Raw genomic sequence first — 72,089 nt, forward strand, 5'->3', positions numbered from 1 at the left:
TAAATATTATTAAGTATTTTAAGCATACTCTACAGTAATTTACAACAAATTTTGTTACTGATTCGTTTAAAAAATTGAATTGCATTGTTAAACAACTGTTTTGTTCCTTTCGGAGATTTGCAGATAGAAAGTGATTATGTTTATTGTATCTAAGTAGATTTCTCAAGAGACTCCTATTTACAAGTGTTACTAATTCATTTTTCTGCATAGAGACCTTCATTTTGATACTAGCAGTCCTTTAAACGAATTTGCATGTCAGAGTGGAAAAACAGAAGTTAAGAATATTCCGAAAGTAATATTTCATCAACTAAAATTGAACTCCAAGAAGGTGTATCTTGACTTTTATTCTAGCAGCTTCACATATACAGCTGGTGTTTGTTCCGCCATTACATCAGTTCCAACATGGCTGTGTGCAAAACAGACAAAATATGTTAAATTAAATTCGCATAGAAAATTGTAATAATGGTCAATTATACAGTGTGATTCGAAAAGACTGACCAATAAAGGTCACTTACAGTTTTTAACCACACCATAACGGCTGTTAGTTTTTGTTTGTTTGTTTCAATTACAAACCCTTAGGCCACACCCAGTGACACATTGATATGTCTGCGGGCTTATACTATTAGCAACTAGGTTTTGACATTCGTGGTGGAAAGAGCACAGGTAGCCCTCTGTGCATAATAACGAAACAAACAAACCTTCAGTTTATAGCTCCATCATCTAATTACACTTTTGGTTTGTTTGTTTGTTTGTTTTGGAATTTCGCACAATGCTACTCGAGGGCTATCTGTGCTAGCCGTCCCTAATTTAGCAGTGTAAGACTAGAGGGAAGGCAGCTAGTCATCACCACCCACCGCCAACTCTTGGGATACTCTTTTACCAACGAATAGTGGGATTGACCGTCACATTATAACGCCCCCACGGCTGGGAGGGCGAGCATGTTTGGCGCGACGCGGGCGCGAACCCGCGACCCTCGGATTACGAGTCGCACGCTTTACGCACTAGGCCATGCCAGGCCTACACTTTTGGACTCAGGAGGTTGTATCTTTTCGAATGATGTATTTAACCACGTTCAATGTCTCGTAGATTAATTTGCTTTAATCATGCCTAAAATAAATTCAAATGCCGTGACTAATGTGAATTCTCACTTGTTTAAAATGCAAAATGAAGAGCTCGTCTAAAAACAGAGTGATGGCAAATCTGAAAACTGGTACTTCGCTGAAAACACATAGTATTTTTAAAATCAGACGGACAAGATGGGCTTAATAATATTTAAGAAATATACTTACAGGTTATGAGATAATAAAAATAGTAATAATTCCGTTAACGATAAAAACAAAAACCTTATATTCTGCATGTTTGGAACCCACACGATCCTTGGTGGCTCAGAATTACATTACAGAGCTTGAAACATCAGGATTCAATCTCTATGGTGGGCACAGCACAGTTAGCCCATTATGCAGATTCGTGAACAAACCTTTATTATGTCTATTTCTGGTTCGAAACTTACAATAATAAAATATTTAGTGCTTAATATATTTCGTATATTTAGTTATGTTTTTAATCGTAAGATTTTTTAAACCAGAAAAGAGTTTAACGAAGAGTACATGTCAACATATATTGTACCTTTGAAGAGAGTCCAAACACTTAGAAACATATATACACACATTTAGATTATTCGCTGTTGTTGAAAATTTAGTGAAAGATAAATATTTATTAAGAACATAAATGTACAATACTCAAAACAAACACATTCTGTATCTTAAAATGTAACCAATTCCAGTATAACGGCTTGGTTTATATATTATACAAACTTCATTTGTCTACACAAAAAGATCAAGAGCGGCTAGATGGTCAGAGTTCCGGACGACAGCCACATACATCCATCATTAGTAGCCAGGCATGGCCAGGTGGCTAAGGTTCTCGACTCGTAATCTGAGGGTCGCTGGTTTGAATTCCCGTCTCACCACACAAGCTAGCCCTTTCAGCCGTTGGGGCTTTATAATGTGCGGTCAATCCCACTATTCGTTGGTAAAAGAGTAGCCCAAGAGTTGACTGTGGGTGGTGACGACCAGCTGCCTTCCATCTAGTCTTACACTGCTAAATTAGGGACGGCTAGCGCAGATAGCCCTCGTGTAGTTTTGCGCAAAAGTCAGAAACAAACGAACAAACAATTGCACCATTCGCGTACTCTTACTGGCAAAACACCAACACTAACAAAAAATATGTTCAGCATTTTGGGACCGTGGGGCGTTGTAAATCCTAATATTTGGTCAGAAAAGAGTGGCCCAGGAAAGGACGTTGCGTGCCGTTAATTAGGTGCTTTCAATCTAGTTTAGCAGTTCAAAAGTTTGAACGAGTAGGCTCTGAGAAGATATATAGTTCGGAACTCTAACGACTGAGACACGATCAGCCCCAATTAAATAATATTAAGGATGAGAGTAGATTCATAACCACCTTTTTTCATCCGTTTTACCGCAGATACAGTGAGTGTGATTGATATGTTGGTATCGTTTTCTAGAATTTTTCTTATATCAGGTCACCTCATAAGAAATGTCCGAAAATTTAATACAAAAAGTGCATCATCATTTCTGTCTTTGTAGAAGACTATAATGACTAAAATATGTAGTAGGGCGTGTATAAAAATGTTCAGACAAATAAAAGAAACTAATCCAAATCCATTTTTTAGATCATTAATTAAATAAACCCTTATAAAGATAGATGTGTCTGAGGAACATATTAAGCATATAACGTTTTATGAGTTTTAAAAAGGCAATAGTGTCGCAGAAACTACGCGAAACATTCAAGGTGTTTATGGTGCTGAGTCTCTCTATAAAAGAAAATGTCGAATGTGGTTTTGAGAAGTTCAGATCAGGTGATTACAGCTTAAGTGATGCACCACGCTCAGGTCATGCTGTTGAGTTTAATGGTGACTTAATGCTGGCTGCACTTGATGAAGATTGTGCTGTAACAGTTGAAGAAATAGCACTGAAGCTTAATTCAACCTATTCAACAGTTCACCGTCATCTGCAAGAAATTGGAAAGGTGTCAAAACTTGGAAAATGGGTCCCCCGTGATTTGACAGAAACCAACCTTAGAGCAAGAATAGACATTTGCACTCCTCTGCACTCTCGTGAACTCATTCACCTTTTCCGGACAGATTAGCGACTGGAGATGAAAAATGGATATTTAATAAAATGTTAAGCGCCGCAGACAATGGCTCAGTGCAGGTAAACTGGCCAAATCACAGCCCAAAATGGACCTCCACCCTAGGAAAGTCTTGTTAAGCGTTTGGTAGGATATTGTGGGTGTGATCCACTCAATGCAACGATTACATCAAACTTCCCTTATCAACAGTTAGGGCGCTTGAATGCTGCACTGACAAAAAGAGGTCGTACATTATCCTGGTGTAACATAACACCTTTACGATTGATCAAGATAGTTCTGAAAAATTCGGAAAAGATGATAATCAGATGGAGGGAAGATCTGGAACACATGAAGATGTTAAAACTACCCTCTCTATAGTCTTTTCCTTCAAATCCCAATAATTTTACAGTAGTGGCATTCAGAAGCTTGTGAATCGTTGACAGGAAGTAATTAATAATGATGAAACATACATTATTGATTAAATAACATTAAAATCGTTTGAAATCCTTTCTCTTTTTCTGAATTTAAAATCGGACATTATTTAAGGGATGACCTAATATCATAAACTCATTCTGTGAGACATTCTCCAGTGGTTCAATCGTAAACCTAAAAGCCTATAACGCAAAAAACTGGGTTTCGATACCTGTGCTGGGCACGGCACAAATAGCCTATTGTGTAGTTTAGTGCGTATAATAAAGAAACAAAATGTTTTGAATGCTTTTTAAGTCTTAACGTAGAACCTCATATGTCTTAAATCCCTAAGGTTTGTTTGCTTTTTAGAACTAATCCACATTTAGCTAGTTGCTGTGTCCACCGAAGAAAATGCAATCCTGGGTTGTACATCCATAGATATAAAGCTGCCCCACAAAGGGAAACAAGTCCCATACAGAAACGAATGAAGAATGAAATGAAAAACAATATTAATAGGAGCCTAAGACTTAAACCTCATGTCGTTCATTGCTGAGCTCAAAAAACCTCAGTGAATTTCCTTACAAATTTTAATGACTTATTAACAGTAGCAAGAATATATCTGTCTCGTACTGAACTACGATTCTTACTATCAAAATGTGAAAATTTGTATTAACGGGAAACAAACTAATGTTTAATTAGGTTTGGATCCCGAGTCATCATGCGAGCTGTTTGTGCTCTATTTTTAATCTGTTTATATGTGTGTTTTTTCTTATAGCAAAATCGTATCTGCTGAGCCAACTGAAGGGATTCAAACCCCTGCTTTTAGTGTTGTAAATCCGTAGACTTACTGCTGTACCAGCAGGGGATTAATCTCTTTATTAAAGAGATCTATTAAATTATATTGAAAGCCTCAGTCTGAAAACAATAACGACATCACAAAAATATCAAGTTAAATGCACATGGAAACATACATACATTACACAAACTGTTTGAAGAAAAGGTCATTTATTTATTTTACTTTCATGAAACATACAACTGTCCGCTAAGTGTCTTTGTTTTATAAAATATTTGCCCCTATGTAAAGTGATCACATTACCATAATAACTTTACCTTTCATTTCTTTCCATATTGTTTTACTACCACAAATAAAAGACTCAATGTTGATATCGAAAATATCATACTTGAATGAAAATGTATATTTTAACCCTCGTAATATATATTTTGTGTGTGTGTGTGTGTGAATAATAACAGATGTCCTAATGTTATAACAGGTTCTCAACAGGAGATACACAAAATCACACTGTTAACACATTGCCTTTTTCACTCTCCGGAGTGATCGTTTGATAAACCCTAGCTTTTTTATCGAAATGTATCACTAGGTGACGCTTTTCTTCTAGCTCGTAACATTCTTCCTCGTCATCAGACAGACTGCTGCTCTGGGTGTCGTCATTAGTCCGAAAGCGGTGAAGATTGGTGCCGACCAGAATGAAGATTATAGCGGCGTAGAATACGATGACTACCTAAAAACATGTTTATCAAATGATTAACAACTATATACTGACTTTATAAAATATTACTTTAAGCGCTTGGTAATAAACTATTTGCTTGGTGTCATTACGTTAACATGATTTTTAAGTGTCTTGTGTACATTCTCATGCTGTGTTTATTATTACATTGCAAGTGATTTTTACAATAAAACTCTATTCTCAGTCAAATATTTCAACAAATTATCTGTATTATCAGTCTATGAATAAAATGAACACCGAAGTTGTCCATTTATTGTTCCGTTATTAATGACTGATTAAGGTTTTGTTTCTGTGATCAATGTTGCACCCTCTCCTGGTGAGATTTTATTTATGTGGTGACGCAACACAATTAAATTGTATCGGCCTAATTTAAATATATGTATATATTAAACAAATAAACAATTTGAGAAACGTTTCAAATATATAGTTTTATGACTGATCTATTTGGTCATTCACAGATTGTGAATAAGCCACGTCTGGTGAAGCGATGCCAGCAACAGAATCCTACAATAATTTATTTTTTCTCTAAATCCTGATACTAAACAGCAGTGTGTATAACCAGTGTAGAAGAACTAGATATATGTTTCACTGAAGCAATAAAGTTCCTTCAAGAGCAGTGCGTCCATATGCCTTTTTTTATGTTAGGAGTCACGACAGTTTCAACTTTTTCAATTAAACTGAAGGAGAGAGAGAGAAAAAGAAGGCACCTTTACAACAGGTTCCAAAAGCAGATATTATTTATATATATAAGATAAAGTTATTTCACGTTATGTATCAGACTAAATACTCTTTAAAAATAGGGAGACTTATTCCCCTATCGCTGTTAAAACTTCTTACCTTCAGATGCAGGGAAATAATTATGGTAAAATAAATTCCATATATATTTAACTGAAAATTCTTACTAAGGTCAGTAGTTACAAACTTACCGTGACATAAATTATGGCGTCTGTGGATTGATCAGGAAAAATCACCCGGACAGTGTGATGAGGATCTACCTTGTGGGGTCCTGCTGCTTGTAAAGCACTTGGTGTTATCGTATCGTTGCACATACCGTTTGAAAGTAGCCTAAAGTAGAAAAAACAAAACTGTTTAAAAAATACTACAAAGGACTAGCAAAGCTAAAATTAAGGCCTAACCAGGAATAGGTTTTTTCTAAACTATTTCTATAGTATGATATCTCCATAAAACTCTTGATTGTGCTTACTTTAAATCTACTTTACCTTTGCTATGGTAGTAATCATGTATAAGATTTGTGTAATACCATTACAATTCGTAGATATTTCAATAAAAATTAGTTTTATTAGGATATAATGATTATTTTTTCCTTGTTATATGCCAGTGTATCAATTAAGTTTAGAATTGTGAGTTTTGATTTCCTTTGTTTGTTTATTTTGCTCACGCATGTTTAATGTTAATCGTTACTCGTATACAGAGAGATGATCTGAAACTTAATTAATAGCTTACACGTGAAACATTAAAAGATATGTTTTAGAGATATTAACACAAATCTACGGATGGGATTTGTGCACTATACTCGCAACAGTTATCGAAATCTGATTGTTAGTGTCATAAGCCCTCAGACTTACTACTAATATCAAGAAGTGTTAAGCAAAATGAAACATTCTCACTATATTAGGCACTTCGAAAATAAAAGACGCACGTTTGTTTGTTTTGAATTTCGCACAAAGCTACTCGAGGGCTATCTGCGCTAGCCGTCCCTAATTTAGCAGCGCAAGACTAGAGGGAAGGCAGCTAGTCATCACCACCCACCGCCAACTCTTGGGCTACTCTTTTACCAACGAATAGTGGGATTGACCATCACATTATAACGCCCCTACGGCTGAAAGGGTGAGCATGTTTGGTGCACCGGGATTTGAAACTGCGACCCTCGGATTACGAGTCGAACGCCTTAACCCACTTTGCAATACCGGGCCAAAGACGCACGTACTGACCTAATCTGAAAGAAATTTGACACAATTAAACTTTCAAACTCTCAATGAACATAATTCGGAAACAAAAATGCAAAGAGCGGAGTGTTTTATTTGATCATTTAAGCAACCATACTATGCTGCACATTAATGTTATGTAGCACATCTGATGCTTCTGCACATCATGAGGTCGTTTATATTGTTTTATTAAAACTTGGTACTTAGCACTTTGGAGAAAAAGAACTAAGTGAAAAAAGAAAAATAATTTATTCCCTGCTCAACAAGGGAAGTGAGTTTCCTGTGAATAGTCAATCACTCCTTATCCACTTTCTTGTGATGACCAGGCGTGTCCTAAGTGCTTAACACCTGCTCTGAATACAAATCCGACGATTTGTAGTTTTTTGTTGCAAACAAAAGAAAAAAAAAAGATGATGGTACAACTGGAGTTGACGATTTCTATTACTGATTATGTACCTTGCCTTTAATTCTTCACCTTAAAAATTAAGAACGGCTAACGGTGATAGCCCTTGAGTAGTCTTGTGTGAACCTTAATAAACAGTTAAAATGTTTATCTTCTATCGAAATGTTCTCCCAGTGAGATAGCTATAAGTTTTTAGAGTTGAAACATTAAAATCTGTGGTTTGTTTCTAAAATCAAACAAAAATATTGACTGGTCGCTTTGGTTTTCTGTAACGATGAAACAGACTTGCAGTATATATACTTGAAGACTGCTATCAGTGTAATTTTATTTAATAAAACTGTTTATGGAGACAAGAAGGTATTCTAAACACAGGTATAGATATCAAACAGGTTTTGGTATGATACTGTTTGTTAAAATCCCTCAGTTAAGCCTTATTCACTACAGAATATTAAATTGTAGATGTTTACCTAGGCGACACCAATTTCAGATTTCTAGCTTGAAACTCTGATAGCTCAATAGCTAAAATAGGTACAGCGGCGTTTCTAGGGATTTGTGTGCAGTAGGCATTACAAGGCACAGAGTTAAATTTGTGGGGAAAAAAAACTTTTATGCCAGTGACAATGCAAATAAAGAGGATTTTGAAACCTTAAAATAATGTATCTCAGATGAAGGCTGTTGGGGAGGAAAGCAGAACTATTCAATGGAAGATACCCCGCAACAAGACCATGGAGATGTGCCTCAACTATTCTCGAAACATTATAACTTCTTTTGGCTCTAGTGATCATCTTGACCATTGGCCTAATTCCATTAAAACGTGATTTCAATAAATGTTAAACCAGTTTTATGGTAGAGTTCCTAATTTTCTATATGCCCTAATGTTCACTTAATCCTTGACCTCACTTCATTAAAATACGTGTATTATGCCCTAGTAAGGCAGATATGCAAGGTAATTTCTAATTTTCTCTATTAGCCCTACTATTTTCTTTAGAGAGAGTTACTTGCATAAGAAAATTTTATTTCATCGACTATAAAGTCACGTTTCCATAAACGTGTAGTTAATAATTTTATTTACGGTAGAAAACACTTAATAAAACATTCTTAAGGTATAAAGTACTTGACAAAACATTCTTAAATTACAAAACACAGAATAAAACATTCTTACAGTAGAAAAAACTCAATAGAATATTCTTGAGGTAGAATACATTTAATAAAACATTCGTAAAGTATAAAACCGGAATAAAACATTCTTATGGTAGAAAATATTGAATACAAACGTCTTAAAATAACCTGGAGTCAATATTATTACGGTAGTGAATAAATGAATTTTATCATATTTTATTCAAAAATCGATATATAACAATTTGTCCTGTCAAAAACCTCTTTAAAATATCTCAGTTGATTACGCTGCGACATTTCTATGAACCACGGTTTAGATCTATTCATTTCTCAAGTAATACCTGCACGATCAATAAGTCCATAATACGGCCAGTAACGTCCGTTTTCCTTCCGATATGGCGATTCACGTGTTCTTAGTAGTTGATGGTGGCCCAAGGTTTAGTACTACACCATTCTGTCTTCATGTATGTTCTGTGCATTCTAATAAAGAAATAGGTTTCCACAAACTAAGAAAAATGAATCGGCCAATGGACATACGTAAGCACGTGCGTGTCATATATCTCACTTAACTTCTTCAGTATTGCGCATAAACTTCCCTCAGTCGTTCCCATGTGAAGGACTACTCACCACCAGATGGCGAAAGAGTTAAAAATAGCAAAATATATTGTCCGATTACCACGCTATAATGACATAGAACAGCTTTACTAGGCGTATTTCGCGGTCATTGCAGAGCACGTGATCTTTTGGAGGGAAGGTTGGACAAGAACATCACATAAGTATATAGATATATATGTCTACGTTCTTTTCTTGTAACAAGGTTGCATATAAATATATATGTATATATATTCCTACTCTATTCTATCAATAATTAACTAGAAACGTGATTTTCGTGACCAGCCTATATTCCTAGAATGTTATTTAAAAGTAAACCTCTATTGCCATAAAAACGGAAATTTAGCCTTTCAACGCAAAGTTTAACGTGCTTCGACAAGTAATATGAATAGTTTGTCCTACGTTGATCATATTTATGGAACAAAATTGAAAAAGCTAATAGTTGTTTTTTTTTATTTTACTATTATCACATGCGATTCACAAAATTAATAATAACCTCTTGCCCTATTTCCGAAACTTAGCAAGATTAACTGAAAGTCACACTCTTAAAAAACTATAACGAAGATCTTCCATGGACGTCACATTTTGTTTTGTTTCGGCTACCCGCGTCATCCGTAATTCTAAAACGATAGGCTAAAGGGAAGCAAGCTAATCAATACTACCAACCTTTGAGCTACTCCTCAAAGACAAAATAGTGGGATCTGACTGTCATGCTTATAGGTGATTCAGTACTTTATGTTAAAACGATTTGGAAGCCTCACACAGCATTGTAGTTCTTGTCACCACGTCTGCTCTCTCCAACAATTGTGCATCGTGACAATCTTCTTGCGGTGTAGTCTTTATTTTACTATGCTCTGTCATAAGGTTGTCATGTCTAAAGCATATCCCTCCTCTCTGATAACTTTCCATATGATATTTAGTGTACGAGGACGATAGTTTCTCAACGTCTATTTCAACAGTCCGTCACAATAAAAAACCCATACGCGTTGTGTCCGGCAACTTGAAGTGTCTTTGTATGAAATAGCATAAATATCTTTCTCTGTATACAATATTCAAACAGGACTTTGACACAACGACTTTCCGTTGTTGATATATTCATTCATTTACATAGACCATTGACATAAGTTAATTTCTCTCCTTACTTCAGTCCTACCAGTTGCGACTATATTTTTAATTTCTCCTTTCCTCCTAACGTGTCCAAAAAACTCCAACTGTCTTTTTCTGATGTTAATTAGCAACTTCCTCTTGCAGCATGTTCTTAAGAAAATATCTTCATTTGAGATGTGACTTATCCAACATACCTTTAAGATGAGCCTTAAGAATCACAAATTATTTGCTTAACTTTCCTTTTCCGTACTTGGTGATATTGTCCAACATTCTGATGCATACATGAGAATTGGTATAATATAGCAATTCAAAACTCATAACTTGGTTTTCATTAAAATTTTACTACTTGTTAGTATCCTTTCGAGTTTCAGAAATGCATCTTTTGCCATCTCTATTCTCCATTTTATTTCATTTTCACATTTACCATCAAATTTTAACCAACTTCCCAGGTAGTTGACTTCTTATCTGTTCTCTATCTACTTTGAGATTCCACACCAGAATAATCTTCTGTGTAATTACCGTACATTGTTTTTTCATACGGTTAATAGTTAAACCATTCTTCTCACTTTCACAAACAAATTTATCTAAATTTTCTACAGCTTCTCTTCTGAATCAGCTATTAAAACTGTATCATCAGTATAATACAAGTTATTCTTAGTTTTGGATGATGTCATTTAATTCATTTTCTATTTTCACTGATGCAAAAGTTTTGATATAATCAATAAAACACAGGAAACGGTTTTTGTTCATTTCCATTGCTCTCTCTAAAAACATTGTTACCATAAACATGCCACTTTTTGCACAGCGACCATCAATAAAACCATATTGAACTTTTGCGACCTCTTCTCTTATTCTACTCCTAGCTCTCATCATCAACACCTTTATTGGATCTTTTTCCAAGGATCATTAAACTGATGGTTCGATGTTGTTTACATTCAGTGGCTCCAGTCTTTTGGAAAGCGCAATAACGATCTAGTTACTAAGATACAAACATATTATTTATTCTGCTGCAATTTCATATCGTCCTGTAGCTTTATTGGTTTTCATTTTACTGATAACCGTTCTTACTTCTGACTTTATAATTTTCCATTCATCTGTTTTCTTCATAAAGATTGAGTTTTCTCTATGACTATCGTGGAATAAATCTTCAATATGCTCTGTCCATATTCCCAATATGTGTACTCCTTCATAAACATATCACTAGTCTTAGCTATTATACATCTACTAGCAGTGCATCCTCCTTTGCCTGTGATGTCTTTAATATTTCTATACATTTATACAACATATTTATTTATTTATATTTATATTTATATATATCTATATATTTCTATCAGGGACTCCCTGAATACTGTTGCAGGTTTTCTCTGATTTGTGAAACACCATAGATTATGGTTGGCAAAACACTACAGTAAATTTCCGTTTTTGCTTCAGGTTGCAGTGCTCAAGTAACTTATTGTTGTACAAGTTACACAAGGCATCCGCCAAGTGATATGACCCGCTGTACAGCGCCAAATAGCCAAATATGTTTCATTTTCCAACTGCTTGAGGTATACTAATTAAACAGATATTCCATTGAATCAGTTTTTATATACGTGTTTCTTTTTTCAGACAAAGATCTTTCCTGATTATTTTTATTGGTACACTTGAGCAGCTTTAGCTACTAACACTTGTGTTCTACAAATCCCATCTGTTACAAGATTCCGCACGTTACTTTCAACAGTTTAGGTATTAGTTGTTATAAATCTCTTTTTAGATAGTCCTGGTGCTCCAAGTTGATCAATATTTCTTTGTTTTCCAATACTATTAATTAGAAAAGTTATCCTGCTTCTTGTAAAGTATCATGCTTAATCCCGAACTTAATTCATCTTTAGGATTTCAATACGTGAACATTTTATCTAGGGTAGGGTTGTTACACACCTCTTCCCAAAAGCAAAACATGTTTTGGTGGAACTTTACTACCGACATAACTGCAAACAATGTAAAAATGTAGTTCTGATACATTCCGTTCTATTGAGATATTACATCGGCTGTGGTTGTTACGCGACATGCTGATTTGCATATTCTAAATAATGTTAATATAACATACTCAATGCCAGGCCCTAAATTGTGGAACCCGATTTTCTGGGAGCAATGTCAGGACACTATGCATCTTCAGCTCCATAGGGCTGGCCACTAGCACACTTATCCCCATATTTTCTTTTAATATTTTTCGTAAATATTTATAACATATATCATCAATAACGTAGCAGAGAATAAGGCTCAAAGTATCAAACAAGATATTAGTGCAGTCAAAACACAGGTGTTGTCTTGACTGCCCTCAGACGCACGTCTGCCAATTCACAACGCTAGAAATCTGGTTTCGTTACCCGTAATTGACAGAACAGAGATAGCCTATCGTGTAACTTTGTGCTTAATTACAGACTAAAAAACTGTCTACATTAATTTCATGAGAGAGAGATAAAAAAATCACCCCTTATCGACACATCAGATTTTATCAAGAGTTCATAAGGGTTCTAAGGTAAAATATATCCTCTGAATTTGGTCACAAAAACTTTGTGTTAATCAACAATTTAACTAACTGAATGGTAAAAGGTGTTTAACTTTATTTCCTTGTGTTTTTGACACGTATTACACATCCATGTAAAACAGCTTAGTATTATTAATGTTGGATGAAACTACGTTAGTCGTGTTACAGAAATGCATATAGATACCGGAGGAGAAACAAAATGACAGCTATTCTGAAGGTGCATAAGTGCAAACCTTTTATTTGTTTCAGTGTACGCAGTTACATCTCGTACAAAGGAAGTGGGTAATAGTTCTTATCTGTTTGTTCCACTGGAACCGGATTATCCGGTGCTGCCTTTCAAGCACGAAAAGGATTAATTTATGTCTTTCTATGCATAAATGTGTGTGTGTGTGTGTAGAATTACTTTTGCAATTAATTAAGGAAAACGTTGGCAAAGTATTGTAACCATATAAACAAATACAAATTACAATCAATGTTTGATATAAGGCCTTATGTGGTTTAGTAGTGAGCGTAATGAGCAAAAAATTGGAGAGTCCAGAGCTAGAACCTGCGATACGATGCACAATCAGCTTTGAATGTGCTATAAAAGTATCATTTATTTCCACTATTCTGAAAATAGTAGCCATATAATACCTCAACTTAAAGTTAGTTATACTGAATTTATAAGGTATATTTTGGCCGTTTAGCCAGCGTAACACATAGGGTTCCGGTAGAGTTAAAAAATACCAAATACTAAATCTATATATGGTGCGACTAGTGTTGAAAAATATAAAATATTAAATTTGTATATGGTGGTGTCATCAGACTTGAAAAATACCAAATATTAAACCTATATATGGTATCATTAGGTTTGAAAAATATCAAATACTATATGTATATATGGTATCATTATGGTTGGAAAATACCAAATACTATCTCTTTCTCTTTTTATATATATAAATGGTAAAGATAAAATTGATTGCAACTACTGGCAATTTGTATTAAAGCAGTCAACTTAAAATATTTAATCTTGATAATTAAAACCAGATAATTATTTGCATTATCTCTATTCAATATTTTTGTCTCTTCAAATGTCACCTTCAAATAAACGTCTAATTCCTGGGAGAATTAGAAACGCTTTACTTTTACGCTTACTTTCACAGCTTTTGAAATACAGAATAAGAAAAAAAAACATAAATCAAGTAATTTCAAGATCGAAATTAATCCCACTAAATATTCATGGGTTCCCTAAATGTTTAACATGAAAAAACGAGAGACTTCACCCAATTTAATTTCGAGTCACTTTTACTGAGTGTTAAAACAAACAAGAATTCAACAAAATTACTTAACATGTAGACCCCACAGTTATTCATGTCAATAAAGCTCTTTAATCGACAATAACTCATTTTAAAAGCACTTTAAATATTGCTGTTTTTAATATCCGGCACAGGAATGAATCTGGCATTATAACAGGAAATAGAAAGCTAAACATACTACGTTCATTTGTAGTCAGTTATGGAGCTTTAAAACATTGAACATCGCGCAAAGCTACATGAGGGCTATTTACGCTAGCCGTCCCTAATTTAACAGATTTAACTCAGCCCATAAATTTTCAAACGGATTGATATAAATGATTGACCTGGCCATTCTATAACTTCAATTGTCTTATTTTTAAGATATATTTTAGCGACTCCACAACTGCAAACAAAAACAGAAAACAAAAGGAAAACGTCAGTTGAGAGAACAAAATAGCTCTCTGATAAAAGTTTGAAAAATTATCAAAGTAATCCTTGTGTCAAGAGACATTATTTACCCAATTTTCATTTTCCAAACTTTGGCCATCTTGGATTAATAAAGTCATTAAAATGGTCCATGTTCTATATTTAGAATCATATCATAAAAACAAGATTTATTACATTTGAGAAAGTATGAAAATTGTCATTAAAATTACATGGTTTTAGGCTCGTTCATAAAAAACCACGTAACATGATGTATATGATTTTTGTATACTTTTAGTTAATACTTATTCGTGAATAATACAGTTGATGATGAAAATCAAGTAAAAATTGTTGAAAAGCTCAGACCTGGTACATGATTATAAGCTGCTCAAATCTTAGTGTTTACAAAACAACCTTTCCTAAAATAATTGTTAAAGTTTACGCGATCAAATAAAAGTAATTAGAAGAAAATTAAAAGAAAAAACGTTTTTGGTATACGGTATGATAATTTTTAATTTCGATTGTTATCTCCTACTACTGATGGAAGGCATTTTGCCTTCTATGCCTGTTTGACATACAAGACAGGTCTATTTAGGTTATAGTAAAGCTTTATTGTCTGTTTAACCTATAAGACAGGTCTGTGTGTGTTATAGTAAAACTTGATTGTCTGTTTAACCTATAAGACAGATCTGTTTATGTTATAGCAAAACTTGATTGTCTGTTTAACCTATAAGACAGGGCTGTTCATATCATACTAAAACTTGATTGCCTATATAACTTACAAGAAAGGTCTTTTCATGTTATAGTAAAATTAAATTTTCTGTTTAACCTACAAAATAGGTCTGTTCAAGTTATAGTATATTTCGCTAAGATGGATTTCATCTTACTAAGGATGTATAAGTAACTCCAACCTTATTATTGGGTTTTATACATCAGTCAAATATCCTTCTAAGCATAAAGTAGAAGTAGCAGACACATTATGAATTACTAAACATTTTTAATCTTCGTCGGTTACTTTCCTAGTAATCTCGGTGACTTACAGCATTGACCTCTTAACAACCGAACCGTTTTAATAAACCACATCTATTGAAACTGTTCGATCTCTCCACTTCTTTCGTTCTTCGACAAGACATAATGTGTTTCATTTTCCCCATCTTCTCTACATGGGATATGTCAAGGGTTCAAGTTTTCTCATTTTCCCTTTTTATTAGAACATTTCTAAACTGTTTCACTGTCTATAGTTCCATTACCTTTCCTAAATGAAATATGTCCTAATTGTTCAATTAACTTTACCTTATTCATCTTCTCTATGTAAGATAATCTTTATAGCTCTACATGAGGTACCTGATATTCTTATGCTTCGATTGTCTATGTTTCATTTTTTGCCCTATATCAAATATTTATAAATGGTCTTTACTGGGTAATGCTGATTAGCTGCCTTTCCTCTAGTCTGTAATCTCTAATTTAGTGCTAGCTAGCAAAGATAGCTTAAGTGTAGCTTCGGGAGAAATTCAACAACCAAAAACATCTTCTCCATGTGGAATATCCTCTGCTGATTAAATTATCTTCATTTTCCTGTTATTAAATAAATACGATGTGTCGATATACCTGTTCACTTCATACAGTAATGAGTTATTTGTAGACACTAAAATAAAATCACAGAAGAGACGCTTAACGTTACAATTTATACTGTTATGACGTCAGTAAAACATGCGCATGTCATGAATCAGGAGAAAAATTGTGTGCTCTCTAGGCTACAATACATCATAACATATAAACTTATAAAGTAAGAAATAATAATATTTATTACTCCTAATTTATATTTATTTATTCTTGAAAAAGAACACCTTTGAAGATCCTGCACGTGTACACATAGTAATTACAATATATAAACTGTTTCTTGAGAAACCAACTCTTCTAAATATTAAATATAATAGATCTCTAAATAACACTGCAAACTACTGGCACTGACCATAAAATTTAGATCGTCAAAAATTCCAATTATCAAAATTCCATAATCCATATGAAAGGGAAAACCTTATTGGTTTCTTTCCTTGTATTAAGCAAGATGATTGGCGTTTTATGCTCGTGAAATAAACACGTCACTTTCAGACCTACAAGAATGTGGACAGGAGCAATAATACACAGCTCATCATCACCCAAATCACGTGCTTAAAAGGACGTTCGTACATGCTTCAGCTTTGCTATTTCCGCTAAAATTTTTATTGACCTGTCTAACATTCCATCCCAAATTTGACTGATGGAAGTTTGTGGCGTTTCATGGACTGTGTCATCACTCTTCATTAGGTGATTGATTGCATTGCAGAAATTCCCAGCAAATTAGATAGATGGGAAAGCTTAGAAACAGCTAGATAGATACCACGTCAGCAGATGAAGAGAGATACGTAATTTATGTTCGAAATGTTCACTAAGAAACCGATTTTTTATAGCAAAAATTTCTGTTTTAAACATACAGAACCCTGTAAAATCACGAACTATTTCCATGCATTATTTGCTTCAATTAAACTAGTTTTAAACGACGGTAGGATTAAACTAATGATAAATATTAGAAGTGATAAAAATAATCCAATCAGACAGAGCAACTGTAACTCAAAGTGATTTATCTTTAAGTTGAATATATATCGGAAAACTTGAATTTCGTCTCTCTTTTTTAACCAAACGATTCTTCATTTACAAAATTTTTAAAACTTTTCTTTAAACTGATTTCTTAGCATAAGAGGCTACTTTAGGCGTACTGTGGATAGCTTCAAAAAACTTTAAATACACTCAGAATGAAGTAAATAAAAGAATTTTCAAAAATATCTCTAGTGTGTGGAACCTGAGGAATTTTATAATTAGCATTATAAATATTTTAAAACTAACGTTAATTTAAAACCTTTTCAGTAAGATACTGATTTTAAAAGTTACTGATAAGTTAAGTTAGTTTGCAACCTGAGTTTTTTTTAGGGATCTCAGTTTTTCCTATAAGAATACCTGATTTTGTACCTCTAGAACATATTAAATATCAATAAATATTTTAAAAATACCATTAGGTTTGAAGTATCGTATCTTTTGTTTCTGGTTCTTGGATAATAACATTTGATGTACGTAATGCATGCAAAGTCTTGCTCTCTAAAATATTAACATGTAAAACCTGAGGATTTGACAGACATTTGTATAACGCACTTGTGGCCCTAAAATGTTTAGGTGGTAACGAGACAAGAATTACGGAACCTCAGGTACTCTAAACTTAGAAAGGTCACTGCTACATACATTCATTCAAATCATTTTTAATAAATTTAATTTAATTAATTAATTAAAGATTGAACCAAAGACCGATCGCTTTCTCAAACTCTCTCAGATCTGACTGATGTTGACCTCATTTCAGATCATACCATTCAGTCACAATGTAATTGGTCTGATACAGCTACAAAGAACTTTTGTTATTTAAGCCGATGTCTGCGAACAGTGTTTGCTTTTGTTAAATTGTGTGATCTAACATTGGTTTTGATATCTTTTCTTTTATAAAAACTGGTTAATTGAAGCTACGGAGACCATCAATAGAACATAAATGCAGCTAATAAGCTGGACAAGAATTTGTAACGTCATGCTTATAATGTATAACTAATCAATGCTCAGTATCTCGAGCGAAGTGGCGACAATATACAACGTGGTATGACTTACCAAAGTTCGATATTTGGGGCAGTGTCTACGATGTAGTATGACTAACCAATGTCCAGTACCTGGAGAGAAAGGCGACAACCTACGATGTAGTGTGAATAGCCTATATTCACTGTCTGGAGCATAATCTACAATTTCGTGTGATGAATCAATATCCAGTATCTGTAGAAGATTGGCGACATCCTAGGATGTAGTGTGACTCACCAAAGTTCAGTGTCTCGAGTGGAATAGCGACATACTACGATGGAGTGTAACTAAGAAACTTCCAGTATCTGGAGTGTAATGGCGACAATCTGTGATGTAATATGGCTAACCAATGTCCAGTATGTGGAATGTAGTGGCGACATTCTGCGGTGTACTACTGTGACCCAAAAGAGTGAATTGTATTGAAAGCTGGTGAATTTCACAGTAAATAACGTACAAATGGCTGAGAGAAGTTCAGATCTCACTACCGATCATGTATCAGCTGAGACTACCAGTTACATGTCGTCTGTTTTTGAGTGACACACATTTCATGTCAGGTGTGTCAGTTGGTCCTTTTGGTTGCAGCAAGAGAGATGCAAATTTACTGACGCAGCTAATTATAATTTGTTATTAAGATTTGCCTGGCATAGCCAGGTGATTATTTTGCCTGACTGGTAAGCTGAGAGTCGCGGGTTCGAATTCCCGTCGTACCACACATGCTCGTCCTTTCAGCCGTGACGACGTTATAATGTTCGGTCAATCCCACTATTAGTTGATAAAAGAGTAGCCCAAGAGTTGGCGGTGGGTGGTGATGACTAGCTGCCTTCCCTCTAGTCTTACACTGCTAAATTAGGGAAGATAGCCCTCGTGTAGCTTTGCGCAAAATACAGAAACAAACAAACAAACAATTATTGATATTAAACTTTCCGAATGATACCACAAACCTGGCATGAACTAAGTAACATGAACAACTGAGAAGTTGTATACATAGCAAATTATCATACGTTATGAGCGAAAGTGAAGAAGAATAAAATAATATTTCAAGTGCACTATATTTCCTGTAGTTAATGCGACGAAGCCTTTCGTTCAATACCAGAGCTCATCAAACTGTTTAGGACACGACAAACATAGTTATGGTGAAGATGTTGTTTCTATCTTTAGTTGCTTGAACAAAACTATTTCAGTGTAAATTATATTGGTCTAGTGTTCTGTACGTATTAGTAAGAATATTTAAATCAAAACTACATATTTACGTAAAACACGTCATATGGATGCAAGCTTCTGATTCATATACATTTATTTCAAGCCTTCCAATGTTTAAATTATCGTTTGTTTTTACTCTGGTTTTTGATTGGTTGATAGTGCTTTTGCAACTTTAAGGCTGCACTTCAACCAACCTAATTTTTAAAAAAGTATTTGAAATAATGCTTAAAAGATAAATAATTTGTAACTAAGTCGAAACGTGTAAAAACACACAGAATCGCGTATTCTAATTATTTGTTGTTAAGCGTAAAGCTACAAAAGGATGTCTGATGTCTGTTCATTATGGTTATCGAAATCTGGTTCTTACCGATATAGGTTAAAGGTTGAAAATAATAAAAAAATATATTTAAAAATAATTATCAAACCCAAACTTTATTCAAATTATATACAAAATAGTTCTACTATTTTTTTCGTTTGATTCATTATCACGAAACCAAATGTTCCTCCTCCCCAGGTAAGTTTGAGGACTTATAATGTTAAAAATTGAATTTCGATACTCACAGTTGGAGAAAACACAGTACATTGTACAGCTTTGTTGTTTTAAAATCTTGCATGATTTTAAACATAATAATTCCATCTCTATCTGCATTTATATATCAACGCACAAAGAATTGAGGATCTTATATTAATATGACTTTGAACATGCAAATCAGCAAGTCATACGACAACTACAGCCGATAAATCGGTAAGGGCCGACATCCATAAGAACTACTTTTTAACAAGATGTTGGCAATGTAGTGCTGCCAAACTTTAAAAACCTTTTTCGACATAAAATGCTTATACATTCAAAAAATAAATATTTGACAATTTAAAATTTCCAAGACTTTAGTATGCTTTGTATTTAACAGCATTAGAAAACAAATAAATATGGATCAACTTAGGGTACTCGGAGCTTTCTGTCGTACCTCAGTCACGGTGTTAGATATTTTATACTTTTTCTGCCGGACTTCCTGCTATAAAACCTACCCGACTAATCTATGGGGTATCAGTGCATCTGCGAGAATCACACCCACATGTCCAAGAATGTTTGAAAGTAGAGTGTAGAGTAACTGTTTCTTAGTTCTGTATCGATAAGAGCAATATCCTTTAGTCCGATATCAATTTTCGTCAGAGTTGAACGTTAAAACCCTGACATACAATATGGAAAGTTTGTAGTGAGTAATATAGTACGAGCTTGAACTCATTTCTTTAATCCAGTTTGTGTACCTACGACTTTATGTCCACTAGAAAAGTAATTTCGAAGTAGTCTGTTTAACTCATGACACTCTGAGCATTTAATAAGTAAACATATCGTGTTGGACAAATTGCAATCTCTTTTTTTCGAAATTTAGGCCTAGCGTCATAAACAAAAAGACTATGGGCAGACCAAAGTTTGTGCTACTTTTCGTCTCTCTTTTATGAAAGTTCACAACTACATAAGAAACATACATATTTGCATTATATGTAAGTAACAACAGAGATGTGGTTTTCTAAGTAGCATTGGCATTATTTATTAATATACCATACACCACATGAAGCATTCCGAAAACACATTATTTTCATGGAAAAGCTGTGGAAAATAGAAAATAACTTCCTCGTGGAATTGTGTTTAACAAACAAAACTAGAAATATTTGCAAAAACAAAACATATTTCCATGTGAAAGATTTGTGAAATAAAATATTGTTTTCACGGTAAAAATTTGTACATACAACACTATTTCCAAGGGAAAGAAAGATCTGTAAGAAAGTATATTGTTTCCACGGAAACTGTTTGCAACCACAACACTATTTCCAAGCGTCTCACACTAGTGAAATTTCCAAGAATCAAACACATCAAGCAGCTAAATTAATTTTATACGAACTTTCAGGCATATATGTTGAATATTTTACAGTTTTAATCTAAATATCACGTTAGGTCATGTATTTTGAAAAATTGAGAACTATATCACGGTGGCCTGTGGATTTCAGGTTCCATGGTTCGCGTACTTTAACCGAACAAAATAAATCCCAATCCACAATTTGTCGCAATGGGGGCGTTATGAGAATGACGATCACAAATCCCATTACTTGGTGGGAAGAATAACACAAGAACTGGCAGTGGGTAGTTCTGGGTAGCTATCTGGACTGCAGTCTATCATTTCAAACCAGGAGCGACGAGCATAGATGTAGATTAAGAACGACTAGCACAGCTAACCCTTATATAGGTTTGCGAGAAATTCAACAAACAAACGGATAAACAATCACCGTGTCTTGAAGAAAGTTAGTTACACTCATGGCACAGAATAATATTGTCAAAGTATCATTGTGTCACGTGGTACTGACAAAGTATTATCAGATCGCTAAGTATTATCACTAAATCACGTTCTATTGACAAAGTATTATTAGAAATACTAAAATGTTGATAGGTCACACATTATTACCGAATTAGTAGTCATACATACAATATCAACGTTTTAGAAGTTCGTGAATTGAAGAGGTCAAGTTTTATTTAAATCTGTTTTCAGTGAGTTTTTAAGTTGTTGTTATTATTTTTAGTAAAAAGCTTCATGGACTATTTACTCTCTTTCCACCGAGGAAAATCAAATCAGGGATTTTAATGGTGATCCACCGGGGGGGTGGATTAAGAAACAAAGAATAAAGTACTGCTTAGTTAGTTAGTTAGTTATCACCATTAGATTCCACCAAGGAACATAGGGCCGCAATCGCTTGCGCATTCTTCAACAGGTATTTAAGTGAGTAGGTTGTTAGTCCGCTGCACCGATCCGTCCCTAATTTAGTAGTGTAAGACTAGAGGGAAGGCAGCTAGTCATCACCACCCACCGCCAACACTTGGGCTACTCTTTTACCAACGAATAGTGGGATTGACCGTCACATTATAACGCCCCCACGGCTGGGATGGCAAGCATGTTTAGAGCGACGCGGGCGCGAACCCGCAACCCTCGGATTACGAGTCGCACGCCTACGCGCTTGGCCATGCCAGGCTCAAAGTACTGCTAGTCACGTATTAAATAAAAATAACAGTGAGTAAAATATTATTTCTGAAAACAATTCTTAAAATATCGAACAAATTACCTAACATAATTTAACGGTGCCCCGCTGGGACAGCAGTAAGTCTAGGGATTTACAATGCTAAAATCTAGGGCTCGATTTCCTTCGGTGGACACAGCAGATAATACGATGTGGCTTCGCTATAAGAAAACACACACAAGTATTTTAGTGATACAAATATATCGGTAGGCTATATAATTATGAATAATAAGAATATAAAGCATAAATCATGTAATCATAATAACAAAATATTAACAAACCACATAATAATAAATACATAATTAACACGTAATAATAAATAAGGTACTGTTGTACTACGTAACAATGAAATGAGTATTAACAGGTCATGCAGTAATAACTACAGTACTGCCAGAACACGTAGTAATAAAATATCAATAGGTCGCTTAATAACGAATAACAGCAGGAGGTCTAACAACAGTACTTCACGTGTAGAATCGATATGAGCTCATAGTTGTGAAAGAAAATTGGTAGCCAGGCAGCAGCAGAGATATCCGCGTTTTTCGTATGGCTCCCACAAGTCTGTGAATCTTGTAATACAACAGACAAGTCAGTTATTGTTGTACTTCCTTGTTCTTTAACATATCACGTTTGTAAGCTAAGCGGCAAATGTGACAAAGCACATGCGATTGTTATCCTAACGGTGTACTAGGATACAAGGCAGTAGTTTAGCTTATATCCGCCTCTAGCTAAAAGTCCCACATGCTCATTTTGAATTCTAAACGTTGGCTTGAATATAAGCGCAACTAAATGTGTGTGTAATATGTCTTGATTAGGTTTTGAATTTGAGGTTTGAGTTTAAAACCAGTGAATATTTCTAGAGAGCGTATGGCTTCTTGGTAGACACTGTTTTATTTGTTAAATATCTTCTTGTATTAGAGTACAGGATCTTAAGGGAATAAACGTTACTTTATTATGTTATGCATTCTTGAAGCTTCTGAGTGAAGACAGAAGTAGTCAGAGCAGTTATTATGCGCTCTGTGTGGAAGATTAAAAATAAGGTTATGTTTGAAGGATTTTAGTAAGAAACTGTCGAATCAAGTGTATAAGTCAGTAGACTATTTCTTATAATAAAGAGATGGTTTATTTTGTTTATTTGGGCCTTTAAAAAAGATGCTCTTGTCTTCCATTTCACATGCAATCTTTATACACAGATGTTGTGAGTTTAGATATTCTATAAACTTCTTGGCGTGAACAGTGTTGTGGTAGAGTAGACAAGCACCAATATCGTATTTTATGTGTAATACCGGCGTGTAATAGAGGGACGCATTTATCCAGCCACTGACATTCATAATAGAAGAGAAAAACAGTCGCAAGAGTCGGGCCTAGAATTTATTCCATTGCCATCTAATCTATGTTAGAGCAAATTATTTACGTAGTTGTGGTTTATGACACGGACATGTTTCTCACTGAGTAAAACGAGCGAAAAATTTATATTTAGTCGTATCAACATCATTGTTAGTCTGTTTCATTTTCTAAGAAGAGGGGCGTAAAGGAGAGAATAACCTAAAACTTCTATAACTGAGGACTTACAACTAAAATCCAGATTTTGATACCCGTGTTGAGCAGAGCATGAATAACCCATCGTGTAGCTTTGCGCTTAATTTCAAATAAGTACAATCTGTAACTGAAAAAAGTTCCTTGTTTAAGTGACGTGGCTTAGCGACATAAAAAAGTCATTATCGTTACACGTGTAAACCATTAGTTTTTATTGTTGTTGTTTAATAAATAGGTACCCATGACCACAATGATGGAGAAATCTCATGTTCCAAACAAGATGTCCACGTTAAGTGATTGTAAATATATAGAAACTCAAGTAGTAGTATTTTCTACATTTTCAATCATAAGGAGTCTATTTCTAACATTATTTTTATGAAAAAACGCAGAGTAAATCTATTTTGACCATGATTTATTTTTTTTTAAATGCCATTACATGATAGAATTTATTGGCTGAATTGTTCAAACTGCAATATATTTTCTCTTTTGTTGTGAGTGTGGATAGAATTCATATCACAGAACATAAAATTTCCATCTGATATAAAAACGTAATATTGTTTTACTTTGTAAGCATAATGGTTTATTGAAAATCATTTATGCATCGATACCTATCTCATACAGTTGGTCAAAAATGTTGTCCCTAGATAGACTGAACTTTCCTATGTACTAATATTTGTTCTCGATCATTTTGTTTTTACCTCAGATTGACTGTTGCCATGCTGAATCAGTTCCATTATCAAATAGACTTAAGATTTTCATTTTGGTTTTAGTTTATTAAGAGATAATATATAATTAAAAGTAATAATAACCTTCGAAAAGTACATGATTTTCATGAATGAAAAATGTCCTACATTTCAGTTATGTGATATAATGTTGAGAATATTATACTTATCTTTGTCAGATCACATCGGAAACAAAGCTTCCAACTCTACGTGGAGGTATTAGAACCACTACAGGTTCTGTTTTACGCTATGGACCACTACAACAACTACTACAGCAGATGGGTTAGTGATCACCTTCGAGATGTGAAAACTCTGTCACCAGCAATCTGCAGTTTGTCTGCAGGCTGGCAGTTAGTCACAGGTTTTCAGCTATCCCAGTTGACTAAACGAATGAGCAATAAATTGAGAAAATGAAAGGCAGGGAAAGGGCGATCGACCTTACAGAAAATCTATATGTTTTCAGTAGGTGTGTCATTTCTGGTCCAAAACAGGCACAACTGTTAAATGAATCTGAGAACGAATAACTCTTCCATGAAAACCAAGATATATATACTACCACCGTCACCAACAGGGACCCTCTGAACAGACCTTCTTCCAACATCAAGCACCCAGACTAAATTGACGCAATAAATTCATATCGTGAACCGCTTTTCAAGAATTATAATGAACCATTAATTCTCATTACCGAAAATTTTGCTGATCAAGAAGTAGTTTCCACTGTTCGCAGAGTTGAGAGTCTCTGATAATCCGTATTATAAAAAATTAACAAAGATGGTCTTATACGTAGAAATAAATCAATTCATGACCCAATCAAGAAAAAACAACTTAGCTTTGTTCAATACATCTAAACCAAGATCCACATCCAGAGTGAAACAGTTTGTAGCCATTTGGAATAAGGGAAGCCGAGTTGGTCACTTGTACCTTGCCAACCAATGCCGAAAAGGTGATTTGATGTGTTCTTCTCTCGTAAAAACAAACTGTATCCCTCTAATATATCTGTCTACGGTAAAGAGTGAATATTCTGAAATGTATGATTACAAAGTATTTGATGGCGGAGCATTAGCACACATTCTCACAACGACAATGGCATAAAATTTCAGAAAACATACAGAAAACGTAATTCTGGAATTCTACGAACGTGAAATACATCGTGAAACTAAAAGGATTTATGTTTTCTGGGACATGTACCTGCCAAAAAATATCAAGCAATCGACAACAGAGAAGACATGCAGTGGTATTCGCCTTAAAATCAGTCCTAGAATAAAAGTGCATCAAGAGGACACATCAACCTTGAGGTTCAGAGGGCTGGGGTTCGATGATGCACGACTAGTCCTGTCCTGAACTGACCTACACGAGGGCTATCTGCCTTAGCCGTTCCTAATTTAGAAGTGTAACACTAGAGGAGAGGCAGCTAGTCTTTATCACTCACCACCAACAATTGGGATACTACTCTTTTACCAACGAATAGTGGGATTTACCGTCCCATATAACGCCCCCACCGCTGAAAATACGAGCATGTCAGATGTGAAGAGGATTCGCCCCTGCGACCTTCAGGTTACAAGTCGACGAGCTTGGTTTATCATGTGCAGGCATTTAGAGTTATACATGTAAAAAATAAAATAATTAGAAACTGACTCTATTTTTAAGCTACTTAATTTTCTAGTCAGTTTTTCTTTGTATGAACAACAAAAACATGTAGTTCAACCACTCACTCTGTGCACTGTGTACTGGTACTTTTTGTACATTATGTCCATAATACATTTTCTTTCCATTTCTTTATAAAAATAATGACAGCAATATATTTCTAATCCCTGAAAATGTACGAAACGAGATACTACATCAGCTTTATCTTAATTATTAAGAGAAATATGGCAAAAAATAGATTTTCAAAAGTCATGATGGCCATCTTGGATTTTAGAGGATTTCATGCGCCTAATATTGCTCAGTTTTTATCAGTATACAAGTAAGTACCTATGAAAAAATACATGACATTTATGTCGCTTATATAACGTTTTTTTTAATGAGCTATCGCACCATTTTTCTCGATAAATACTGTATTATAATTGTGTAATACAGAACGATTCCTAATATTTTACAGAAATTGACGTGCAACAAAATGGATTCGTTTTCTACGAAGGTAATAGAGCGAGACAAAATTCTGAAAAGCAAATAAATGCTTTACGTAACCAATGTCATTCGAAACTTGCTGGTTAATTAGCTTTTAAGCCGTATTTTGTTTGTTTAGTGTCACTCAAATAATGTCTTATTTACACTTTTTCAGTATTTATTCCATGGTTTTGTTTTACACCACATTTTATGATGCTTATTTTACAGTAAGTAAGTCAGCACCACCTCCCGCCAACTCTTGGGCTACTCTTATACCAACGAATAGTGGGATTGACCGTAACATTAAAACACCCGCATGGCTGAAAGGGAGAGCACGTTTGGTGTGACGGGCATTCGAACTCGCGACCCTTGGATTACAAGTCAAGTGCCTTATCCATCTGGCCACGCCGGACCTCTACTAGTAGGCCTGAACATTCTAATTTTATTGTCGTATTACTGCAACGCACGATGTTTCGTGTTGTAATAATAAGCAAGTCACATATATTTTTCAGCCGATCTTTGAAAGAATTATAGAAGGGTGGATGTTTGTTTACAATGGCGAATTGCTGGATTGATTGTTACTAAACCTGGAAGTTACCTTAAGACTCGGGTAGTGACAAATATGTGTCGTTGTTTGAATCTACCTCCACATTGTTCCCTGGCACCCCTATATTTTCCTCTTGCATTGAACAGACACGTCAGCTAGTTATGTTAAACAGCTGCAAACCTCAGTTATCCCCACAGTTGCTTATAAACGTAAAATTATCATATTTTAAATAATTTTAAGTTAAAGAACTAATGTCCCTGATCTATATTTTTTTAAAAGAGGGATGTATCCCTAATATTGCTCTAGAACATACGTCTATCCTAATTAACATTGAGAATATGGTCAGAGGTTTGTATCGATCTATTATTTGTTCCAAAACTTACCCTTTGCCTGTATTTAGTATCTGTTTCAGGGCTTACCCTTACACTATATTTAGTACTTGTTTCAGGGCCTACCCCTGGTATACATTCAGTATTAGATCTAAGGCTTACTCCTGGTTTATATTTAGTATTTGTTCCCTGGATTAATCTTCACTCACATTTATTACTTGTTTCAAGGCTTAACACTGCTCTATATATAATATTTGATCCAAGATTTGTTCCTAGTATATATTTATTTTTTATTCCATTGTTTACTCCTGACCTATATTTAGTATATGTTTCAAGACTTACCTTTACTCTTAATGTAGTATTTTTTCCAAGGTTTATCCCAGGCCAATATTTAGTAGTTCTAATAGGGTTTACTCGCGGCCTATATTTAATATTTGTTCCACAGCTTACCTCAAGACTGTATATAGTATTTGTTCCAGGCCCTACTCCTGGTATGCATTCAGTATTTATTCCAAGGCTTGCCCCTTATATATATTTAATATTTGTTTGAAGGCCTATCCCAAGTCTATATTCAATATTTGTTCAAGAGTTTCCTCCTGACCTATATTTAGTACTTGTTCCAAGGCGTACTCTTGGTATACAGTTAGCATTCATTCCATGGCTTATCCTTTTTCTACACATAATATTTGCTTAAGGGCTTATTCCAAGTCTTATGCAGTATTTGTTCAAGGTCTTACGCCTAATCTATATAATATTTGTTTTAAAACTTACCCCTTCTCTTTCTTTAGTATTTGTTCCAGAACTTTCCCCAAGTCGAGTTTTAACATTTGTTCCAGGATTTACCCCTTATATATATTTAAAATTTGCTTCAGAGCTTACACCTGGCCTATATTTGGTATTAATTACATTGCCTATTACTTACTTATAATTAGTACTTGTTCCATGGTTTACATTTGGTTAATATTTAATATTTCTTCCAAGGCTTACCTCTGGTGTATATTTAGTATTTGTCATATGGCCAACCTTGGGTCTATATTAGTAATTGTTCCAGGACTTTCCCATAGACCGCATAGAGTATTTGTTTCCGGCTTACACTTGTTCTATATAATTATTATTATTCTAAGGCTTACCCCTTTTTTATAGATAGTATTTATTCTAGGACATACACTTAGCAAATATATAATTGTTCCAGGACTTATTATGGGTCTATATTTTGTATTTGTTACAGGACTTACTTTTGACCTATATTTAGTATTCGTTACAGGGCATACTTTTGGTCTGCACATAGAATTTGTTCCAGGGCTTACTCCTGATCTATGATTACTATTTGTTTCAGGGATTACCATTGACCTATGATTACTATTTGTTTCAGGGATTACCACTGACTTATGATTACTATTTGTTTCAGGAATGACCATTGACCTATGATTACTATTTGTTTCAGGGATTACCACTGACCTATGATTACTATTTGTTTTAGGGATTACCACTGGCCTATGATTTCTATTTGTTTCAAGGATTACCACTGGCCTATATTTAGTTTTTATTTCATGGCTTTCCCTTATAAATTTAATATTTGTTATTTGTTCCGGACTTATCCCCGGTCTATATTTAGAACTTGTTCTAAGACTTTCCTCTGGTCTATATTTAATAATTATTGGGGATCTTTGCCCTGAATATTCACAAAAAAGTTTCTTAACCAAGACTTTTGACAGCGTGTTTTGTTTCTAAAACCAGTTGTGTTTTACAACCATCTTGGGTGTGTTTAGTACATCAAGCATAAACTGTAAATATCTTCATATCTGTACAGAATATATAACGAACCACATAAACCCGGTATACTAGTCTATTTTAACTCTGACAAATGTATATTGTTGGTGACAAACACAAACAACCCTGTTTAGGGAATGAGCATGAATAGAGAGAAAAGGTAATCCCACAGTAATATATATAAAATTAGGCTTAGGTATAAGCTTGGACAGTGAAACTTATGGATTCGATCCCCGCAGTAGGCTTAACGCAAACAGCCCTCGTGCAAATTTGAAATACTTTTGTTTTCTCTTTAATATCGTAATAAAATCATTCATTTTGTTCCTTTTAATGCCTCCACTTTTTGTCTTTCTTTGTTCATGATCGTTTATTTGAGTTTTTCTATTTAAAATGCCCCCCAATGGCACAGCAAAATGTATTAGAACTTAAAACACTAGAAACCGGGTTTTGATACCCGTGGTGGAGAGGGCGCAGTTAGGTCATTGTATAGCTTTGTACTTAACTTCAAACAAACAAGTAAACTGATTGATTTATATGTAGCATTTTTGGTGCTATGTAAAGTAAACGCAAGCATGAATAAGCATGGGAGTTAGAAATCGTACATTATCAGTCAGCAAACGTTTGTCAAACATTTAATGGTGAACAATTAGAGCCTTTACTTATAATAAATACTTGCCTTTTCTATAAAATATTTTAGTGCCTTTGTTAAGCGCTTGATGGGAAGAAGGAACGAATAAAACAGTTGTTGCACTTATTAAAACCTCCGCCCGGCATGGCCAGGTGGATAAGGCCCTCAACTTGTAATCTGAGGGTCGCGGGTTCGAATCCCCATCATATCAAACATGCTAACCCTTTCAGACGTGGAGATATTATAATGTGACAATGAATCCCATTTTTCGTTAATAAAAGAGTAGTCCAAAAGTTGGCGGTGGGTGGTGATGACTAGCTGCCTTCCCTCTAGTCTTACACTGCTAAATTAGGGACGGCTAACGCAGATAACTCTCGAGTAGCTTTGCGCGAAATTCAAAGCAACAAATATTAAAGCCTCCAATACTTTAAGGCTTTTACTGGATTTGCGAACTGCCCAGTTTATGACGGCGGTAGGATTACGGGTTTAATACTCTAAAACCCTGGGTTCGATTCCCGTGGCAAGTATAGCAGACAGACCAATACAGCTTTACTCTAAAAACAAAGAAAAATCGTAATTTTTCGTCTTTTACTTTTACAAAAGCTTAAATTTTGACTTTTACTGATTCTAGATTTCTTTCGACACAAGAAAATATATTTTTTACCTCTGTACCTTGACTAAGACACCATCATCCTTCATTGTTCGTGCTCTGTGGTAACTCTAGTTATGATGCATGCTCATAATCTATGAATATAAAATGTAAAAGAATAGAACACCATCATCTACCATCACTAGTGTTCTGATAATCCTAGTTATGATGTGTGTTCATGACTTATGGATACAAGATGTATAAGACTACACACCTTCTTCTATCATTATTAGTGTTTTGTGGTAACTCTGTTTATAAGGTGTTTCATGATCTTTGAATAAACAAACGAGTGACTACGTCTTGCAGCAGCTCCTTCTGCCGGTATTTTTGTTGTGTGGTAACTTTAGTTATTGACTTTTGCTCTGAAATTCCTATTGAAGGAGTTGTTTACGCAACACACTGTTTTACAAAGTTTATCAACAATGCGCTGATAATTCAAAGTCACGAAATCCCATGGGAAATGGAAGCAAATAAGTCCATGGTAGATAGTTGCCCAGAACTAGTTTGGTTAAGGTTGCAAAGAAGACCATAAAGGATGGATGCACACGTACCCATGAGTAATTGTTGTATAGAATCTCATGGGAAGCTGTTGTGCACAAGCTCATGAGAAATTGTTGTAACCAAAACCATGAGAAATAGTTATACGAAAGTCCATGGGAAATGACTGGACACAAGTTCATGAGAACTCTCTGCACATATTTTCGTGGGAGATGTTTGCCCATAAATCTTTAGGAAACGTCTGCATAGAAGTCCTTGGGACATCTCTCCAAGTGACATAGCATGAATAATCGTTTGTTGCGGAGGTAATGACATGTTGATTTAATTCTGTGTTGCCAAATGTTCTATCATTATGTTGCTATAACTTACATACATCCAGTCTATAAAAACATAATGTACCCTCGTAAGGTAATAGTGCATTTACGTTAGCTCAATAATATGCAGAATTCAATGCGGCATTCTTCTTGAATCTCTGGTTGACTAGTTTACCATTATAATTGTGATATACAACCATCATAAATCCCTTGTTTTTGCATTGTGTTTTGAATTGTGTTTAAAATGTTTTATTACTTGCAGAGTGATAACACATTGCCAAGATCTTAAGTACACATGTACTTCGTCCATTGTGAAGATACACATCATTTTGTCCCTTATAAGATATATCCCCTATAACAGTGGTTCTTAACCTGGGTTCAATCGAACCCCAGAGGTTCGTTTAGTCAGTCTCAGGGGATCGGCGGAAGTCAAGACACACATACTGTGTGTGTGTCCGTTCTGTTCACCCCACTCGTATGATTCGTGACGTCATGCTCCACTTGGCCATCATTAGCTGCGGCTGATCACGTCACATCACTTGGCCTTAATATGTGTGCTGCGGGGAACTTCGTGCTCTTAGCAGTCGACTTGTGAGTGTAGTAATCGTGCTTCATTTGTGATTTTTTTCCTAATCTTTCAATCCCTTCATACTAACTATGTCAAGCAAAAACAGAGAGTGGTCGGACGAATACATACAATATGGATTCACGTGTATAGCGGAACACGATGGGAGTCAGCGTCCTCAATGCATGATTTACAATGCCGAATTGAGCAATTCTAGTCTAGCACCGGCAAAACTAAGAGAACTCTCCCTAAAGCTGCATGGAGATGGGAAATACAAGAACACAACGCTTGCTGAATTCAAGGTAAAGACAGCCAGGTTCGATGAAGAGGCTACTTTACCTGTTCTCGGCTTTGTACCCATCGACAAACCGATCCTCACAGCATCGTACGAAGTTGCGTACTTGATCGCAAAGCAGGGCAAACAACACACCATTGGTGAAGCACTCATAAAACGAGTTACGTTGAAGATGACAAATATCATGCTGGAAAAAGCTGCTGAAAATAAGTTATCCCAAATTCCTCTTTCAAATGATACCATCAACAGCAGCATAGATGACATGAGCGATGACATCTTGGCTCAAGTAGTTGCAAAGCTAATTTCAAGCCCAGCAAAATTCAGCTTTCAGCTTTTTGTGTGAAATTCATGTTTTGTTGGTTTTGTTTTTTGAACACAGTGATATTGTGTGCAACTGATACATTGTTTATTTTGTGCACTAATAAAATATCTACTTATGTTTTGAATTTGAAAAAAATCATATTTTATTTTTCCAATTAAAAAGGGTTCAGTGAATGCAAGTACAAAACTTCCGGGGTTCAGTACCTCCAACAATATTAAGAATCACTGCCCTATAAGTTTTGACGCTTGTTCAAAGTGTTTACGGAAGAACCTTGGGAGCTCAGCTTTTGTGTGAATTATTTTGTTTACATTTCCAAATGAAATTTCCACTTTAGTTTTAATGGAATTATTGTATCCTTGTGTTAATTTTGATAATAAGCAACTTCCTTCACTTGCCACCTCAGAATAGCCTATTCTTTCCATGCTGTCATCATGTCTTCTCATTCTTGTAAAAATATAGTTAAACACTACAAAAACCCACTTTTTCGAAACTCTTAGATTTCATGCTTTGCATGCCTTTATAACCGCTGTATGTGAAAAATTCAATTCAAGAAATGTTATAAAGTAGCCCTCCTGGAATGTTTTTAGCGCCATCTGCGTTTGGAAGAAATGCATAAAAAAGAGGCAAACTTTCTTAACTTTACAGTCACAAACAACGCAGGCGGTCAGATGCAAGGTAATTGGATATGCATTTTGTTTCCAGAGTTCATTAATAGTTGTCTGTAAATTATACTGAAAAACAAGTGTTTAGTGTTGCGTTTTAGTTTCTTTTACCTGATTATAAAAGCTGAGAATGAGATGGAAGTACATTTCATATTAGCTTATGTTTCGTATGAATATATATGTAAACGAATTCTTTTCACAAAGTAGTCTCAATACCTAATTATCAAAATTCATTGTCATCCGATTAAAAAATTAAATTGAAGTAAAACAAAACATTTTTTTTTCATTTTCAAATGGAAAAATGTTTAGCGAAATGGGGAGAGTTAGAATGTAATTTAGAATTCTAACTAAGAAATTAAAGAGACCAACGTCGCGGACGAAATCCTATAGAAGTTGGTTGACATAAAGCAAACATCGAATTGTGCTTTCCTCGCTGAAAAATTGAGCAAAAAACAAATATTCCAGAATAGTCTATTCTCTGTTTTGGACCTGTAAAAAGCGTCTTTGTATCAAATAGCATGTAAGTTGACTGCAATACAACAAAACAATTGTTAAAAAACTCTAGGATTATGCTTTTTGTCGCATTTGATCCCTATAATTAAAAAAAGGGAAACTCCAATATTTTTGTTTATCTGAACTCCTAAAACGACTCAAACTGAGCAAATCTTTATTGTATGCCAATATATTTGGGTGCAAAAAAAATTATGTTTGTACCAATTTAATCTTGGTTGCTTTAAATATGATCACACAGGAATCCAAAATATACATGTTCAGACTGTTTGACCTTTGACTTCATAAAATACTTAAAAAACCTAAATCAACAAAAGGAAAAAGGCTTTTGGGTATATTGGACCAAGATATAATCCTATCAAGTTTCAAATTAATCAACCGAGAAATGAAGGAATGGATGTAGATGGAAAAACGTTTGGAAGAAGGAAGAGAGAAAGAAGAAGAAACAATAAAATATAGTATATCTTAATAACTGTTTCTTAGTATAACAAAAACATTTTATTGAAAAAACAAGCATGACACTACACTGAAGGCGATCGTACATGGGGCTGAATGTGGCCTAATGACGAACTGATTTGATGAACAGTCCGAGGTTCGAGACGTGACGCTGCTAATCACCCTCCATATTTTCTGCTCTGGGCTCGTTTCAAAGTTCATAATCAACCTTCTTACTCGGGTCAAGACCTTCCCCGTAATTCAAAGCTAAGTCTGAGAATGAGCAATGCAAAAACAAATTGGGTTTTAATATCTAAGGTTAGAACAGCACAGATAGTTCATTGTTTAGCTTGTACTTAAATAATGAACAGTCAAAATACTGAATTCGGAAATAGGGCGGGCAAAATCCTTTTCGGGCTGCCTTTCTTCTAATTAATAATTCAAAACTCTCTGAAGTTATACTTGAATCCTAGAAGTCTCTGGACTGACTGCTTAGACCATACACGAGTAAATTGTCCTAAGGTTGAAAATTCCAATCAGAATGTATATAAAGGCATCTTAATTATGAGAGTAGAAATTTATTCGATTTTGAAACCTTGTCATTATAACTTGCAAACTACAGTAATATTCCTGTACAGACAGTGTAAACACTATTAATCTTTCCGCTGAACTTAACTTAAACGATCTTAATGGGACAGACTCGTTCGTAACGATACAACTTCTGCGATAAACTTAGTTGAAACAAATTAAAATAATTTAACAAAGGATAAAAGTGTGGAAGAATTGAAGTCGTTGCTTTTGTTTAATTTTCCCTGTAGCTGAAAACTCGAAGGCATCAGTTCTAGTGATAATTATGTTTCTGGTGAAAGTCAACCCGAGCGAAATGATTACGTAGTAGTAACAGGTTGTCCTTGTTTTTTATCATTAAATTTTTGTTCGTTTCAATTTACTCCAAAATAGAAAGCAGTGAAAACGTATTCAACAAAATATCAGAAGCTATATTACGATAACTGAAAGCTTAAACAAATAATTTTTCAAATAATTATAATATTGAAAACAAACCTTGAGGGAAAAGATGGTGATGCTTTCTGGTTGATATAACAACATATAAAGTAATGGCTAAACTATGCTTCGAACATACCTCCTAGACCCTTATTATCCCTATTTCCCTATGAAATTTTATTACCTAAACTTAGCATGCGTCATATGCTCTCTCAAATACCAGACGAAATTTTCTACACCATATCGTCACGTGCTAAGTAAATTATATATTGAATTCATATGTTCAATTGATAGCTTTATGAGTGACATCACAACAACTAATAGCTGAATTAGAAACAACAGTATTCGAATGAAAATTACAATAGCTAGCATAAAGTTAATGATAAGAGGTTTTGTATTATCATGAAGTTTTAACAGTTATAAAACAACTTATGTGAAGCATACTATATTGAGGTTATTAACAATAAATCAGTACCCCGCTTGTACAGCGGTAAGTCTACGGATTTACAACGCTAAAATCAGACGTTTGATTTCCCTCAGTGAACCCAGCAAATAGCCTAACGTGGCCTTGCTGTAAGAAAATGCACATACACACACAATAATAGAACAAACTGAGCTAAGTATACAATACTGAACTGTATACAACGATAGACCACATTACGTGAAACAGATTATACTGAGACTGTTAACAGTTTTTCTTGATTACAGTTATATGTATTTTTTAAAGTGCGCTATGTAACACATTTGACCGACTAAACTATACTTAGATCCTATTTAAAAAGGTGTTGTTTATTATTATTCAGTATTTGGTTTTCATACTTAACGGTAGACCACCGAAAGATCATACAGTTTCTGATTTGTGTGTTTGGTTCGTATGTTGTTGTCAAGTTTCTCACATCCAACATTCACGTTTTCCTATTACTGAATCCGTGAAGCTGTATTTACACCTGATAACATCTTTTATAACAACCATACTGTGTTCATAACAATGCCATTATACGGCTGAACCAAACAACTCACTGACTTAATTCAAGTGTAATTAAACGAAATTTTAACTTTAGAAAATCAGGCGAAATTCAAAAACAAAATAAAACAATTGATCAAGATGTGATAAAAAATTAGAAGAAAAAACTCATAACCTTTCGTGATATCAAACAATCTGATGAATCGATTCGTCTTTTTTTATGTTGAGTTTAAAAGTGCATATTTGGTACAGTGCAAGAATCGAGTCCGGAATTTTAGCGTTATAAACCCACTATCTTACCGTTAAGGCACCAAGGGGCGACTCGTTTCTCTTTCAACAAAGTTTTAAGTTTGTATTTCGTCCAAAGATACACAAGAGCTGTCCGAGAGAAACGTCCTTAATTTATCAGTGTGAGACAAGAGGAAGGGTAGCTGATCATCACCACTCACCGCCAACTCTTGGGAAACTCTTTTACCAATGAGTAGTGGTATTGACCGTTACTTAATAATGCTCCAACACCTGAAAGAGCGAGAATGTTTGGTTAGGTGGGGATTCGAATCTGCACCCCTTGCTTTGAGAGTCAAGCGCCTTAACGACTTCGTCCTGCCCTTTAAGGTTCGAAATAATAACTTTAAGGGTTTTGATTCATCTTATATTCAACGATCAAAGTTAATAATTTGTTAGTTTGTTTACATTTTCTCAACCAACGACATAGCAGTGGCAATGTGTTCATATTCTGGTTAGGAACTGGTTTTCTTGAGTAGAATCTAGTCCATTAAGTTAAGAAACTATCTCTTAACCAGAAGATGAGCACGTTGTCGCAACATTTTCAATTTTGGAAAATGTAAAAAAAATGACCGAACATGAATGTCGGTCAATAATAATAATAATAAAACTTTGGATTGTTATCAAAAGTACAAATATTCCCCGAACCGGCGCTCGAGAAATGTGCATGAGCAGTCTATAAATGGAAAAGGTGTTCTCATTTCATGAGATTTGGATTGGTTGTTGAAAGCTACGCACTGTGGGCTGCCTATAATCGACCCACCAGGGTTTGTTTCTTTTTTTAATTTCGCGCAAAGCTACACGAGGGATATCTGCGCTATCCGTCCCTAATTTAGCAGGGTAAGACTATTAGAGAGAAGGCAGCTAGTCATCATCACTCACCGCCAACTCTTTGGCTACTTTTTTTACTAACGAATAGTGAAATTTAACGTCACATAATAACGCCCCAATGGCTAAAAGAGCGAGCATGTTTGGTGCGACGGGGATTACGAATCGAACGCTTAAATCCACTTGGCCATGCCGGGCCCCCACTAGAGATATTGAAACACGATTTTTAGTGTCTTAAGGCTGAAAACCTATCACTGAGACACTGAAGTATTTTCTTAAGAGTAAGTTAACAATAACGTATTAAGAGTAGAATCGTTGTTTTTTTTTTTTTTTTATATGCTTGAGCGCTAGTTGACAAAAACCTTAGTTCTGTAAAGTTCCAAAATATGTTTTGTTGTAAGGACGTTAGTCGTTTCGTTTACATTTATAAATACGATTTTGTACGAAGGCTGATATCTGACACACTCAGTCCTTCTTTAGATCTTTTGTATCAAAAATAAGTTTCTATTTGTTTGGCATAGAGTTACGCAATAGGTTATGTGTTCTACGTTCACTGCAGTATCGAAACCCGAATGAGTGTTTGGTTTTATAATAACCACTACAAGCTTCAATACGACTGATTGTTTGTTTGTTCGTTTTGAATTTCGCGCAAAGCTACACGAGCGCTATCTGCGCTTGCCGTCCCTAATTCAGCAGTGTAAGACTAGAGGGAAAACAGCTAGTCATCGCCACTCACAACCAGTTACTCTTTTACCAACAAATAGTGTGATGGGCCGTCACATTCTAACATTTCCACAACTGAAGGTGTGAAGATGTTTGGTGTGGCTGGGATTCGAACCCCAGACCCTCATATTACGAGTCGAACACTCTAACCACCTGGTCATACCGGGACCAATATGATTGAAGGTAGTGTGTGATATAGCTAGTTTACATTGGCCACGTAATAAATGAAAATTGTTATATTATCATGCTTTTTTATATCTTGTCTTTCCAAACCAGACATACTAGAGAAATGGTTAACTGCTATAGAAAAGAAAAACCTTATACCTTCGGTATTCGTGTGTATTTTACTCCAGGATGTTCCAGTGAATTAAATGTTTTTTTTATATATATTTGCTATAACCCGGCCAGTCAGAGGGGTACATTTACGCGCTTATGATGCTAAAATGCAAGGTCCGAGGCCCGACGGCGACCAGAATACAAGGAAAACGGCCTAGCATGATCTGATAGTTAGGGATCAGCCTTTCCGCCTTGAGTACACTCAATCACACTATTCGTTAATAGAAAAGTAGCCCAAAAGCTGGCGGTGGGTGCTGCTGATTAGCTCCCTTCCAGGCTAGACTAGAGACGACATATTCCTCAAGTAGCTTTCCCCGAAATTCAAACCAAACCTATCGAAAAAAATGACCAATAACCTCAACCGTAGCAACAGAACTTAAATGTACATAACAATTATTTAATAATCAAATTTATATTAATTTGATTTATTAAATTAAATTATTAGACTTGTTTGCTCTTCTGATATAGCTCAAATAATGAGCACTTATTAGAAAATCTTGTCTTTCAACAATTTACTTCTTTCTTTACTGTTCTAGAATGTATTCTATTAGTTTAAGTCCTAACATGAAACACCATAATCCTTATTTATTAGATTAATTCAATCTTTTCGGTTTTAATAAAAGTTTCATCCCACACTGCCTTTAAAATTACATGTATCATTATTGATTGTGTTCATTATGGTATGATTACTAGATACTACAACTTCCGTTGCAACAAGCTTCTGCGGGCGCCGATGCTAAACTTAAAGCACACATCATTCCATAGATCTTCCAATGTGTGTTTGCGTTGGCTTCCAAAACCACTTTTAAGCAGAACAAAAGCACTAGAATTCGTTTGAACTACTTGAAGTACAATGAGATTGTTGCTGTTGCATATTCTTTACCCTTATACTCAAAGAAACGTCATTTAATATCAAGGTATACTTGGAACCTTCTAGAATATTCTGAACTATTGGCCTTTAATTCTTTACCAGTTTCAAGTTCTTGTTCATTATCTTGTTTAAGGGTACCAGGAGATATGCCCAGCTTCATCACAATAGTTTTTAACGCTTTTATTTGCAAAAGAAGGATTGCTATGAATTGCTGGAAGTATAATTTCAAAATCCTTTGCGTCTTAAACGTTTTTCGACTTCCTTGAATAATATTGAATGTTCCATTCTTTGAAACATTGGTGTTTTTAGCTGAAAGGGTTCTAACGAATTTCCACAGCCGGTATCTCCCCTAGGGACATTGCATTATCAGATGATTGTGAATCCACTGAAAATCGAAATCGTAGATGCTAAATTTCGACATAGGTCATAAATGTGGTGACAGCCATTGAATTAACTTATGCAAATTGTTATAACGATAACCTCCTTACGTCTATGCAACCATTTTCATCTGAGTTGTCTATTTATTTATCCTAATTCTATGAATATGATATGATAATTTTTTACTTATAACAATTAAACCAGTTTCGTAAGTTTGATGCAGAAGTCCTCTGATGGGTGGAACGGTATGTTTGAAGAGCTATAGTTCTAAAATCCGGATTTCGATACCCTGTAGTGGACACAACGAACACAACACGTTGCTTAACTTAGTTGTTGTTTGGTATTAAGCACAAAGCTACACAAAGGGCTATCTGCCCACAACGGGTATCGAAACCTTGTTTTCAGCGGTATAAGTCCGCAGACGTACCGCTGCGCCACTGGAGGCGCTTAACTTAGTATTTAAGATAAGCACACTCTATTTCTAATCTCAATTATTCAGTGAAGACTTGCTGTAAATTAAATTAGCAAGTTAATATTTAAACTGGTATTAAAGGTGACTGTTTAGGGATAACATTGAAAAACGTCAATCATTCCAACTTAAAACACAATATTTAATGATTTTCATAGATAATTATTGCATGGTATTACATGATTCTTGTCACGTTTGTGTAAAATAGGCCACAGTTCTGTAGTTGTTTCAAGGAAGTGTGATATCGTTTAATTACTCTAACTGTAATTAACTGTGGGATGAGAAACAACTAAATTATGAATGTTTTTATTTGTTTCTGAATTTCCACGTCAAAGTTACACGAAGGGCCTTCTGCGCATAGCCCTAAGTTTTAACTGATAGGATAAAGAGAAGCACCACCGCTACATTTGTCTGATCACTGGTAGTGTTTATAACACATCCACTGCCACTGCCCCAAAGTATCCCATCATTAATACTGGGATCCATGGTCCGTACCACAATCACTGGCCACGCTCGACGAATTTACTTGATACGTTAACAGCACTTGATACGCTGACGCTGAACTTTAAGAATAGACTATTTCTCAGAAATGACATATTAAAACATTACACATCACGTACATCTGATATGTATTTGTTCTGTTATTCTCATTACATTCGAGCTTTTAAACTACAATTTTTAATTATATTAAGCAAATCATTATTTATGGAAATATATAACAACGTAGATTTCCCCGCTAAAACGTTTATACTCGCAACATAAGCACCCAAAAAAAAAAAACAGTTGTTTGCAAAAAATTTTATGAAAGTTACTCTTTGTAAAGTAAACATGAATTATAATCTTCTACTAGGCTTAATTCTTTAACTTAATAAAACAAAATGTTCGAGGATGCTTTGGAAGAGGTTTTTAATATTTAAAACATGCTTCCTGCTACCGGTTTCAAACAGTCCAAAACTGAAATTATACCTCTTAATGATAAAAAACGGTAATTCCTTTTGGAGGTATAGTTTTTCTTAATATCTGAAATCGCCCAGAGACATTGACCGAATGAACCCCATAAAATTCAATTAATGTTAGTTCACTATAAAACGAAAAAAGAAAATAGCGTTGCTTAAAGCGCCATCTGCTAGAAAACTTGAAAATTAATTTAAATTATAGTAACAATGAAAAAAGAGTAACATTACAGAAAATATGTATTTGAGATAGCGCTTGAACGGAATAAAAAGGTTTTTTCTATCTTTTGTTTTGTTTCTGACAGAAATATTGATATTTTTGAAATTCGATTTTTAAGTATGGATTTTTAGTTAAATCATACCTAAAGTTGTAGGGTAAATTTGCTTAAACCGGGTTATTTTATAGTGGTTTTATATATATATATATAATGAACAAAAATTAGAGGAAATGAATTTAAAAGAAAGTATTAGAAATGCGTTTTATAAACTATTCACCTTAAATTATCATTTTTTTCATTAACCAACCAGATTGAAAGGATTTCAGAAAAGAAAAAATAAGATGCATTATAACTAAAAATAACAAATTATTAACAGTTCACATTTATCAGTAGCAAATTGTGATGAAGATTAGTAGATGTAATATATTGTCTATAAAAGAATAAAAATCTAAGAATGTTATACCTAGCAAAAAATGCCATTTCTAAAGATAAATATTGTGCTTTATTAAAACCTGTTGAAATTCGAGAAGTTTTGAATTTGAATTCCTCTGCAATATCAACAAAGATGGTTATAAGTACTTCTACATCTGTATAATCAACTTCAGAGAGACAAAGACATTCATTGTTTAAATGTATAGTATTTACAGTTGCAAAAGAAGGTATGGGTACTTCTTCTGTACCTGTATAATCAACTTCAGAGAAAAAAAGGCATTGGTTCTTTAAATGTATAGTGTCCACAGTATCAAAATCAATTCTTTGATGTAATGAACCTTTCACTTATACCATAAAAAGTCCGTTTATTCGATTACGGATGAAACTATGACAAAGAAAACTTATAAGCTGGTGAAACAAATTTGTTTCTTTGTTCAAAATTTCGCGTTTTGCAGCAATGTGTATTCACTAACAATGATATGCCAAAAGTAATTGAAGACCATGCATCCATTAATAGAGAAATTATTACTAAACAAAATAAATATACAAGTGTTGTTATCTATTCTGTTTAATGAAGTCCTCCAGAGCATCAGCTATAAATTTACGAACTTACAATATTAATATTTGGGCCTCGATTACCCCACGGTGGACAATAGCATATTTAGCCTGTTGTGTAGGTTTGGTTTGGAATATAAGCAACAATAGGTTAGAGTATGTAACAATTAATGAATACGTCTACAAAGTTTACAACTTGAGAAGAAGTGATAACTTTGCAACTCCGAAATTTGCTGACAAAAGATTGGATTCTCTCACATGTTTAAGTTGTTTGCTTACTGCTCCGATTTCACAAAGGTATAATTTCTTATGGTAGCATTATATTTTGTTGAAGCATGCTATACTATGCTCAATTTGGTTTCTAGTTTACCAAGACTGTGTTTTTTATGCTAACAGTCACCTAGTGGTGGACCAGAATTCGGTGTGAAAGACACATCAGGTACTTCACGGTTTGTTCACACAAAAAACGAACAATGGTGGATCCAATGAATTACAAATCTGAAGAACTCGTCAAGTACATCATGGCTGTTTTAGATAAAATGTTGTATTTTTGACACAACCGACGTTGTTCTGATAGTCAAGTTGAGGATGAAAAACAACCATAGAACAGCTAGACCTTTAATTCCCGTCTCTTCTTGAGTTGCACATTTAATTGAAGTTTCCGTAATTATTTGCCTACTCATATCTTGTGTAAGCTATAGCAGAAACGTGGAAATAAATGAAATTAATTCTATGGTCGATTTTCGACCGAACAACTCACTATGACAACTGAGATACGTCTTTTGACCATAACCTTGTGCAAATACTTATTTTTCTGTTAAAAGGAGCTTGACAATTAATTCTGTATACTTAACTAAGTGGAGCCTATATGTAAATTGGTGAAGATTTCTATATTTATAACAATGTTTTATTCTAACTTGTAAACTAATTTCTTTCCTCTTTAATTAACAAAAATATAACTTAATTATTTATAAACCCAAGTTAGATTTCTACCCAGAGTTTCTAATGAAATTACGAAGAAGACAAAGACCGCTGATTATTAAGTGAGTAAGACCAGGCGTTAATCAAGGGTGCTCTTCAATAATCATTATGTTTTCCATTCCTTTGTTAAGTTTATCATGATAAATCATACTCTGCTACTTTTCAACTGAAATTGTCTTGCCTTGTCATGACAAGCTGTAGACTACTACTCTTCATATAATAATACTAAGTATTGTTATGATAATCCATACCTTGTATGAAATAACACAGTCATACCTAGTCGTAATAACGTTTTTACTGTTCAAATGATATTGTCAAACTCAGCCATGGTAACTTGTAATAATTACTTATTGACAGCTTAACTGTCAAACAAGGTGTGGAAATCATACGTTACTTAATACTTTAGCTATTAAATAAAGTCATAAAAAAGTCATATCTTAGTGATATTTTAACTGAGAAACATGGTCATAAGAAGTCATACTTTATTGAGGCCCGGCATGGCCAGGTTGGTTAAGGCGCTCAACTGGTATGTCTGCGGACTGCCACCGCGAGAAACTATGGTTCGATATCGGTGGTGAGCAGTGCACAGATAGCCCATGGTGTAGCTTGGTGCTTAATTTCTGATAAACACAGTCATAAAAAGTCATACTTTACTGATAACTGTTAAACACTGTTGTGACAAGTCATATTTCAGTGATACTTTTAATGTCAAATTTAATTGTAAAAGAGATTAACTCATTAAATTATCTATAGGCAACTTTTTAAGTACTGTTAATTCTAACAATTACTCTCTTCGAATTGAAAGTTTTATTAGCCAAGAACATGATTTTTTTGGAAACTACTAAAATTATTTTGGAAGATATATTAGTCAAATACTCTTCCGTTTAGTGTTGAGACTACAATATAATGTGTCGATAGCGGAAAGGCAGTGTTTTATATAAAAATAACTAAAAATCACTATAGAACTAAGAATATATGGAATTGAAGGATTCCAAGAAAAGAGGAATTTACTGAGCTCTTAAAAATAGATACTGAATCCAGCTAATGGTTCAAAGTGATCCCTGGGATTTAGCGTAGCACCTGTAACAGTTCTAAGTTTCCAGATAATTAATTTGTATGTTTCTTGTAACTATCAAGAACGTACTTTAAATATAGTTGTATTTAAATTTTATAGAATTTTGTTTGTGAAAGTAAGAATTATTCTGGGTGAAATGTCTTGTTTTTCGTATAAAATACGGAGAATAAAAAAAACATAATTACAGTTACAACTATATACTCGCTTTTAGAAAACCCAGTAATCCCTTTAAAAACCCTTATAACCTCAATCAAGAAATCTAATAATGCCTTTAAGGAACCTTATAATATCCATCGAGAAACCCACTAATGCTTTTTTACGAAACCTTCTAATCTCCATTAAAAAACAATAATCCCTTAAAAACCTTATAACATCTATCAAGAAGACTATTACGCTTTTAGAAAACCTTAGAACTTCCATTGAGAAACACAATGATACTCTTAATGAATCTTATAACCTCCATCAAGAATTATAATAACCTAATTAGGAAACCCTATAATTTTCGTCGAAAAACATAATAATGCCTTTAAAAAACCTTACAATATCCACTTAGAAAGCAAATACTTTTTTCAAGAAACCTTATGGCCGTTAGTTTGTGGTTTTAGTAACATAGCGCAAGGATTAAAGTCGAAAGTTCTAAACGGTTATAACTTTATGAGTATAGTAATATAACACAGGGACTAAACTCAAACGATTTAAACGATTTAAACGATTATCAGTTTGCGTTTTTATAAAGGTGTAAAAATATATTGCATCACCCAATTTTTCACACTTTCTTCAGAATTATGATGTGTTCTAAGACCCTAATACGTGCAGGTGAAAATGTGTTTTGTGGATGATGCTATACTATTCAAATATTACATCAACAGCATTATAGGCTGTTTAGGTATTGCATCAGCCTTTTCTTTCTTATTTGCTATAAATAGAGGTTCCTACTGAGAGTAAATTTAGAAGCCTATATGCTACAATGTGCGTGTGATGCTACATTGACCAAGGACTGCAAATTAACTCCCAAGGAAAAAAACTTATTATTTCTTTGAGAAAAAATAGGCTTACGATAAGGTAGACTGCTAAAATAATTTAATTTAATCAGTCTACTGTGAACCGCTTGGTTCAGAAATATAAGAGAAACTGGCTGTGTGAAGCAGTGGAATGGAATAGGTATGAAGAAATCTTTCACAGTAGCTGATGAACACGTTCTGAAACACAGGAGCTGTAGAATCGTCGACTGTCATTCGCAAATTTCAAAAGACCATGGGAAGGAAACATCAGAGATCACTGTCACTGCGCACACCATTCTGCATCGCTTGTGATTAGCTGGTCAGTAAGTTGGTCACGTAAGAAACTGCTTTTCGCTAACAAGATAGCGAAGGTGAGTCTCAACTGAACCAAAGAGCATGATGACTGCTTCGAAGCAATGTGGAGCAACATTATCTTCTCAGACAAATCAAAGTTCAACTCAGACGGGTCTGATGGGAAGTACTTGGTACGACGTCGGTATGGGGAAATGTTTCATCCAGCATGTTTGAATGCAACTATGAATCGTCCCTCATATTATGTGACATGGGGATTCTAGAATTTTGTGAAAGACACTTTTAATGCCGACAAGTATGTAAAAATCCTTGAATCGCGGTGTGAGCCAACAAATCGGGGTTGCTTCGTTGAAGCTCACCGTTGTTCATTCTAGGATGACTACCTCCAATGCCATAGGGCTGCCAAGGCTAGTAGTATTCATGCAAGCTATGCAGTAGACGTAAAATAGAGGAAAATTCACTATATATGTATTTAAAATATATCTTAGGTTTTATTTCTTTGCTTCAGATGAAGGACTGTCTTTAAAGGGAGAAGATTAAGACACTACACTGACCAGGCAACAGCCCAAATCTCAACCCTACCGAAAAACTGCTTAAGTGTAATAAGTAACAAAATGCAAGAGAAGAAACCAATAAGCACCTAAGCTCTAATCCTCGTGTGGAATCGGGGACTATTCAGTCCCTTGAACACTCTGAGCCACTGCGATGTGAAACAGTTAATCAGGGCCATAAAAGGAACAACCATATACTAAAATAAGAAATAGACTCTGTGACCACTTTTTGTCAAATTGCATTAGTGATGTTATCTTTAAATATGTTTTCTTACTCAGAAATAATTGTCGTATTGATAAATATTTATTGATAATCTGCTGTAATAAATTTATTTCTAATTAAGCACAAAGCTACTAAAATGGGTTATCTGTGCTTTGCCTATCACGGGTATTGAAGCCCAGTTTCGAACATTGTGAGCCTGAAAATTTACCGCTATGCCACTTATTAAATTACTAGGTTTGTCATGATTTATTGGGTTTGTTAATAAAGACGCATGTGTGTGTTTGAACGACTGAAATGCGAGTCAGAGAGTTGTTTATTTTTAAAATTTCGCCCAAAGCTAAACGAGAGCTATCTGCGCTAGTTGTCCCTAATTTAGCACTTTAAGACAAGAGGGAAGGCAGCTAGTAATCACCATCCCCTGCCAACTCTTGGGCTACCCTTTTACCAACGAATAGTGGGATTGACCGTCACATTATAATGCCCCCACGGTTAAAAGGGCAAGGATGTTTGGTGCAACAGGGATTCGAACCCGCGATCCTCAGATTACGAGTCGAGCACCCTAACCACTTTTCCATAACCCTTTCACGCTACTTCTGATACTTCAATGATGCATAATCTCGCAAAATATAACAGGAACCCAAAACGTAAAAAAGAACATTGTGTGATGCAATAAGTTTTCCACCTCTGTAGTAATATAGCATTTTATGTAATTTAACGCATACGCTGAAATATAAAATATATTTTTTAAAATTATGAAAACGATAAGTAACTTCAGAAAGCACCTTTGTCGTATTAAAAACGAATATAAAATTACATTTTAATAAAGAATTGGCGAATCAACTCACTTTGCTCCCTGACACAGCTTCTCCTTTGCTGTCTCTATGTAAAGGTAAGGCATGGTCCTGGGTACGTGCTCTTCTTGGTAATAATTTTTAAATCTTTATTAACTGAATAACTTCCTGCCTTACATTTATCTCAAAAAAGCTACTCATCCGCTTATCAAATCAGATGTAGCTCAACTTCTGTCACGTGAGACCCTCCAAATACTAGACTAGGTATATTAGTCAAATTCTCTCACGTGTGTTCTTCCAAATATTAGCATTCGAGTGACAGCTCCAGCGAAAGAGTCTCTTCGATTCGCATACTACAACTGAGGCTTCATCTATACAGATGTGAGCGCCATCTCGTAACGAAAATGGCTTCGATCTCACACTAATGTATTTATTCGATATTTTAATTAGGAAGAGAACGAAGGAAGAGGACTTTTTATTCTGGTACAGATTTCATATATTGCGACTTTTTTATTTCTAAACTAATTTATTTACAAATGTTAGCATTATTATTTAGTCACGTGATCCTTGTGAAGAAACATACAAATTGAAAAGCATAATTAAGCTGAGGGAGTTGTGTTGCCCTGTTTAAAATCCTTTTCAGTGTTTCCTCTTTCAAAAGATTAATAAAGAACTTTAGCTTCTTTTGCCATAGATAATTGATTAAATATTTTTTCGCCTTCTGAGCTTCTGAAGTGTTTTGTTTTCATTTAGAATTAATATAGTTCATCCAAGGTTTTAGTACCTTTAGCATTTGTATTTCACATTTCAAGCGTTTTTTTTTGTCATTATTATTACTTACAAAGACATGTTCGTAAACTAATTCATATTTAGAAAATAAATTAAGACAGGGAAACAGGTTCATTATATTAGTTCATTATTACTAATGAAGTTTGTTGGTAAAAAACATATTTCATACACTGACTTTTTATTTTACTAACAGGAGCTGATGAGCAAAAGTTAATTAATGAAAACTCCGGAGAACTATTTATTACTTTAGTTAACAAAATTCTGAAGCAATAAATCACAAGAACCGAATCCAAAATAAAGATTTTACGAGTATTTCATTTATGAATATCATACATTAAATATTTATAAAACGTCCAATTGTCTTTGTTTCCCAATTCTGTAATTTAGGAGTTTCTCGAAATACTAATGATTTCAAGAATAATTAGGTAAAGAAACAGCTATGTATTAATAATACATTAATCCAATGGTCTTACATTAGATACAGCTAATTTCAAAGAAAATTAAATACCACATGTGAAAGAAACCATTCATTCACGAAGAAACACGATCTGAATATTTGACTAACCGTCATCCCAAATTATACTATCAGAATACAGTATACAACCCGTTAACTGCTTTTACTTTCGTCTATGTCCTTACAATTAGACACATATGTCGCTATATTTCCTGGGTAGTTTACGTGCAAATTCTGAGATAAACATTTCAAAAAGTTTTTTTACAATATGACAAAACCAATTATTTCCAAATACTCATAGGAATTGAAAATAAATATTATTTGGAATGATCTCAGCTCAGCATTTCTAAAAACGTTTACGTACAGATACAGTTACGAGGTATGTTGTTGTTTGTTAGGTTTATGAACATAGATGCATTGTTCTGTAGTTTAAGCAAAGCTTTTAATACCAGCTGTCTTTGCTGTACATTTTTACTTCAAGTTTCTCGTCATCATGAATAACAAAATGTTTATTGATGTTTGTTAGGCTTATGAACCTAGACATTAAAAGGTTTTGTCGATCTTTATTAGATTTATGAACACGTTAAAGAAGTGTTGCGTTAATGTTTGTTAGATGTACAAATATATACACAACGTGTTGATGTTTGTTAGGTTTATGAACATAGACACGGAGAATTTTGTTGATGTTTGTTAGGTTTAATAGCATGGACTCACAGATACGACTAAATATTAATGTTTACTCGTATAAAACTAGTAGCTGTTTTATATGTTGAATGTTAAGTTTTTTTCAGTTTCACGTGGTATTAGTTAAACGTTTTGTTTGTCTGATGTTAAGCACAAAGCTATCTGTGCTCTTTCTACTACGAGTATAGAATTCTGGTTCCTAGCGTTATACGGCTGTATCACTGGGGTGAGGGGTAATAGTTAAACGCATATTTTATATTATATTTCCTTTGCGCGTGGCGGTTAATTATATATTAAATATTTTGTTTCTCCTTTGGTCGTAATTATAGTGAAGCATAAATTTAATGTTATTTTTTCTCTCTGCATGGCAGTAGTTGAACACGTATTTAATGTTTCCAATTTTCCTTTGCGCGTGGCGTTAATTACGCATGTATTTAATGTTCTATTTTTCATTTGCGCGTGACAGTAGTTCAACATAATTTTCCATTTCGCCTTTGCGCGTGGCGGTAGTGGAACACATATTTAATGTTGTATCAGTATGTTAGAAAACAGTTTCAGTTATAAACTTGTACTTTTAGTGAACTATTGCTGAAATATAAACAATTAGTAATAGTTTTAAATAACTCCGTATGGGCGCTATGATGACTGTGGTCGGAGTTTTACCTGTGGTTTTGCATGAACTACAGATAGCTAATCTTAATGGTATTTTTTGGCTGTTGTTAAGCACGTAGATGGCACATTTTTTTTGTGCTCTGCCCACCACGGGTTGTGTAACCCGAATTTCAGACTCACTGACAGTTAACTGAGTTACGATGCAATTCAAAGTTATATATCATTCTTTAAACTTATAATTCGCTTAGTGTTGTTTTTATAGCAAGTAGCGCGGAAAGAGAACAATATACTGTCAGGCCCTTACGTTATATAATACTTCCTTTTTAGAAAATCATTTTTCTGTAAAGATATCACTTGAACAACACAACAAAATAGAACACTATCTGCATGTCTTGTATGAGTGTTTTTTGGTACAAGTGTCCTAATGTCTACGAAAAAACTTTCTGAACGAGCGGCATTATCCTCTATGGAAATCCTCGAATTACCTGTAAATCTATTTGCCTCAACAACGATGGGTCCAGAAAGGATTTTTGTTTGATTGTTGAATTTCGTGTCTCCTCGGGGACTATTTGCGCTAGCCATCCGTAATTTTTTAGTCTTGGACTATATGAAATGCAGTTAGTCAAAATCATCCACCGCCAAACTTCGAACTACTGTAATCGAATCGTGGGATTGGCCTTCCCTTTATAACGGTTGAAAGGGCGAGCATATTCGCTGATGGAATAGGAGCTCACGATCCGCAGATTGTGAGATGAGTGCCATAACCCCAGATTTACACTATCCTCCACTCTCCCTTGTGAAAAGGTGAACGAAATAATTACGTCATTGTGTGACACAATGTTATTAAAATCTATTGGGGCATGAATTATGAGAGTTCAACTGATATTCTTGAAGTGTTATCTGACTATGTGAGAATTAGATTTAGGCTTACTGGATCCTTTAAGGTAAATATTTTCTGTGTAATAATGATAAAAACAGCAATCCATTCAGAAGACAAATATTAACTAAAACTGGTTTGTAAGAGATTAGTTTTATTATTTATACGCAAGTAATTGTGAAAATATATTATATTTGTGTGACTCAAGTCTGAATGAAAGATGTCTCTTTTTTATCTTTTGTTTTTCAATAATATGTCTTTATAGAAATGTTTTACGGTACTAGAGCCAGTGACGTGCTAACTCCATTGACCCCTTGCGGTGTTAATTCCAGTCATCTTTTACGGTGTTAATTCTAGTACTTTTTTACGGTGGTAACTCTGGTGACTTTTTATAGTACTAACTGTAGTAACGTTTTTACGCTTGTAATTTCAGTGAATTTCTTTTTACGTTCATAACTTCAAGATACTAAATACTATCATTTTTACGGTGATATTTCAATTACTTTTTTACGGTACTAAATCCGATGAATTTACTGCCCCTTGACTTTCTATGATTTTAATTCAATTTCACACAAACTTAATATAATAGTGAGAGACTAGAAAAATATGTTTCAGTTAGTTGGTAGCCAGGACACAGCAAAGGAAAAAGGTCAAATTTACACCTTCACAAAGCGACATTATTTCACTTATAATAAACCTAAAGTAAGAAACCTTACAGCCAAAAGCGCTTTCAAAACGTAAAAGTTATTTTAAAAGTTGACCTTAGATATTGTTGTAAACACCAAAAATGCAAAAACATTTGATCTGTAATAAAACTCGAGAACAACAGAGCATAGTACGTACCTAGAACTTCACGAAAAATTCGCTAGAAGAGTAATATTGTTATCACTAGGTGGCATTACAGGTAGGTGGTTTATTATTAATCGCATATTTATTGTTGTTATTGTTTGTTTGATTTGAATTTCGCGCAAAGCCAAACGAGAGCTGTCTGCACTAGCCGTCACTAATTCGGTAGTATTAGGCTAGGAGGAAGGCAGCTAGTCGTCACCACCCGTTGCCAACTCTTGGGCTACTCTTTTTCCAACGAACAGTGAAATTGACCGTCACTTCATAACGCCACCACGGCTGAAAAGGCGAACATGTTTGGTGCGACGGGAATTCGAATCCGCGAACCTCAAATTATGAGTCGAGTGACTGAACCACCTAGCCATGCTAGGCCTGTATTGTTGTTATTAAGCGCATATTACACAAAGGATTATCTGTACTATGTCCACCACGTGTATTGAAACCCGATTTCCAGCAACATAAGTCCACAGACATATCGCTGTACGACTGGGAGGCGTTAATTTGCAAAGCTACACAGTAGGTTATCTATTCTCTGTCTATTACGTGTATCGAAACACTATATTTAGCGTTGTAAAGTTTTTGTTTGTTTGTTTGTTTGTTTTAATTTCGCGCATAACTATACGAGGACTATTTGCGCTAGTACCTTCCCTACTTTAACAGTGAAAGACAAGAAGGAAGGCAGCTAGTTATCATCACTTACCATCAACTCTTGGGTTACTTTTTTACTAACGAATAGTGGGGTTGACCGTCACATCATAACGTTCCCACCACTGAAAGGGCAAGTGTGTTTGGTGTGATTGGTATTAAAGCCCGTAATCCTCAGATTACGAGTCGAGCACCGTAACCACCTAGCCATGCCTGGAACAACGTTGTTAGCTCTAAAATTTACTGTTGAACCACTGAGAGACAGGTGATTTATATATTGTTGATTTCGTATGAGTGGAACCTCTTGTATCTAAAAAAATAAATTTGGTACTGTTAAGAAAAATCGTAAGTTATAGTTTCATCACTATCCATCTTGACTTGTTTTGAATTTCGCAGAGAGCTGCACAAAGAGCTATGTGCGTTAGCTACCTCTAATTTAGCAGTGAAAAACTAGAGAGAAGGCATTTAGTCATCACCACCAGCTCTCGTCCTACTCTTTTACCTACTAATAGTGGTACTTACCATCACAAATGCCCCACAACTGAAACGGTGAAAATCTTTTGTGGGGGCGCGAATTGAACACGCGGCCTTCAGGTAGCAAGTTAAGAGCCCTGACCACCTGGCTATGCTGGGACATCCATCTTGCGCCAGTGTGTAAAATTTCGCGCTTGATTAAACCACAGGATACGTTTCTTATCATTTGTTTCTTCTACTGCAACCCACAAGATAAAAGTTTTGTTATACAATTTCTTGCGCTCCCCTTTGATGCTTTTAATAAAAAAAGAGTGAGTTAAGTGACGAGATATAATACGCAGACACACATAGAATACTGTACGTGTTGTAGTAATTACTCATTATTTTCCTTACTAAAAATATAGTAAAACAATTTTGTATTATCAGTCGCTCCCAAGATCATTTGCGTCTCACTGAGGGACGCTTTTGGAAACGCTGGAGTATATTATATTTTACAAGTATTTATTGGATTTGCATCTGCTTGTGAGACTGGGTTGTCATGGATAGTTCCCTCTAATTCTTAGGGTAATGCGGAAGAATGATTTCGAGGTTTCCCTACAAGTTTGTTTGTTCTTCTCTCAAGATTGTGTGAGGAGGTGAAATTCTGGTCAATGGATGTAGTTTTGTGTGAACCCAGAACTGTATTTGAACATTCTGACTGTATTAAGTAAAAATATATTTCCAAATCTTTTTTTTATTATTATTGTTTGTTTGCTTACATCTTAGGTTTTATCATTTTCATTTTCAACTAAGCTCAAAATCATTTGAGAGAAAATAGTCAGCATAATTTGAAGCATTCGATGAAATCATATCTAGCCGCTCAATGGGGAATATAAATTTATACATATATTACAAATAACATATATTAAGTTGTTAATGAAATTAGATAAAACACAACACAATGTCTATCAGTTCTTATTTATTTTACATATTATTATTATTAATTTATGTTCCACGTTTTACTTTCACTTGTAACTAAATAACATTTTGTGTTTGTAAACTAGTATAATAGCCCATAAAGTTCACTTATCCAGTCAGTTCCATGAGTTCTGGCTTACTGTTACATGTTGCTGATAATTCAATGTGTGGAAAGAATACGAAATTACTTTATATGGTTAATATTTTACAAAATATCACGTGATTTAGTTTTATGCTATTGTTACACTCTATCTCTAGGTTATGGCCTCTGCTATCTTTGAATAAAAATAACCATTCACGTTGCACCGCTTATCACTTGAGTGTTACAGAGTAGAGAATTTACTTATTTATATATTTAGTTATTAGACCTTCTTCTATATCCATTAATATTCAGTATAAGAACTGTATTCACATCTATATATGTAAAAACGGCTGGTATGGATTTATAAATTTTTTTTTATGTAGAGAAGCGAACAACGTTTCGATCTTCTTCGGTCACAACATAACCATAAAAAAAACCAAAATACTGAATAAAGAAACAAAAATATTTTAACGCAAAATTAAAGAAGCCTTACTTATACAACAACTCAAGCCCAAAATCAATCAATACAAAGGAACACCTTTATACCTATATTAATAAATATAATCAAACATTTAAGCACGCCCTCTACATTCCTACACTCAATTACACAACTTCCTTCAAACATTTGGTCAGCTACCTCTTTCTTTCTTTGTGAACCTGACGATGACCGAAGAAGGTCGAAACGTTTTTCGTTGCACTCTACATAAAATTTCTCAACCCATACCAACCGTTTTTACATATATATTTTTCTCTACAAGTGGGTTTTCTCGTCATCACGGGTTGTATTTGCATCTGAGAAAGAGCATTATGTATATGGTCAGTTACAAACACTAGTCCTGCAATGAACGTGTAAATAGAGAAATTTTGAAACGATGTTATTTGTTTCTTACTTTATTATCTGACTTGTTTAAATAGTTATTAAAGTAATAGTTTTTGAAACTTTTGTCCATTCACATTGTAAACACAGAGTAAAAAAGGGTTAAATCGTGTGTGATATATGACGTCTCCCATACTTTTGTTATTTCTCTAAATATTCGTTTTAAAGCAATGCTCGGTTAAGCATGCATTGATAGAAGACACCAATGTGATATTTCTGTACTATATCATTGCATTCTGTAATAAGAATTGGAATTGAAATCCTTTATTGAAAAAAAAGACAGTAAAACTCTCTTAGAATTTGGAAGCCAGATGTAATACAACATTTTTTGCTTCTGTCATCGACGTCTGTTTCGATAAGCTATTGAATATTTCAATAACAGAAGTAGGTCTTGCGTGATAACGATAAACCCACTATTATTGCATCTTAGGACACTGTTGTTGCTAGTAGAAGGAACTATTATTGTACATTATGACACTATTGTTGCTAGTACACGTCCCACTATTATTGCATTTTATGACACTGTATTTGCCAGTGATAGTTACACTATTATTGCATTTCATGAAATTGTTGTTACCAGTACCAAGTGCACTATTATTGCATCTTATGACACTGTTGTTGCTAGTACAAGTTACACTATTACTTGATCTTATTACACGTTTGTTGCTGGTACACGTTAAACTATTATTGTACCTTATGACACTGTTGTTGTTAGCACACGCTACATTATTAATGCATCTTATGACACTGTATTTTCCAGTGGTAGTTACACTATTATTGCATTTCATGAAATTGTTGTTACCAGCGCTAGGTACACTAGCATCTTATGACAGACACTATTGTTACTAGTTCATTGGATTCATAGTCCAGGCACATTCATTACTAGAACATGCCCGGCATATATGGACAATTTCAGATCACCAGTTCAAGCGTTATTAATGTTATAATGAAATATTTTAAGTCCGAAATGAACAAAGCAATACAGCTTGTGCACTCAAAATCCGTAAATCCACATAAAACGTATTTTAGATTTCTTTGTTGTTGTTTTCTCTACATTATCCGTCTGAGACCTGTTCTATGTGTCACAAATTGATCGCGCAAAAAGAATCAAAGCCAGAGCTTAGATCTTTATTATGAATAGAGAGGAATGGTTCTGACAATCAACTAAAGGAAGGGGAAGACAAATAGAAGCACGACTCGTGTTGTTGTTTTTTACGTAAAAACATAAACGAAAAAAAAAATTTGCTATGAATTAACGTTTTGCACCTTTATTTAGTCTCCATTAAGTTGCCGAAGAAAGTTTGGTAATGTCTATATAGGACTATTTTTGTTCGTTCATAGAAAACGCAAGAATAATAAAATTATCTAGATGTCGAAAAGGATGGTAAGAGTTTAATTCCATATATCGTTAAGTCTTAATTTCTAAGTTAAGTAACTAGGAGTAATTATATTTATTTGTTAGCAATCATCTTCAAATGCATACTTAAATGGTTGCTAAGTACTTATACAAAACAAAAATAATAACAATAACTTAAACGTATTAGTGTATGACAAATTTCTTTCAGCAAAGGGAATAGACCCCGTTGTAGAGGGTCTTAGTAGCTTTGCCATAAACACAGAAATACTTTTATTTTATAGAGATCTCTGTTCTATCAAGCCTAGATTATCGACAATTATATATTTTTTGTTTGTTGAACCTGTAACGTTGTTATAAAATATTGGCTTAAACAATGAAAAATTTAAACTGCAAGAAGTAAATTGTTCATTTAGTAAAAACTTACAAAAGATGCTTCAAAGTAAGGGCGGTACTATAGATGTATCCTAACGTTTTATACTATGTAGTGATGTAGCTGTTTCTTCTATTATTTTTGAGTTAGAGTTGTTCTTGTTGTTTTAATGTATCTATTGCTGTAAATATTTCCGTTCTTGTCGATATATCTAATTTATTGTTATTTATGTTGCTGTAAATATTCCCGTTTTCTTGTCGATATTTTAATTTGTTGTTACTTCTGTTGTAAATATTTCCGTTCTTGTCGATATATCTAATTTGTTGTTATTTCTGTTGCTGTACATATTTCCGTTCTTGTCGATATATCTAATTTGTTGTTACTTCTGTTGCTGTAAATATTCCCGTTTTCTTGTCAATATTTCTAATTTGTTTTTATTTCTGTTGGTATAAATATTTCCGTTATTGTCAATATTTCTAATTTATTTCTTTTGTTATGTAAATATTCCTGCTCTTGTCAACATTCCTAATTTCTTACTTCTGTTGCTGTAAATATTTTCGTTTTTATCGATATTTCTAATGTGTTGTTACACTGTTGCTGTAAACATTCCAGTTTTATTGTCGATATTTCTAAGTGTCTGTTACTTCTGTTGCTGTAAGTAATCTGCCCAGGTAGTTAAGGCACTCGGCTCGTAATCCGCGCGTCGCGGGTTCAAATCCCCGTCACACCAAACATGCTCGACCTTTCAGCCGTGAAGGTGTTATAACGTGATGATCAATCCCACTATTTATTGGTAAAAGAGTAGCTCAAGAGTTGGCGATGGGTGGTGATGACTAGCTGCCTTCCCTCTAGTTTTACACTGCTAAATTAGGGACGGCTAGCGCAGATAGCCCTTCTGTAGCTTTGCACGAAATTCAAAACGAACCAAACCTGTAAATAATCCTGTTCTGTTTAATATTTCTGTTTTAATGTTAATATTCTCGTTCTTGTCGATATTTCTAACTTGTTGTTACTTCTGTTGCTCTAAATAATCCTGTTCTGTTTTGTTGTTAATTTTCCCGTTCTGATCGATATTTATAATCTGTTGTTACTTCTGCTGGTGTAAATAATTCCGTTTTTTGTCGATATTTCTAATTTGTTGATATATTTTTATCAGTATTCAGTTGTTGTTCTTAATAATAACTTGCGACCAAATAACGGCACCTACATAGATTAGAACTAAAAAATACACCTGGTAATAAATATAGCTAATTTAACCGATATCACTTTCTCGAATATATTTATCAGAATGTATTATCTCATTATCTGAGTACTTTTGTTGTAATGATGTTTTCGACCCTAATCCCAAAAATGTTTCACGAGTTAGATGTGTAATATGAGCTTTATTCAGGTTTCCACTGAAATAAATTAGACATGGAAAAAGAGAGAGCGAGATAAAAGAAATAATACAAGGTCTATGCCAGTCTATTCACCTCTAAACATGGGTTTATAGAAATTGTTATATGTTATACATTCGGCATATTTCAATAGTCTTCACATCATTGAAGATGGAAATTACGCATTAGTCAGAGGTAAGTTTGCGGACTTACAGCATTAAATTCCGGGTTCCATTCCCAGTTGGGTGCAGGATAGATAGCCCAATGTGGCCTTACGCGGAAATAAACAAACAAACAAATTTCAATACCAATATACTATAAGAAATAACAAAATCCAAGGTTCTTGTTATTGATGGGGTTTACAACGTTCACGATCAGTGGTTAGTTGTTAGTTGAAAAGCTTGGTAATGATATTTGGAGGAACATAATTAGCTGTTTATTAAAAAGTTTGGGTTTAATCTCTTTCTACACTTCCAGAGTAAGCTAGTAGTGTCTTTGTATACACGTTTCCAGCTTCATATTAGCGCAACAAAAGAGAACCAATCAAGCAAACGAAAAAACGAAGACTGTTTCTTAGGTGGAATGAAAAATCAATCGATGAATCAGGTCCATGTTGACTGCACCTGCACGGCTGTTTTACTCTGTTGGTTGATTTGTTTCCGCGATTGGAAACAAATGTTTTCATGCGGGAGTATCTATTGTTTTTCCTTTCAACTAACGAATAGAAGGGAAGAAAAACAAATGACTACAGAAGGATACACTAATGACTCAATCGTGCATTATTTAACCCACATACTATCCTGCTAAAGGTAAATAAAATAAAACAAGTTTGTGATTTTTTTTATCTTGATGGATTTGTTTGTTTCTTCAAAGACTGCTAAACCTATAAAACATTGGGTAAGAATGGTGGGAGTAACCGTAAATGAATAAAAATTACCTGGCAATTAATAATAATGCTATAAAATATTATTCAACAATTTCGCGGAATAGTAAGTACAGTACTTTACTTACCAAAACATACAAAGTACAAATAAATTGTTTGTTGTGTACTCCAAAATTGTATTTTCACACGTTTCCTTAGTCATGCAAGTTTGCTTTGGAACATTTTCCTTAATAAATTTTGTACATTCCGAATACATAAATAAAGCTAAGATAAAAATCATCTGAAAAATAATGGGGTCCTCAATCTAACTAGCGAGGGCATGTACCCTCCAGATTCCGATGTCCATCTTTCTTCAGCAACGTTTCTTGTGCAGGTGAACATTAATTTTTCGGTTATTTTTAGTGGGAAATTCCTTCATCAGTATATTTTATATTTTACTCTTTCTTACTCTTTAAGTTTGGTTTCGTTTGTTTTGAATTTCGCGCAAAGCTACACGAGAGCTATCTGCGCTAGCCGTCCCTAATTTAGAAGTGTAAGACTAGAGGGAAGGCAGCTAGTTGTCACCACCCACCGCCAACTCTTGGGCTACTCTTTTACCGACGAATAGTGGGATTGATCGTAACATTATAACAGCCTCACGGCTGAAAGGGCAAGCGTATTTGTTGGGACGAGGACTCGAACCTGCGATCCTTAACCACGTGGCCATGGCGGACTCCTACTCTTAAGTTCTTTATAAATTATATCACAAGTGTTGATTGGTAAGTAGTACTCTTCACAAATTTCTGTAGGCCTGGCATAGCCAGGTGGGTTAAGGCGTTCGACTCGTAATTTGAAGGTCGCGGGTTCGAATCCCATCGTACCAAACATGCTCGCCCTTTCAGTTGTGGGACGTTATCAACTGGCTTCTCGTTGCCTGAAATACAAAAAAAAATTATCTTCTATATCTTTCAAAAACGTTCACAATATGACCTTCTGAAGCTGAATTAACCAAAATTTGGACTCACTTATAAAAAGCCCTTTAAAGACATCCGTGCACATCATATCTAGTCAAAACGATTTTCCTACTGGCATTACAACAGAGGTATTACAGGAAGCATCCTTCTCTTAATATCTATGCATATTAAGGATGAATGGTGGAGACCACTAAAGGAATGCTGAGGTTATCTTCAATTTAGCTTCATCTCTATGTTGAAAAGCTGTCTACTCCTGGACAGCGTTATTAACTACTCTACAGAATCTGGTGTCAAGCTATTCTGTCAGAAGACCAGACGAGCGAAATAGGAAAAGCATCGGATATGAAATTTATTTGAAAACAAATGAGTATTAGAATCCAATATTTTTTCCTGATAAAGAAGTCACATTCAACTTTACAAAGCACTTTGTCTAAGAAGTATTTAGAAGGCTGTTATACAGGTAGCGCTGCCTTTATTATTCAGAGATGTATTACATGTGGTTAGTGACTTAACTGTGAAATTTGTGAATTATATATCTGAGGTTCAGCACCCGTATATACTCGTAAAACATATGTCGTTTAATTAAAAACCTATAGTTGCGAAGACAGACAGATGTTTTTTTTTATTATTTCTGTATAATATTTATCGAAGCCATTACAATCGTGGCACGTTATTCGAAATAGGAATATAATATTAATTTTTACTGTTTTATTTTTTGTGTGTGTGTGTGTATACAAACAAACATACACACGTATATATATACACTGGTGGCAAAAATCTTAAGGCCAATAAACATAAAGAAAAACTATACATTTTGCGTTGTCAGACTCAATCACTTATCTGAGTAAAGCTTCGAAAGATGAAAATAAGAAAAGGGAAAGTAAAAATAGAAAACTTTTTAGCATTTAATAGGGAAAATGTGAACACTATGAAATAAACCTAAATACTAGCTGGTCAAAAATTTAAGACCATACCGAAATTAAGTCCTAAACAGGGTAGGAAATGCCCAACAAGAGGTCTCAGTAGTGAGTTGCACAGCCGTCATTGCGAATAACTGCAATCATTCGCTTTGGTATGGTCGATATAAGCGTTTACAGAAGGCTGGCTAAAATGTTATTCCAAGAGTCCAGATTTTAGTTAATACAGCTTCAGAAGGTCATAGTGTGAACTTTTTGAAAGATATAGAAGATAATTTGTTTTGTGAAGATGGCTTCACGAAGATCATGCACTGTTTGAAATTGACATCCATTTTTATAGACTTCCCTTGCCATCCACCCCCAAATATTTTCAACGTGGTTCAGTTCGGGCTAACACGCAGGGTGGTCCAAAAGAATCACGTTATTCGCCATGAAAAAGTCCTTTGTCCTGCGGGCATTGTGGATTGCAGCGTTGTCCTGCTGAAAGATCCAGTCATTTCCACACAAGCGAAGGCCTTCAGCCAATAAGGATGCTCTCTCCAACATGTCAATGTAGCCAGCTGCTGTTTGACAACCCTGTATAACCTGAAGCTCCATTATTCCATGGAAGGAGAAAGCACCCCAGATCGTAATGATGTCGTGTAGAAAATGTCTCTGGTGGGATATCCTTATCGTGCCAGTTAGGTTTGAAGCCATCTGGACCATCAAGGTTAGATTTTTTCTCATCAGAGAACAAAACTTTTGTCCACTTTTCTACGTCCCATGTTTGATGCTTCTCAGCAAAGTTTAACCTAGCTGTTTCGTGGTGTGGAAGGAGGCGTGGTTTTTGAAGACGTTTACGGTTTTTAAAGCCTTTCTCTCGTAGATGTCGTCTTATTGTTCTTTAGCTGCATTCTGCGTCTGTGAGGGCGTTAATCTGGTTCGACGATCGGTTGGTGTCTTGCCGGACAACCCGTCGAATCCTCCTGCTTAATGCCAGTGAAATTTTCTTGGGCCGATCACTTGAAATTCTTGTTCCGCATCCCTCAGGGTCTTTTAAGAAATTTGCAACAGCAGTTTTACTACGCCCAATCTCACCAGCTGTGACATGTTGAGAGAGACCTTGCTTTTGCAGCTTGACAGTTTTGCCACGTTCAAGCTCTGTCAACTTTTTAGCCTTTGCCATGTTTTTTACCCAATGTAACACAGGAGATGTCTGTGGGAGATGTTGACTACGCTAATGCTTGAACACAAATAACTACATTTCGTTGCGTGCTTACCAATTAACGCTTCGTTTCAGTATGATCTTAAACTTTTGACAAGCTAGTATTTAGGCTAATTTCATAATGTTCATATTTTTCCTATTAAATGCTACAAAAAAGTTTGATTTTGATTCTCCATTTTCTTATTTTCATCTTTCGAAGCTCCACTCAAATAAGTGGTTGAGTCTAACAACGCAAAATGCATATTTTTTTCTTTATGTTCATTGGCCTTAAGATTTTTTTCCAGCAGTGTATATATCAGTATTCACTTTTACTACTCTCATATGTATATCAAAAATATTCATTCTTTCTATTATAACAAGCATGATTAATACTTGTGCCTAAATTTACAATTACATGCTTTTAATGGAAAACATATCTTTTTATTTACCGAAAACATCATAAATAAAAATAAATAACCATGAAACTGCTTCTAAATGTTGTGATATCTGAATAAAGCTTTTGCTTGTCGATAGAGACTATGTAAAATGTTATAAAATTTGTAAGGTTTCACTTCATTAACAATGTAGTATATTATTAGGGACGATATACAGACGTTCTTATGCCAAAAATTGTAACACCTCTTGAGATACTAGTAAACGATTGGGAAACAGTAGCTTGTTCAACGACGGTAGACATAATCTGACAGCAAGCAACGATGGTAATCTAATAAATGAAAATATTGCTGAAATAATTAATTTGTTAAAATCTACCGATATTGGAGATCAAGAGAATATCCTGAGATCTCAGATCTGGGTGTGACTGAATATTTTATAGAATCCAATGTTAGCTACTAAATTCCAAAATATAAACAAAAATTAAATGTGTTAGATAAAATAAAAATTAATATAAATGAAAATAAATATTCTATAAACGTTTTGTCAGCTACGTATGATGAAATATCCTTAATACAAAGCACATTATTGAAAAAAGATGTCGAAAACTTGATGGCCAGTAATACTCAAAACAGTGATTTTACTTTTAAAAATATTATCTGCAATAGATACACGGAATAATGCAAAACAATAAGGAACTGAAATATATTCTGCCCACAGTATCTGAAGAGTTTTGGTATACAACTTTATTAAAAAGATAAAATATTAATGGGTCATAAAATACCTGTTCATAAGAGTAAAGATACAGCACCTGTAACAGTTAAAGTGTTCTAGATAAAGTGGTTTGTTTTGAATTTCGTTCAAAGATACACAAGGGCTATCTGCGCTAGCCGTCCATAATTTAGAGGTGTAAGACGAGAGGGAAGGCAACTAGTCATCACCATCTACAGCCAACTCTTGGGTTACTATTTTACTAACGAATAGTGGGATTGACTGTCACATTATAACACCCCCACGGCTGAAAGGGTTAGCATGTTTGGTGTGACGGAGATTCGAACCCCCGACCCTCAGATTACGAGTCAAACGCCTTAACCCTCCTGGTCATGCTGGGCCGTGGTCTGAATAAAAAAAATGGTTGAAGAGTAAGAAAAAAGTGGTTAAACAAAGTCAAATCCAACGAAACGTGAGAAGGATGTTAATCTAAGACATAGTGAATATTTATTGATATAAATTGTAAAATGTAGAAACTATGAATAATGTTGTACACAAATGATAAATTATTGCAAAAGTATGGAATTTGGAAATGTATTAATGAATCAGTAAATAATTATAGTAGTGACAAGTGACTTGAAATAAATATAAAGCAAAATACTCTCATTTCAGATATAAGTAAAAAAAAATATTAACAGATAATTTTAATAGAGAGTTTATGAATATGTTAAATACTCTTAAAGAGTAATCATCATAATAAAAATAATTATTATTATGTCACAAATAGAAAATAATGTCTTCAGGGTGTAATTTCAGACTAATACAGTTTGTTTCCCTCCAATAACAGAAGTTATTAGCTTAGTAAATTTAATGTGTAATAATAAAGGACTGGAAACTGACAGTATGCAGTTAAGATATATTAAACCATGTATTAATATATTATCAAAGGTTATAACATGCCTGTTAACCTTAATTTATGAAGAAGGAAAAACACCTGATGGACTTAAAATATCAGTAGTTTAACCTATTTACAAGTCAGGAGAAAAGTATTTCAATAATTATGGACCAATTTCCATTTTGTCTTTGAATGAAAAACGATGGAGAGGTGTGAATCTAACAAAATGTTAGATTTTATTGAAATAAATAACGTAATAAACAAGTGTCAATATGGATTTATTAAAAGTAAAAGTTCCACATTACTATTAGAAAGTTTTTTCAAATGTCGTAAACTTACAATAATATAAAAATGAAATTTTTTATTTCTTGATTTAAGTATAGTTTCTGATACATTAAATCGTAAAATACTGCTGGATAAGCTATGCATGATGGGTGTAAAGGAAAATTACATCACTGGTTTATGAATTATTTGAGTAATAGGGTTGCAATAATAAGAATTGGAGAAATATTGAGTGATCCAATGACTATAAAATATGGTGTTCCACAAGGTTCAATTTTGACTCCATTATTATTTCATTCATATGATAATGATATTGTAAATATACGTTTAAAGATAAAACATGTCAATATGCAGATGATGCAGCTTTAATTGTATCTCATATTGACGAAGAAGTTCGCTAGACATTTTGCAAGTTCATTTCCATAAATACTGGCTTTACGTTAAATAAATATATGTGTTTACTGATAAAACAAAAAATGTAATCATTTACTCATGATATACAAATATCATTAACAAAAATTTTATTACAGATTCATAATCAAAGATGTATTAATAAATATAAACACTTATTTGCAGATAATAAGCAGTATCCTGATTGTTTTTGTAATTAAGCACAAAGCTACACAAAATGTTATTTGTGCTCTGCCCACCACGGATATCGAAGTCAGGTTTTTAACGTTGTAAGTCCGCGAACATGTCGCTATGCCACTAGAGGATGATTATTCTGATTGTGCACTCACATACATAGAAAGTGTTAATACTAATACATAGTTAGGACTAATTACAGAGGATGTTTTCTGTTGGTATAAACATAGAAATATGATTTCCAATAAATTAAGACCTAATACAGCAAAATTATGGAGGATATAGAATATTTTACCAATTAATTTCTTTAACAGAATATCTTACACGTTGACAATAGGTTGTTCAATAAGTAACATTAAGTAAAAAAATAAATATAATTCGAAAAATATGACAGTTTTTAAGTAAAAATCACGAATTTAATGCAAATGCTACACTAACAAATAAAATCATAAGAAATCGGTTATTTAATGTAAATACACTTTATAATTACATAATAAATTTGAATTCTTGTTATAGTTTAATCATAAAGTACTAAAGAATCATATGTATAATATCAGAACAATAAGTTGTTGATTTCTGATATACATTATTATAAAATTTCGCCTTTTTGTGTGTTGTTTATTTATATGTATAGAAATCTGGGTCACAGCTATTAAGCAGTTTTATATAAGTATGCTGATTAAACGCCGTGGACATTTCTTTAATTTTATATGTTTATTATTGATTGGTACGTACACAATGTATGTCACAAAAAGAAAATATTCTTCTTATCCAACAAGTATATATATATGTATACATACATACATATTATGATTGTCATATAAATGAATACTTCTGATATATATTAATAACATTTACTGATACCATAGTGAAAACAAACCCTACTCCCTAAATTACCTAATAATCTGAAATAGATAATCATATCTAGGAAATGAAAAACATATGGGAACAAAATGTAAAATTGTAATTGGTAAGATAACTAATTTTGATGTGTAATTCGTAACCACGACTTTCTCAAAGATTAAATATAATAAAGTAATAAATAATTTTAACTTGTTTAAGTAAAATACTAGAGCGTAATCTAATATCGAAGACTTGATTTTCATTTCTAGGAAAGTAATTTTGGCTTTCGTTACTTTGTAATCAGCGTCAGTTAAATGTAAAATAATAAAACGTGTTGAAATTTGACAATATGAGGTCTGTTCAAAAAATACGCGGACTGACGTCATAAAACAAAATGTACTTTATTTAGAAGTTACAGGTCTGGGACCCCTACAAAGTACTCTCCTCCCCAATGCACACACTTATCCCAACTGTGTTTCCGCTTGTTGAAACAGTCCTGGTACGCTTCTTTTGTAATGTCCTCCAGCTCCTTCGTCGCATTTGCCTTAATCTCAGGAATCGTCTCAAATCTTCTTCCTTTCAAGGGTCTTTTGAGTTTGGGGAACAAGAAAAATTTGCAAGGAGCAAGGTCAGGTGAGTAGGAGGGTGGGGAAGAACAGTGATCGAGTGTTTGGCCAAAAACTCACGAGTTCTGAGGGCTGAATGGGCTAGAGCGTTGTCGTGATGGAAAAACCATTCGCCACACTTCCAGGTTTCTGGCCTTTTGCGACGGATGGCGTGCCTCAGACGTTTCAGAACTTGAATGTAGTAAGTCTGGTTCACTGTGGAGCCTTCGGGGTGGTACTCGTGGTGAACAACACCCTTAGCATCGAAGAAAACTGTCAGCATCACCTTGACCTTGGATCGAACTTGGTGAGCTTTTTTGGGTCTGGGGGATGTTTCACCCATCCACTGGGACGATTGGACCTTCGTTTCAATGTCATAACCATAAACCCATGATTCATCACCTGTTATGATCCTTGACAAGAAGTTTTCATCTTCTTCTGAACGATCAAGCAGTTCCTGACAAACCTGGACGCGATGGGCTTTTTGTTCGTCCGTCATCAGGCGTGGCACAAATTTCGCAGCAACGCGGTGCATCTTCAATTTTTCGGTCAAAATCTCGTAACAAGATCCAACTGATATTCCACACTCTTCAGCAAGCTCCCTGACAGTCAGACGTCAAGTTGCCCGCACCAGGGTGTTGATTTTGTCGACGTGTGGGTCGTCAGTTGACGTGGAAGGACATCCAGGACGCTCATCATCTTCAATGGACTGCCGACCATCCTTACAACGTTCATGTCGCTTGAAACATGCCGTACGCTTCATAGCAACATCACCGTAAGCTGTGTTAAGCATAGCAAAAGTTTCAGTCGCAGATTTTCCAAGTTTAACACAAAATTTCACAGCAAGTCGTTGCTCCTTCAGGTCATTCATTCTGAAATCCGCCAAACGAAAAAATCGCACTTCACTTAAAACCGCGTAGTTAATACACAAATGAAGATATCTGCAATCGGGAAATGGCGTCGTAATCAGCTGATCTGTGCAAACCTTGCGACACCAAGCGGATTACCCTGGAACCACCTGGAGCCGCGCAATTTAAACAGTCCGCGTATTTTTTTAACAGACCTCGTATGTATATATACCTGTTGTATTTTAAGTCTAAAAGTAAGGACTATCGAATTCATATCGCTGAAAGCGTTTATCCAACTTTCTTGTAATCTGTATCTCTAATATGCAAATACTCTAGCACATAGATTTTTAAAAGAAACTTGCTAAACAAATGACTAAGTGTTGCACTTTACAGTAACGTGTTTAGAGTCCCGAAAAATCTTATCAACGAAACACCAGTAAGTAGATATTTTAAGGGTGACATTATAGGTCAACAGCCAAGTTAGTAACATTGCTAAACGGTCATACATAAAAGTAATAACATAAAAACACGCTTAATTTTTTTTTACAATGCCGTATAACACTGTTTCGTAGTTGGTTTGTTTTATTATTGTTGTTACCCAAAAAGTGTCGCTTTTCTACGTTTATAACAACTGTTTATAATATATTCTTCACTACAGGAAGAATTTATTGCTACAGGATTTAAATCTGAACATAAAATATAAAGATTCGTGTCACGATATTAAAAGTTCACTGAACGTTTCGTATATGTATAACAACGATGAGCTAGCTGTCTGTTTCTTTCGTGTCATTTCTATGAAAATTAATCTATGCTACAACTACAGAAGTATTTTGAACAGAATATTTTGCTGGTACTGGCATCTATCGGATATATAAAACAATTGTATATGGAAATTTCAGTTCCGTATGAATGTTGACGATAGAAAAAGGAGTTAATTTTTTCTGTAACACTGATTCCAATAATGTAATTATAGGTTGTCATGTTAGTTAATATGTTAATTGTAATGAACAGATATCTTTTAAAACAAATTTTGTGCTTAAAGTTTCCTTTTATTTTTGATTTGACAAATTGAATATTATTAAGTTTTTGTTGAGTAATTCATTCAAATGTCTAGCAACCTTGCGATTTGTCAACGTGCAGAATGTTTCTTTGTGAACAAAATTATATTAACCTAGATATTTGAATTAACATCTCTTTCATATCTTTTTTTAAGTTCGAGTAAGATTGCATCTGTAAAACAAATAATGATTTTTACTTTAAATTGTTTTTTTTTTCACTAACATCTGTGTTTTAAATTTCGATTTCTTTTATTTGAAAACCTGGAAATATTTTTCAAGGTACAGGGAAAAGGTAAAAGATTTTGAGTGAAAGGACCTCGTGCATTTTTATAAAAGATTTTACTTAGTCATTTTGTACAGTTCTTTAACAGACATGTTGGCAGATGATTATGGCTTTGGTAGTGTTCTTTAATTATTTTTCTGTCAGTAAAATTATTAAATACTAGTACAAAAACACGACACATACCTAATTAACACTCAGACAACTTAACCTTGCAGCTGAACACAATTCGGTATTCATTCTTTATGTCTTGCTTTACCACCGCCACCGCTTTTTTTTTTTTGATAATTTAAATTCAAAATACAAAAATATTCCCAAATTAGATTTGGTTGTAGTATACCTTGGAACAAAATAAAGCAATATTCCTGTTATAGCAACGTTTTAATTAGTTTGTTAAGCTTATAGAACGTCACATCTAATAACAAAATAGTAATAATAATTAATTTTCTACTAATACTCTCACTGCTCAACTTAGTAATTTTAGCTGAAAACTCCGTGAATCACATGAAGTCGTATAACTCAGCAATTATGCGTGAATGGTTTTCCCGCAACTACTAACAACCCAACCAGTACTTTATAGATAAATTACATTGTATTCGGACCTTCTTTATCTTAATGGGTAAAAGTAAGATTGTAACTTCTCTGTAGATTGTTAATATCAAATCTGCATTTTGTAGCTGCCTTTCAGAGTGTATATTGTGCTTGTAAGTCAATAAGTGTTTTCCAGTCCTCCGAGGATTCGTCATATCTATAATGTTTAGGACTATTTTCCATTATGTTGTCGGTGGGCTGTTTGTGTAATGAAAGTAGTTACCATAGCAGCAAATGTATGTTGTTGACAATGCCAGTTTATGAATCGTTCCTAGCAAACGAGATCCCATCTTTCTTCCTGCACGAGATTTAATAGACCGTCTCTTCAATATTCTAACCACGGTAGGCAGTTATCAAACTAAAGTTTTTCAATCAACTTTGGCTAGATTTATCCTCTCATCTACGTTCATCATCGTTAAAGAACCATCTTGAAGGCATTAAAGCGACACCTGTAATGGTAGACCGCTTTGTTAGTTTATTACCTGTGAAAATTGTATTTTTTAAATAACTTATTTATTGAGTCAGCTCATTAATTTCAATAGAATATGCAAATAAACATTTCCAAGAGCTTTAAGAGTTTCATTACATGAACTAAGCTTCTCCTGTTTGTATTAGATAGCTAGCTATGGCGTGTCCGTGTGTTGTATGAAACCGAAACATGAGACAGTGGACAGTCTTTTCAATTCTACGATAATCTTTAATTGGTAACCTTTCAGCATATGAAAAAAATATGCTATTATATATTTTATTTGTCATTTTCATTAACTTTAATTTAAATACCAATTTCTAAATGATATTTTAATTACTGATTCTTTTTTGCATTAACTTTGTGGCTGTTGTTGATTAAAAATTAAATGTTTCAAAATGAAAATAAGACAAAGGTTTAACATAATTAGATTTTAATTTCCAAAGTCAAGCTCGGTCACATCATGTAAGCAATTATTCTTTAATTATTGTTTTTTAATGAAACAATTATAACTTATTATTACCACTTGCTTTTAGATTCTGCTTCATTAGACACTTGAGAGCGCCATTAACAATAACTAATATGAAGTAGAGGACAAAAATATTTGAAATAGCAGTTATAAACGCAAAAGGCTTAGAGTTTTACCAGAAGTAAGCCTAAACTACTAAAATAAATAAATAAGACAAATTAACCCTATGTGCAATTTGTGAATAACATTTTTTATTGGTACAAGGCTATTATAATTTCCACAAACTTTTGCACCCTTAAATTACCGGTTTGTTTACGTAGTCTTTACTACCCGTGAATGTCTAGTTATCATAATATATAGAATAATTTTCTGTCTCTGCTTATTGCAAAATTTTTTTTATAAACTGATTTAAAAAATAAAATAATTAATTTTCTATATAAATTAATTTAATCCTCGAGGGTACTTTTGTTTTATCATGACTCATCCATTGTTAAGGGCTCTGTAAACAACAAAGTTATGGACTTACAAGCAATTTTACTCATAAATTAATTATATATATATATATATCAAGAATTTATTTAGGAGCTAGTGAAATTAGAGCCATTTATTCAGTATTGTACATTATAAAAAATAAAATTAAGATTTGTACCAACCTCGATTCAAACCCTCAGATTACACGTCACGTGCCTTTTCCACCATGGCCCGGCATGGCCGAGTGTGTTAAGGCGTTCGACTCGTAATCCGAGAGTCGCGGGTTCGAATCCGGTCCCACCAAACATGCTCGCCCTCCCAGCCGTTGGGGCGTTATAATGTCACGGTCAATCCCACTATTCGTTGGTAAAAGAGTAGCCAAAGAGTTGGCGGTGGGTGGTGATGACTAGCTGTCTTCCATCTAGTCTTACACTGTTAAATTAGGGACGGCTAGCACAGATAGCCCTCAAGTAGCTTTGTGCGAAATTCAAAAACAAACAAAACAAACCTTTTCCACCTGGCCATCGCAGGCGATTTCTTAAGTTACTAAAGGATACAACAATAATATAATACAAGTAACTTCAGGAGATTTTAGGAATGGTATTTCGATAGGTTTTTCTTCTTCTTCTTGCCTTAAAGGAGATTTTCTCACATTTGCTGTTATTTCATTATTATCACAGTAACAGCAACTTACACCCTATAAAGACTTTTGAGCTTTTTTTTACATTTACCTCCACAAAAGTTTCTCAAAATACTAGTTATATGACAGTAAATTAAAATTTTAATCTATCTTTATTTTTTACTGGAAGCTTTTCACGTGCTAATGTAATCATTTATTAAACAGAAGGCTATGAAGTAAAATATATTTCTAAGAAATCATTATTTTCAAACAAAACTCAGTAATACGCACAAGTTACTACAAATAGCCACATAATATTAATTTATTTAATATCGTAAAACATAGTAACCTAACAGCAAATTCTCAATATTACGTAAATAAATATAAACGTACAATTTTTTTTTTCAAAATATAGTTGCAAAATTTATTATATTTACATAGTTTACGTATATTTACGTATATTTATATTTACGTAGTTTATTATATGCACTGTTCCAAGTAGTAACAGAATGTGTTACTACAGCGTCCAAAATGTACATAGCTTAGAAAACTGATGTTGCACTACAAAGTACAGTAAGGTAAATTAAGTACCATCTATTCAGTAAAGCTCCATGCTACACGATGGCTATTTGCACTATCCGCCCTTAATTTAGCGTTGTAAGGCGGGTAGTCATAACCACCCACCGCCTATCTTAATGTTGCTTTTCATCCTTATTGGTCGATAACAGTAATAACTTATGACAAACTAGTAACTATATCTATAATTTCGCTTTACATTTTGTCATCCATTATTGGTTAAATGCGATAAAAAATGGTACAAATATTTCAAGTTAAAGTCCATAAAAGTGGGTTTTCCATGACATCATAAATTGAAAAGGCGCAATATTGTGTCTCATAGACATACTGACCAAAGTGTGCTGAAAAATGCTGTAACGTCATTCTAGTAAGTTACACAATAACTTCAAATGCGAAACGGATGAACTATCGTATTATCATCAATGTCTGATTTTTAACTTTAACTTCCATCTCTCTTTTTTTTTTTTGAAATATCAGATTCATGTAGCTAGTGGTAACAGAATGTGTTTCTACAGCGTCCAAAATGTACACAGTTCGGGAAACTGATGTTGCACTACTAAGTACAGTAAGGTAAATTAAGGCGTTCGACTCGTAATCCGAGAGTCGCGGGTTCGAATCCGGTCCCACCATCCGTTGGGGCGTTATAATTTCTATTTTTATTATTTTATTTTATTTAATAATTTCTATTAAAGGTATTTGTATAAATATAACTTACAGTTATCTGTATTATATCAAAAACCTACAGGCGATTACATAGCACTCTACAACATTGACGAGTTAACTGTGTAAAAATACAGCATTTTTGTCATAGATGTATGT

The 72,089-nt window shown here is 34.2% G+C and overlaps 1 protein-coding gene across 2 annotated transcripts; it reads right to left on the minus strand.

Annotated features, from left to right (window-relative positions):
* Window positions 1–4,581: 4,581 nt before the first annotated feature.
* LOC143258189 (uncharacterized) lies at window positions 4,582–47,579 on the minus strand. Of its 2 annotated transcripts, none has more exons than XM_076517194.1 (3): window positions 47,297–47,579; window positions 6,011–6,149; window positions 4,582–5,078 (listed from the first exon to the last, which is right to left on the minus strand). In XM_076517194.1, the coding sequence occupies exons 1-3, from the start codon at window positions 47,347–47,349 to the stop codon at window positions 4,854–4,856; spliced, it is 417 nt and encodes a 138-aa protein (XP_076373309.1). In that variant the 5' UTR covers window positions 47,350–47,579; the 3' UTR covers window positions 4,582–4,853. The 2 variants fall into 2 exon arrangements, with proteins under 2 accessions (XP_076373309.1, XP_076373310.1); XM_076517195.1 differs by lacking the exon at window positions 47,297–47,579 and adding an exon at window positions 8,891–9,132.
* Between the last annotated feature and the right edge of the window lie 24,510 nt (window positions 47,580–72,089).

The sequence above is a fragment of the Tachypleus tridentatus genome, chromosome 7 (assembly GCF_004210375.1).
Source record: "Tachypleus tridentatus isolate NWPU-2018 chromosome 7, ASM421037v1, whole genome shotgun sequence".
In the NCBI taxonomy this organism is placed as follows: domain Eukaryota; kingdom Metazoa; phylum Arthropoda; class Merostomata; order Xiphosura; family Limulidae; genus Tachypleus; species Tachypleus tridentatus.

What these genes read in the sequence shown, in the direction of transcription:
- LOC143258189 (XM_076517194.1), bottom strand. Translation starts at nt 47,349, where the DNA reads ATGCCTTACCTTTACATAGAGACAGCAAAGGAGAAGCTGTGTCAGGGA. An exon ending in AAGCTGTGTCAGGGAGCAAA is followed by an intron (nt 6,150 to 47,296) that starts GTGAGTTGATTC and finishes TTTCTACTTTAG; the next exon opens with GCTACTTTCAAACGGTATGT. An exon ending in ACGCCATAATTTATGTCACG is followed by an intron (nt 5,079 to 6,010) that starts GTAAGTTTGTAA and finishes ACATGTTTTTAG; the next exon opens with GTAGTCATCGTATTCTACGC.